This window comes from Lathyrus oleraceus, chromosome 2, assembly GCF_024323335.1.
Source record: "Lathyrus oleraceus cultivar Zhongwan6 chromosome 2, CAAS_Psat_ZW6_1.0, whole genome shotgun sequence".
In the NCBI taxonomy this organism is placed as follows: Eukaryota; Viridiplantae; Streptophyta; class Magnoliopsida; order Fabales; family Fabaceae; genus Lathyrus; species Lathyrus oleraceus.
Window position 1 is genome coordinate 803436 of NC_066580.1, and position 72089 is coordinate 875524.

A 72089-nucleotide genomic window follows, 5' to 3' on the forward strand; every position below is an offset into this window, starting at 1 on the left:
TGTACCAGTCAGTCACACCCAGTAGATTGTGGAGCTTTCCTGATCGAGAGTTTATATCTTAATGCTCGCTCCGTTGTGAGCCCTATACACGTTGGAAGCACGGTGACTCATATAGCCTCAGTCCTGGGACTTGATAGAAGACTATCTCACCTGACGTCTTACTGCAGCTACACCTTGATGGATATTGACTTCTGTCTGGACCATGGCCTCGTGAGGAGATCTTCTTTCCAACCGGATCAATACAGGCTCTTGATCGAGGGTGAGACTATTCACTACTTCACTCTACCGGACCCTAATGTAACTTGTGTTATTGACCAGGCCAACTGGGCCTACCCCATAGAAGGGAAGGGAGAGACAATAGAAGAGCCAAAAATCGCACCTATCAGAATCGAAGTCCGCACCAACAATCTAAATCTCCAGAGTCCGAGCATGCAGTCTGAACTGGTTAAGCTTCGTATGGAGATAGCCTAGCTTCGCTAGGAGCTTGTTGATGTTGCTTTGCAGGTCGAAGTATCAGTCGCCTCACATGACACCGAAATTGATATACTGAATGATGAGATCGCTGACCTCCGACGCCAGATCGCAGAGCTTCGAGGATACGAAGTCGAGGAGACTCCACTATACCGTGAGCATTGATGCCATCACCAACCGAGAAATACCGTTTGATTTTCCTATTTTTTCGTTATTTATTATTTATGCTTATTTTTATGATTTCCTTTGACATTATGCTTGCTTTATCTTTCCTAAGATCTCTGGACCCATGACTTATTATTAACTCTTCACACACACACACACACACATATATATATATATATATATATATATATATATATATATATATATATATATATATATTATGTTTTATGTACATTTTATTTTATTTTATTTTATTTTACTTTACTATTTTATTTTGTTTTATTTTATTTCATTTTATTTTATTTTGTTTTGTCAAGCTTAAATAAAAAAAAACAGCATTCATAGAAACTTATGTGCACCCCCTTACAAAAATGAAGATAAAAAGATTGAGGCCCAAGTAGCAATGACCAAATTCGGCCCAACCAAATCCGAAGACATGGCGGGCGCCATAAGCTTCATGGCGGGCGTCATGATGTCTGAAACTTTAACGGACAGAATCCCTATTTTCACCATTTTTACCTTCTTCAACCTCTCCAAACCCATTTTCTCCTCCTCCCAATTCCACCAAAGTTCACTAAAAAAATCCCAACTTTCTCATTGTAACTCCAAACCATTACCATTTCAAAACTTCACTCAACCATCTCTCTACCAAAAACCCACTTAAACTCCATTTTTCATTTCTTTTGTATAAATACCCACTTTTCTCTACAATCACCATTAATGGCCAGAATGAAGTTCAATAACATCATTTTTCGCGGAGGAAAACCCGGAGAGCGACAAAACAAGATTTTGCAAAAATTGCAATCTCGGGAGATCCTCGCTACCAGGTATGTCGAGGAAGATTGTTTGTACACTTTAGGAACATACCATAGTGTTTTCTACATGCTTGATACTTTAGGATTACACGATTATTTTGCTAGCAAAGCACCCACCTATGATAGGCTCACTAGGGAATTTTTAAGTTCCTAATTTACACTGTTTACCCTGGCACTGCTATCACGGTAGGTACCGTTTGTTTTAGAATGTTTAATGTATAATACAAGTACACTACCGATGCCTTAGCGGGTTTGCTAGGAATGCCTTACGGTGAGGGTGTCATCTGTGAGACGCCCTTGGATGTTGAATGGGCACTCGAGGCATTTACTTTTTGGAATAGATTATCAAATGTGACTGTCACTTCCTTTGAAGGAATTTTGGCTTCTAATATTCATAACCCGATCATACGTATTTTTAGATACCTATTGGCATGTACCATATTTGGCCGGAAGAATTCTAACAAAGTAAATGCTCGTGAGTTGCTGTTTTTACAGGGTTGCCTCACTAATCGCAGGATCAATCTTGTTCCTTTTATGTTGGCCCATATGTATGCCATTCTTAAAAAGGGAGGAACCATCTCTTTCGGTGGTTTGATTACTTCCATTGCTAGAGCGTTAAATCTCAACGGTGAGTTAGCCACCTTGGAACCACTCCCTCACCGCACCATTAACTTAAAGTTTTTGAAAGATATGAAATTATGCAAGGTGCGTCGAGCAGGTGGTTTTCACCTCATGATACATGGTGTAGCTATACCCAGTTGTTTTACCTTGCTCTCAGTGTACAAATGTGCGACATGCAAGGAACTGGACGTATGATCTTTCTGCTCCACCCTTTGCCGGTCCTTTGCCACCTAACGTTCCTATGGATGATGAGCAAGGGACCGGTGATGAGTATGACCGGTGCGACCAGTCACATGCTCATGATATTCCTACTGCACCACCTGCACACACTGCACCTTCTTCTTCTCACCATTTTGCAGGTACCACTCCCGGTTTCTACATCACCGAGGAGATGTGGCGCGAGCACCTGGCTCGTGAGGAAAGGCGTGACACCCTTCTGAATACCATAAACCAACAACGGACAGATAATATGAGTTTTATGGTAGCTTCCCAGCAGCGTAGTGAGCAAGCACATCGGACTATCACTGAGTCCTTACTTGCGATCACTAATGAGCAGCATCGCCAGTGACAGGCTAATGAGTGTCACTTCGCTCTTATCGAGGCCACCCAAGGATCTCTCTTAGGTCGCTCTCAGCAGCTGCAGGAAGGACTTAGTACTCGTAGCAGGCATCGTCGACCCAGACATCCTGACCAGGGCGGTGACGGTACCGGTGATCACCCCTAGCGCTCTCTCTCTCTCTCTCTCTCTCTCTCTCTCTCTCTCTCTCTCTCTTCCAGGTTACTCCTACCCTATCTCATATCGAAACATTAAGGACAATGTTCGGTTTAAGTGTGGGAGGAGATTTTTATAGCTTTTTATCGCTTTCCTTTATTTTTATCGCTTTTTTATCGTTTTCCTTTATTTTTAGTATGTTTCATGTGTTTTAGTTGTTTGCTTTTCCTTTCAATAAAATAACATGTGTTTGACGAGTTATCTGTGTAGTGTATCCGTATTTATCCCATTTCTTTAAACCTTACCAAAAAAAAATTGAGCAAAGAAAACAGTACATCTTGAACATTCAGGCTATAAGACAGGTTTATAACGGGATGCAAAAGACTTGGGAAAACTTTTTCTAAAAATCGGTATTGTCTTAACACCTTAGGCTTCATGATTATAAGAGTCGATCCCGATACCCCATATGCTGTGGCCCCAATTTTTGTTCCAAATAAGTCCTTAAGTAGTTTATCCTCGCAGTCAGCTCCGGCTTAAGCATGCTTTACGTAGGGGACCAGTGAAAATAAGTGAATGATCACAAAAATTCCTGCTTTGTTCTCAAACTATATGAAAATCCGGGCTAGGTGACTCTCACACGGTCATTTAACCCAACAAAATAAAGACATATGCGGAACATGCAAAAGAAAAATAAAAAAATAATAAGCCTATTTGTTGGTTGGTTCAGAGGTATCTGGTGTTGAACTTGGTAGGGTGGATTATGATCAAATTTCCCACAATTACAAATTGGGTTAAATAAAGGGGTTACACCAACTTATGTACCAGAGCCCCATGCTTAGAAAAATGAAAAAATAATAAGCCTATTTGTTGGTTGGTTCAGAGGTACCTGATGCTGAACTTGGTAGGGTGGATTACGATCCAATCCCCAACAACTGCAAATTGGGTTAAATAAAGGGGTTACACCAACTTATGTACCAGAGCCTCATGCTTAAGATCATAATCACTAACCAGTCACTTTACTATGAGTATGTACGGATAAAGGGCTTAATGTGATTGCACCTGAATGAAAAAGACTTTAAGAAAACAAAAAGAAGGCCTAGGTGTAGCGGTGTATTCGTCGCTATATGATTTATTGGTTAAACCATAAGCAAAGCATACAATGAAATTCGAGTCGCCACCGCACTTTTATTTATCCAAAGGACTGGCTAAAAAGCGAACAAAAGCCTAAGAAGTTTTACGCGTAGAAAACTAATTAAAAGATCAGAGAGTCTGGGTAAGGGGTAAATTACGCAATGGGAAGGTGTTAGGCACCCACTACGTCCTAGGTACTCCTAGGGAGCCCTTTTCACACTTGTTGTATAAAATTGTTATTTGTTATGAAATATTTATTGTGCAAACATGATTGGGATGATGAGAAAAGAATATACAATTTTTATTGTTTTTGTGTTCGAACGGATGAACCCGTTGCCTACGTACCCTCCATCAAAGGTAAGGATCAAAATGCCGTAGTTCGGCTAAAAGATTTCCAAAAGGTTTGTGAGTTCAATTTTAAACAATAGCACTTGAGGCTTTTCATTATCAATGGGAGAAAACTCGACCAAGACCAACATCCACCATGCGAGGATAGCTTCGACGTACTAGAGGGGTTAACCCTGTTTTCAGTACGGAAGTCTTATAGTCGACTCACTAAGGATAGGGTGAGGTTTACATCAACCATAATGATAATTGAAACCTATGGATAATGCATGAAAACTTAGCAGAAATGGACAAAGCCAAAACAATTGAATGGGTGAAGTTAATTGATTATGAGTGTTCATGAAAGCAGGGTCAAAGTATGATTAAGATTGATTCAAAAGAAGTATTATGAAATGGAGTTTGAAAAAGTCAAGGACTTGGGTCCAGGTTTTTGATTTGAAAACATGAAGATGTTTGCACAATATCTATCTCAAGTTTGAAAGTAATGTGTGAAAAGGTTTAGGACATAATGGGGATGAATGGATGAAAATGGAGTGTAAAACTTCCTAGAAGGTTCACCTCTTGAAATCATATAGAAGATGACTCAAGTGTGTCCTTTGGAATAGGCAATGAGCAATAACAAAATAAGCAAACAAATGATACCGGATGCCACTCAATGGTCTTACTCCAATCTCACAAACAAAAGCGGATACCGGATACCAATAGATGGATTTACACCAATCTCCTAAACAAAGAAACAAGGATGTCGGAAGCCAATAGCTGGACTTATTCCAATCTCCTAAAACAAAACGAAACTTGGATACCGGATGCCAATCTGTCTGGACTTATACCAATATCCGACATATGATCATAGGAAAGCAAATGCCAACTTGCAGGGACTTACAATTGCATCCTCACATACAACAAATGCAAATGCATCAAGCAAAGAGAAGATGAGTGGCCAATGAGATGGTCTTATACTCACTTCCATATCATAGGAACAATGGCCAACGAATGGTCTTACAATTGTCCTCAATGGGCAAACAACAAAGATATGTCACAAAGACAAATGAGATGATCATGCACTAATGAGCAATTAATGATGATAAATGCACAAAGCATGCAAGCAGACATGTGTATATGAAGTAAGCAATCAATCAATCAAAGTCATTCAGCACACACTATAACCAAGCAATTAGGCTCATTCAAAGGGTTAGGCACTGAAGCCAACTGGAATAGGGTTAATGGTGCTCTTAACCTTGCCATTGAGGGGCTAAGGTGAAGCAGATGAAAGGATATGAGGGGGGTGCCTCATTGCTCTTATCCCTGGTCAGGGAGAGCATTGAATATCAGAAGGTGTGGGAGTTCAGAAAGATGGAACTCTCTCCACAAGTTAGACTCTATAGATCTTGGGTATTTACTCAACATGCATCAAACACAAGTAGTGTGAGCAATGTGAGTGACTCACAGAATAGTAGGAGATAGGTTACATATCTCTTGGATTCTACCAATTGCCTTATTCAAAGGACTTTCCCTGCTTGGGACAAATGTAAACACACACAAGCATTGCCTCTTAAGGAGGACTTCAGACAGTTGCCTGGCCAAGTAACAGGCCAGGTCTTCCAGACTACATGAAGATAAGGAGTTATACCTCAATGCAAATTGCTATTAAGCAAAGCAAAGCAAGTTCTTAAAGAACTATAAGCAACTAAAGGTACCTGAAACCAGTCAGACAACATCAGTATACAATTCAAAGTTAAATCAAAATGAGATAGGGATCAACAGTCAACACAATCAGTTAAATATGCAATGCACAAGGCTCAAAGCATGTGAGCCAAGCAACCTACAAAACAAACAAGTTAGTCATGATAATCAATCAAGCTCAATTAATTTGTATTGATCTCTTTGGGTATTTGTTGCTTAACCTGAAACAACAAACTTAAACATGAGCAACATGACCACTAGGACAAGCCTAGGGTCAAAAAGAGATAAGAAAGTCAAAACAGCAAGTGACAAGTGTCCAAAATCAAGTTCAAACAATCAAGAAACAAACTCAATTGGTTTCATGTTCATATCAATCATCATCATCATTTTATAAGCAAATTAGGTCAAAGCATGGCATATAGAAGCTCAAGGAAGTCAACAGAATGATTTAGCTCAAAACCAATCTCAAACATTTCAATAAATCATCAAATAATTCATGATAAAACATCAACCATAACATGATATGCATACCAAATTTCAGCTCATTGGGATAAAGGGAAGTAGGTCAATGAAAATCAGAAAGTCAAGGCAAGTTCAAGCATGCTCAAAGAAGTCAACCAAACATGCACCAACTTCAATAAATCATAAAACAGTGACAACATATGAGAAATGAATGGGATCAAAACCATGACAATGCTTAAGATGTCTACTAATCACATGTCAAATTTCAAGTCCATCCAATAATGTATGAGAATTTCACAAATCAAATGAGAACATGTGTCATAAAAAGTCAACATATGACCAAACAGGGGAGAAAATCCCAAACAAATAGGAAATGCCATCAATAATTCCAGAAAAATTCACATGTATACTAGACATCCACAAGTATGTTCATGCAAAAATTCAAACCAATTTGAGTTCATTAAGCATGATAATTAAAATCATGAAGTTGGACATCAATGGTGTGACACAAATTGTCACACCCTAATTCAAAAAATCATAACTCCACAACCAGCAATGATAAATTCACAAACTCTACACCAAAATCACCATGAATGTGTCTAGTTTAAGCACAAAAAATTTGAGAGGCATTGGATAATGTATCATCATTTCACAATTGATTTGGCAAGACATACATAAAATGGACACATATGACAAACCCTAGCACAATTTAAAATCCACTCATGCAAAAAATCTGGAAAAATCATGATAAAAAACTAGAGATCAAGATGAACATTTTGCAAAAAGTCCCATGAATTTTGGAGGAAAAATGAGTGACTTATGATTTTTGTAAGTTTGGTGTACCAAATGAAATAAAAATTGCAAAAATAAAATGAATTAATGATTTAAATAACGACCGGTGGCAATTTGGTAAATATGGGATCCCTTAAGTGAAACGCACCGTTTCACTTAAGGAGGTGGCAAGCTCTCATTGGGTCATGGCAATGTAACAGGGATTCGCATGCAAAACAAAAGATTCACACAGCCAATCGCGTTCTGGGTTTAGTTTTAGGGTTTCTCGTTACTGTTCATCATCATCATCAAATCGTGATGAAATTTTTTTGCCCAGAAATGGAAAACAGACATATCATTCGACTCATCTACCAGCATACATCAACATTCCAACAACCATTTTCATTAATTTATGCTAACAAGAGAGAACCGAGCAAAAACATATTTGAGTGTCAAGCTTTAAATCAATGTAACTCTCAAAATATTCCACCATTTTTAATGATTCAAAGCTCATTGTGACCAGCAAAGCAAGACCTATCTAAAGCATGGCATGATTTTGGAAATAGAGAGATTCGAAAACTCACTTGATTTGAAGTGCAGTGGTGATGCAGTGGTTGTTTGGTTATGCAAGGCTGAAACAGATGACCAAAGTTGATTTAGATGATGAATGGTCGAGGAATTTTAGCTCAGCAATGTCGATTCTAGCTCCAAACCAAGTCTGCCATGGAAATGCTCTTGATGCAACAGTGGTAGTATCCTTGCTTACAGTTGAGAAATCACACTTGCAACAGCTTCCAAATGGTTGGTATGTGATGAAACAAACAAGCCCAGCTCGAGTTCTTTTGAGTTTTTCAGCAAAAAATCAAGATGGAGAAAAATGAGTGTTTTGAGAGCAAGAGAGTTTTTGATCTATTTTAGTAAAAGTGGCCAGGGTTTCTGCAGAAAATGTCCATATATAGTCTGTTTAGTATGTGTTTAAGTTGGTTAATTGAAGTGTAATCACAATTTGGTAAAAATGAAGTTTTTTACCAATTTACTCAAAACCAAACTCAAGTTGCATGGGGGGTAAGTGACTGCACGAAAATGGGCCTTGAGCACACCCCAAATATGATTTCTGGACATTTTCAATTGGTAGAAATTGTTGGAATTGGTTATTTTGAAAGTCAACTTTTTCACCTCACTTAATTTAATTCAAACCACCTTAAAAAAGCCATTTTGATTGGTGAATTTTTGATGAATTGTGATGAAAGATTTGGATAAAGCACATCAAATAGGACTTGTAGCAAAAAACCCCACCCAATTTGGCCAAATGGTTTGGAAGATATGGCCTTTTGAAGTTCAAAATTTTTTGAGAATGATTTGATCATAACTTGCCAACCATAAATAGGAATTGAGTGTTCTTGGACTTTTTGGAAATGGGAGAATAAGATCTTCAAATTTCATGTTGGGCAAAAATTCATTTGAAGCTTGTATGATGATGTAATGCTGAGGAGAAGAAGTTTCCATTTTTGGCAAATTCCAATTACAGGTCAACTTTCTATTTTGGGAAAATTCTTGTCTGACTTCAAAATCTTCAATGTGGATGTTTGACATGTTATATGAGGCTTATATGGACATGAATGAGACCTCTCAGACCAATTCCCACCATCAAATCACTGATTAAATGCACAATTGACCAAGGTTGACTTCAGTTGACTTTGCTAGGGTTTTGCTTGGCTGAACCATGTTCTGATGAATTCCAAGCCCCTACCACTTGATATCTTGATTCAAAATGATGTCACAACTCATATGAACTCTTGATGAATGACCATGGTGCCCAAATTCTTCAAGAATGGCCACCATCCATTGCTCAATGAATGATTTTGACTGTTTGACCTAGTTTGCTTCATCTGCAAGTAACATGGTTAGATGACAATATTTTTGTACTTTTGGTTGATAAACAGATGAAAAGCAATGATATACAAATGCAATACATGCTTGGTTATCAAGAACCACACTCACAAGGTACCCACCCACTAGGAGGGAAGCTAGGGCATGCAATGATCCTTGAGGCCATGATATGATATGATATGATATGGGCCATGATGGATCTTGGGGACAAAATTGGGGTCTTACACTAGGTATGATGGGGTAATATGGATTGATTTATATAGGAACGAAACCTACGACCGCATTTGCGGGAAGTGTCACTACAATATCCTTAGTTCGATTCGTTAGTACCTATCGATAAATTCCTTGAATGAACTTATAAGTCTTTCTGCCTTGAATTAACTCTAGTTGATACTGTTTTTCTTGCATAAACTATAAAGAGTTTTGCTTGAGGACAAGCTAAGGTTTAAGTGTGGGAGAATTTGATCACACTGAATTACACCGTGTTTTTGACTCGAATTTCACATATTTATTAGGCCTTTATTATCATTTTGTTTGTATTATGCTCTCTTTTATGTTGTTTTCAGATATTTACCTCTTTCGGGACCCTTTGCGAAGAAATAAAGCAAAAAGACCTAAAATTAGGGTTTTTCAGCAAATATTGTACACATGGCGTTGCACATGGAGGTCGCTATAGGAGAAGCCATGACTCATCAACCCTCAACCAGGAGGTAACCGCCACGTTCCCGTGATCTTTCCCATTTACACACATGGCGGGCGCCATTAAGGGATGGCGAGCGCCACCTTTGGAAATCACGTTCCCACTAAGGAGAAGTTGGAGGGCACCATGTGAAGGAGAATTGTCATCCAAGGCGCAGCGGAATTTACAAATTTCTCCATTTAGTGATCCTTACGAATGGGCATGATTAGTGATAGAATCGTTACCTCTTGTGGCGATCATGAACGTTGAATGATGACAACGTCTCTACTCAGTCCATACGAACGGATTCCTTCAATCGCAGTGCTAGCTGTTATGAATGAAGCCTTTGAGTGAGAGAAAGAGAGATACGAAATTCCAACTCTTCAGTTGTGTTGTATTCCCATACAATGCTTCTGCACAAGAGTTCTATTTATAGAACCACTTGTGTGGGCTTCAAGCCAAAAAGCCCACTTAAGTGCATTTTGCCCATATCTCATAATATGCCAAAATCACTTAAGTATTTGGTACCTTACCATATTTCGTATTCTACTTAAGGGTACCATACATTACGGTATTCCTTAATTACTCTATCTCTCATCAATCCGTCCTTTGTGTGTGACCCTGTAGGTTTTCGCGACTTTGGCAATTATATTAAATCATGCATTTAACATAATAAACAGTGAGCGGTATCTAGCAACACATTACTGCTACCCAAGACACGAAAATGTCATGTGATCTGACAAAGCCTCCTGTGATAATGATTATGTGTATAATTACCCCTTTGCCCTTATGTCTATATTGAACACAAGGTATAGACCGTGTCATCCTTGTCCAATTCAATATTGGGCAAATTACATCTAGGTCACTCATGTCCCTCAGCATGCTTTGTGGAGTACCCATCAACTGTTTTTATGGTCATCCAGTTACGGACAGCGTTGGATCAGCAACAAAGCACTCGACTCTACATCTAGGGTCCATAGTGGTTTCAGGTCGAAGAGTGGTATACACTATTATCACCATGAGAATAATTTATGACACTTTGCATAACTTTCTATATAGTATTCTCATAGTGGGTCAATCCGGTATAAATATTACTCTTAATATTCATACCTATGTTTAAGACTTGATAACTCTTTATCCATGATCCATGAGATGTGATCATCAGTCTATAAACATAATAGTCTCAATGCTTTAATGTTATCCCACTTCACAATAAAGCTCGACTACGGATACTTTAAGAATAATGTCCTTATGTTTAATTGGTCTCATGATCAAGTCACACTTGATGCATTAAACGGACTAACTATTTTAGGGACTTTATTAATCAAACATAATAAAGAAAAAGCCTTTTATTATTAATAAATAATTCGATACAAGTACCAAAAGTATTGACCTCTAGGGCTTACACCAACACCATGGTCTTTGCAAGCTGCTGAAATCCCCTATAAATAGTTCGTTCCATTTCATTTTCAAATCATCCAACTTAGTTTGCAACACTAAGACTATATTCTTCATCTGTAAAGCGGTAATCCGTCACATCTGGGGGTTATTGCACCATAGTGAGATTGAGTTGGGTCATTTCGAGTTGCTGTCGTCTTTATCTTCAGAGTCGGAGGTTTATTTTCCTTGTACCAGATTTAAAGCCCTCCGTTTGGAGCAGGTTCTTATTTTATCGCTTTTATTTATTTACTTGTCTCGCTTTATTTTATTTACTTTCTGTCTACGCTTTATTTTATTTATTTTCTGTCTACGCTTTATTTTTATTTACTTTCTGTCTACGCTTTATTTTTATTTACTTTCTGTCTACGCTTTATTTTTACACGATTTACTCGTCCCTTACGCCTCACATTCTAAAATAAATTTTCATCATGATCAATATCGTTGTGTTTGTTGGTATGACCATGTCTGGCTAAATCTTTTAAAGGTTAGAATGTAAGGATCACGGTTAAAGAGATGTTTCACATATTGAATTTGTAGAAACACTTTAAAGGCTGTTTTGATTTTTAACTTGAGTTTTCTGAAATAAACTTGGTTAGTTTTAACTATTCAAGGAGTGCAAAAGCACCCTGGCTTAGTTAACTAAGGATTTTTATCACTTTAAGGAAAAACTATTTTTGAAACTGTTTTCGGACGCATTGATAGATTTAAAATCAGGAAACTCCTTGGGTAAAACTTTCCAAATCAAAATCACTTTTCAATCAAGTTTATGAGTCGTATTTCTTAAAAATAAGTTTACTACTTTAGCGTTATGCGCACCTTTTATAAGGGACAATAAAAGGCCTTAATTTAAGGGTAAACTCGGTTCTGAATACGCGAAAGTGACAGTTCCTGTTAAATGGATTCTTTTCAAGAGTAGAAAATATTGTCTCATAAGCAGTTCTATTTAGACAATCGAAACATCGCTTAACTGACGTGATATACATTCAAACCTGTATTTATCTGCATTGCATTTATTATTTACCGTTATTTTGCAAACCCAATATCTCTTTTATACCGCCTTAGATAAACATCGTAACGATAGTAATCGATAGATTGACGATTTGGTCTCTGTGGGATCAATATTCTTTTATATTACTTTGACGCGATTCCTGCACTTGCGAATTCAACCGATCGACAATCCAAATGAAATGGAATACTATCTGACATTCTTGTCTTGTGGACACTTCCCATTGGTTAGATCTTTTCAACTCTAAACTTTTAAATCTTATCTAGGATAGTCCCTTCATCTTCTCCCACTTCTTTAATTTCAAAATCTCTCCCTCATTTTCAAAACTTCTTTGCTTGTATTTTTCAACTTAGACTTGTTTTAATGGGTAGAAACCTTGACCTTATGTCATTGATTTTCAAAATATTTTCTTAATCAAACTTGTAAATGAACTTAACCATATTGACTTTATTTTCAAAAATACTTAAAAAGAACCAACAACCTCATCTAATCCTTTTGGCCACTTTGTGCCTTTTTCTTTTAAACTTTTTCAAAAGAGAGCATTTAGATTTGAGTTATCTTTGGCTGAGATATAATTCTCCCGTTCCATTATATATTGATTGTAAGTCTTTCCGTTTATTAGGGGTTAGTAGCATACTTGTTGATTGAATCCAAGTTGGAGTCCTCCCTCTTAAATTTTATAAAGCCCTCATTATCGGTGGATGTTTGGTTGAGTATTCTCCCTTTGATAGCAAAAGATCTTTAAGCTTTTGTTAAAATCAATTCACCCATCTTTGAAATTTTTACCACGAACTATGAGGTTTTGATCCCTCGTTTTTATGTTGGTATGTCGGCGTAATACCAAAGGTCTTGTAAAACACAAAATTATAAATAATGAATTCTCTTCTCATCCTCTCATTCTATTTTTTAGCAAACATCTTTTTCAACTAAAACACTTGCACACAAAAAGGTCTCCCTAGGAGTACCTAGGACACTTTGGGTGTTAATACCTTCCCTCTATGTAACCACCCCCTTACCTGTAATCTCAAACATTTTATTAGTTTTGATTTGTAAACTTCTTATCTTTGGTTTTGTTCGTACTTTTCCATTTTCCTTTGGAAACAAGAAAAGCGCGGCGGCGACTCTTGTTTTATTGACGTTGAGCTAACTAATAGCTCAGTGGTTATGAATTTACTACTACAGATACCCAAAGCCAAAGGTATCCTCTTGGGCATGACATATTTATAAACTTGGGGAATGTATTGTGATCCTTCATATTTTGGCCCATATTCCTCTAGAATTCTTCCAAAGTGGGAGGCAATTAGAAGTCTGAGAATGTAAAATATCACATAGGTGGGTTATTGAACTGGGCTAAAGTAACAACGGTCAACAAATTCATCTTTTCATTCAACAGGTCCAGAATCTTCCCATGGTTTTTTTATGAAGTCAACGAGCTTGATTGACGTCAATTTGGAGCTCAAGTCCTTCAAGCTTCCAATCTTAGGTTATTTGCACTTGAAGTGGAAAGTGTTTCTCCTTTCATAAGTCATTTTTGCTTGAAAATATCTCATATTCCTGAAATAAATGTGAGACAACTAAGAGCTTTGCTTTTTTTCTATACAGATTCAATGTATGTGGATGAATGCAATGCATTTTTTAATGGGTTCATAGGTCCGAGGTACAAGTGTCAGATAAATCTGTTTGCTTTTCACAAAAAGGGTTTTCACCAGGTATGATATAGGGTTTATAAAGGTTCCCAGAGTCATAGATCCACAAAAATGATTGGTGCTTATGGGAAATACTTGTCTTTCGTCAATTCCTCCAAGGGATCTCCTCTAGGTGAGGTTTTTGTGTCGACCCTTACTAGACATCCACCTTAGGGACCCGTACTACATAACCATCAACTCTAAGGTTCCATACAACTTTCCCAAAGTCATGGATTCACAAGAATGATTTTTTCTTATGGAAAATACTTGTAGGGCATTAATTCTTTCAAGGAAATCTATTATGAGTGAGGTTCTCGTGCCAACCCTTACGAGGTATCCACCTCGAGGACTCGCACTACGCAACCATCGACTCCTAGTAAGAAAAAGGTGTTCAATGTTCTACAAAGGTTCTTAGAGTCATGAACTCATATGAAGACATTGAAGCTTACAACAAATAATTGCCACACGACAACACTTTCAAGAGGATTTGCTCTAAGTGAGGTTTTCCTGCTGATCCTTACGAGATATACACCTCGGGGACCGAACTGCGCAACCATCTCCCTATCTTATGTTTGTACTCTATACTTAGGTATAAATTTTATCCCAGAATGTGTTTGCAATTAGAGTATCCAATCCAATACCATAGTACAATAGAGTCATATAATAGGTATAAAAATAAAAATATAACACAAATGAAATAATAAAAGCATGAGATAAAGAAAATCCAAAAAAATAAATCAAACAAAGGCACACAACAAAACAAACTAGGCTTGACTCTTTATCGGGAAACAAGATCCCTAGTAGTCTCCAACTGTCATACCTCGAAAAAAGAATATGACCTCGAGAAGCGCGTCGCATGCTAGCGGAATGACTGACATAGTCACCACCAAAATTTATTTATTTCCAAAAAGGGAAAGGGAAAATATCGATAAAACTCCTAAAAGAACGACAACGATATAGTCATCCCAACCAAATCAGGTATGGGAGTCGATTACGCAATGAGAAGGTATTAGCATCCATCACGTTCATTGTATTCAACGGGAACCGTTTAGTTAGTATGTGCATAAGTGTTAGCTTTTGAAATGTTTAGATTTCTCAAGTTATTAAAGGGGAAAAAGAATGAGACTAAAATGTTTATTTTTTATTAGGATGCCTGATAAGATTGCGGGTCTTGCTCATACGTATCTCCGGATGCGATGGAGAACTCAAGTCTACGTAGTTCTAGGTAAAAAATGTTTGTTTGTTAATCGATTTTAGCTAAAATTTTCGTTGTCGCAATCGAACAGAAAACATTATTTACCCAAAATAGTTAGAGAAGCGGGTATTTGCATCATATTAAATGGATTTTTACATATCAATATTCACGGGAAAATATCACTTATCTCACTCACACATGTGTGGATGAGGCGTTGTTTTGCATTGTCTCGAGATGAAACATCTCTCGTTTGAAAAAAGTGTTTTCGGGTTGTGCCAAGATGCAAAGTGGTTTGTGTTGGAGAATTGCCATCCAAGGCGCAGCGGAATTTAAAAATTTCTCCATTTAGTGATCCTTACGAATGAGCATGATCAGTGATAGAATCGTTACCTCTTGTGGTGATTCAAACCTTTGGTGCAGATCTCTGATAATGATCAAAACCTTTGATACAAATCCACGGGGCGATCACGAACGTTGAACGATGACAACGTCTCTACTCAGTCCACACGAACGGATTCCTTCAATCGCAGTGCTAGCTGTTATGAATGAAGGCTTTGAGTGAGAGAAAGAGGGAAACAAAATTCCAAGTCTCTACTTGAGTTTCAGTCTGAGTGGAGTGACAATGCTTCTACCCAAGAGGTTCTATTTATAGAACCACTTGTGTGGGCTTCAAGCTAAAAAAGCCCACTTAAGTGTATTTTGCCCATATCTCATAATATGCCAAAATCACTTAAGTATTTGGTACCTTACCATATTTCGTTTCCACTTAAGTGCACCATACCTTACGGTGTTCCTTAGTTACTCTATTTCTCATCAATCCGTCCTTTGTGTGTGACCCTATAGGTTTTCGCGGCGTTGACAATTATATTAAATCACGCATTTAACATAATAAACAGTGAGCGGTATCTAGCAACACATCATTGCTACCCAAGTCACGAAAATGTCATGTGATCTGACAAAACCTCCTGTGATAATAATTATGTGTATAATTACCCCTTTGCCCTTATGTCTATATTGAACACAAGGTATAGACCGTGTCACCCTTGTCCAGTTCAATATTGGGCCCATAGACATTTATCCTGTTACGCAGGATTGGCAAATTCCATCTAGGACACTCATGTCCCTCAGCATGCTTCGTGGAGTACCCATCAACTGTCTTTATGGTTATCCAGTTACGGACAACGTTGGATCAACAATAAAGCACTCGACTCTACATCTAGGATCCATAGTGGTTTCAGGTCGAAGAGTGATATACACTATTATCACCATGAGAATAACTTATGACACTTTGCATAACTTTCTATATAGTATTCTCATAGCGGGTCAATCCGGTATAAATATTACTCCTAATATTCATACCTATGTTTAAGACTTGATAACTCTTTATCCATGATCCATGAGATGTGATCATCAGTCTACAAACATAATAGTCTTAATACTTTAATGTTATCCCACTTCACATTAAAGCTCGACTACGGATACTTTAAGAACAGTGCCCTTATGTTTAATGTGTTCTCATGATTAAGTCACACTTAATACATTAAACGGACTATCTATTCTAGGGACTTTATTAATCAACCATAATAAAGAAAATTCCTTTTATTATTAATAAATAATTCGATACAAGTACCAAAAGTATTGGCCTCTAGGGCTTACACCAACAGTTTGAATGTGTTTGATGCGTTTTTGGGTGATGACGAGAGCTCAGATGGGCGATATATACATCTCATATCCTAACCTCGGGAGCTCGTGGTATACACTACGTTCCTTTTTCATCTTATTTGAGAAAGGGTTCAATATTTTTATGTATTTTTATTGAGAGACGAGCTTGTATGAGAGAGATATTCATCTCGATCCTAACTCTCAGGAGCTCGTGATATATATCATGTTCCTTTTCCATCCAAGTTTATTGAGAAAATGATTTGCATGAATCGCGTTGAGAGTTTTTTATGAGATGATGAGAGCTCGGATGGGCGAGATATCCATCTCGTATCCTAACTCAGGAGCTTGTGGTATACACAAAACCAAGAAAATTCCAACAAAATGCTAACGCCTAAAGCGATCATCTCAAATGGATCGAAATAGGTACGAAACCAACTCAAAGAAGCAAAAACATAAAGAATATGAAACTTAATGTGCCAAGATATAACATAACATAACATAACTTAAAGTTAACGTTGCGAATTATAACGTAACACCATCAATCGTGTGAAACGAAACACAATGAAGAATGTCACACATAATATTAAGAAAAATCCAACAGCGTTGCTAACGCAAAAATGCAACCATTGCAACCGAATCGAATCAAAGAAAATACCATGCATAACATACATATATGTAAACAGCGTATCACCACAAATTTAATCTGATTTCAACATAACATAAATAAAAAATTAAACAACACAACCCATGAATATTATATTATTATTACAATGAATACAACAATATTACAACCAAATTAGCGTGACCAAAATAGAAAAACAAGCAAGCCAACCAAATACGTAAATGTGCAACCAAAATCAATAACAACCAAAACAACATTAGAAAAGTGAAAATGGAAGCGGAAAACCAATCGACACGGACACAAGTTATTGTTGATCAGAGTTGTTATTATTGCTGCATTGTTCTTTGAGTGTGTCACTGTTGTGTTCCGGAGTCGTGAGTTTGTTTTGTTGAGTCACTGTTGTCGAGTTGTTGCGACATTGTTGTTTCAAAATGTTGGATGGGAAATGAGTTGGTGGTTGTTTGTAACTATGAACGGGGTAATAGGGCTTTATGTGGCTATCGGAGTACAAAATGAATGATGGTAGAAACTCGCCATAAATAAATGCACGAGAATTATTATTATGATTAAGTTCAGTTGTGTATGAGGGTTCGTGGTGTTGGTGGGAAAAATAAATTATGGTGGTGCAAGGGTGAATAAGGTTAATGAACAATCTGAGTAAAGGTAATGGAGGTGGTTGTCGAAGATAGGTGGTTGTGGTTTGGTGGTAGAAAGGTGGTCGAAAGAGATTACTAAAAACAAATGGAGTAAAGGACAAAGGAGGTGAGTTTGGGTGGAAATGGTGACGATGGTAGAGAGAAGAAGGGTGGAGGAGGAAAGTGAGAGCAAGGAATAAGGAGTAAGGTGGAACGAGTGTGTTGAAGGAGCGGATAAGGGTGTTTCGCGGTGACTGAGATGGTGTTTGGAAGGAAGAAATAATGGGTATGTCACAGTTGAAGGTTCACTGTACGTATAAAGTTTGAATTGGAAATGACAATGTGAATAGTGAGAGGGAGTGGGGATAAGAGGAAAAAGATTATGAATAAGACTAATGAAAAATTAAGATTGAAAGAAACGTTTACTGAGTTTCAATTTTTGAGAAAATGACATTTTCTTTCTATTTTTTATTTTATTTTGAAAAAACAAAAATGAATCAGTTTTTTTGATGGAATCTGCCGTGTGTAGCTCTTGTGTATTGGTCTATCCGCCTCTCTTTCCCCAACAAATATATTTATATTAATGGGTTAGGGTTTTAACTTTCAATTAATGTAAAAAAACCCTCTTAGAGGCCTCAAGAGATTAAAAGGAGTTTAAACTAATTAAAATAAACAAAATCAAACATTCTTAAATAAGAAAAATAAAATCGAAATGAATACATAGTTAATCCTATTTATCTTTTTGAACATCTTGACAAAAAAAAGGAATTAAAATGAACAAGAATCAGGCGCGAAAATACGCGAAAAAATAAAATAAATGCATTGCAATGATCTACGCGAAATAAACTTCTGGAAAATAGACCGATAAAGATCAAATTTTGCAATGAAAAATGTCAGGTTAAAAAGGACCAGGTTGATCGAAATGCGAACGTAAATGAGACCTAAACATAAAATGAGCATACCAGGTTGAACTACGCGAACCGTAGATAAATAAAATTGACAGCTGCAAGCCCGATCTCAATATTTTTCGTCCGCTAATCTTACGTACATTTGAAAATCGATTCAGCTGGTTTGCTTATAAACCCAAAACTTTATCTCGAGATACTCTCTAAGCATTATTCTGAAATAAATGAATGCTATAATATCCTAATGCTGAAGATGTCTTTTGAATGCATTGATTTATTGATTCAGAGGTAAAATTGGTGTGTGACAATAACTAGTTTATACATTATGAAATTCTACATTATGAAATTCAACATTATGAAATTTAACATTATGAAATTCTACATTTACATAATTTCAGCAAAGATCTCACGGTTAACCTTATGATCAAATTTTTTTCTTTCTCATTCTTCCTTCAGCATCAAGTATCATATCATTGACATCATGAAATTTTTGGACAAGCTTACAACTATTAGGATGATGATTTAAATGAGAAGTTCCATTAGTTAATCCCAGTGTCATCAAGGTCAATTACATTGAACAAAGCAAATAGTGGTACACATGGAGTTTCCCTAACTTGCATAGCATTAACCTCAATATCACTACTAATATCCATAATTATAGTAGAAACAAATTATAACCCCTACATGTAAATCAACACAATAACAATAACAAGCATCTAATTCATCAACAACAATACAATAACAATAACATTTACCAATTTATCATCCCCAAGTAAAAATAGCAAGCATCAAATTCAACTTCCAACAACCATAACCTAAATCAACACAATAACAATAACAATTTCTAAAACCACAAAAACAATCACAATTGGAAAAAAAAACACTAACCCAAAATTAACACAATTACAATAACAACTTCCATCAACCCTAAATCAACATATTATTCCTATTTATGTATCACTTCTACCAGATTTCCCTCTTCACAATTTTCCAAGTCCTCTCAAAATCATTAATAAGCTTAAAATATATCAAAGGTATCTATGTTAGTTCAAAAAGTTATGCTCCCCATTTTCAGAGAGAAAAAATTAACATAGATGAACCTAACAACAATAATATATGAAAATGAAACACAACATCAACCATAGCTGGAAAAAAACACTTACCTGAAGGTCGCAGAGAGATAGAGATAGAGAGATAGAGATAGATAGATAGATAGATAGATAGATAGATAGATAGATAGAGAGAGAGAGTCAAAACTAAGCAAGATTTAAAAGCGAAATGCAAACGAAGATCAAAGTAGAGTAAGATTTGAAAAAAAATGCATCAAAAAGTCGAAATGCAAGTATGCCTTTTTCTCGAAACAAAATGAAGCAGAAAGTCTAAACAAAAAAGTTTCTTTCGTTATTTTCGTTTTCGTTTCTTTCGCTTTTAGTTTTTCAAGTTACATAATATTTTTGTTTGTTTCTTTTTTAGTTTCTCAAGTTGCAGCAACTAGGTGGTTTATAAGTAGAGAGAGTATATTTCATTTTAAAAGTGGATTGATCCATATATATTGTTTTGGGGTGGGCCCAATTTTACTCTTTTTTTATTAAATTTATAATTTTGAGGGGTGTGTGTATATATATATATATAGATATATATATAGATAGATAGATAGATAGATAGATAGATAGATAGATAGATAGATAGATAGATAGAGAGAGAGAGAGATTTTCTCTGGGCTACAGGCTGACCCATATTTTTAGTTTTTTTTCGAGTCCGACTAAAAAAGATTCGAAAATAATATGCTAAAAAAACAAGGTCGAAGCCCTAACTTTTTCAGGTTCGGTGGATCGGCCCATGAGCTTCGACTCATTTTGACGACTCTACTATATACTATTGTGTATGACGAACTCGGACTCCCTCGTTCCTACGCTAGATCCTGTACATCTGTGCCTATCGTGCCTCCCCCATCATGTTATCTAGAATGTCCCTCACCTCAGAGCCATTCAAAAGTAGTCCTCTGTCTATACCCGTTTGCATTGATAATTTAAATTATCTATAAATTATATTTCTCATTTAAATAACATATTTAAACTATCTATTACATCACCTAATGCACAATTTATACAAATTTATATAGAAATAAAAAAAGTATAGAAAAATAAAAAACTTATCAAATGTGAATTTAGTTTGATGTTAAGTTAGCTATTTGATCGATTGGATGTTGATGACAGTAACTTTGAAGTGATTTGAATGAGTTTGAGAGAAAATGAGTTTAGAAATTTTGAGATTTTAGTAGATTTTAAAACTTTTAAGTATTGTTTTGAAAGAGTATGTTGAGAAGTGGGGAAGAAGAAGAGTCTAACACATTTTTCATTAAAATAACGTCCAAAGATTCATCTCCATAATTTTCACGAAGATGCATTTCCATAAGTTTTTTGGCATAACCTTAAGGCCCAATTCAAGAACAAATGTGTCAGGGGTGCATCCGGAGATGCATATTTAGAGTCTAAGGATAATTTTGATTTTTCACGAGGATGGGGAAGCAAGCTTTAGGATGTGTTAAGCAATTCCCTATTTTTAATTGTGTTTCTAAACAACATAATTTTTACATGAACGTGAAATATTCGTTTTTCCACATAATTATATCATAAAGTATAAAGAATGAGTAAAGTTTCTCTCTAATTATTTAATTATTTTTTTAATAGTGTTTAATAGGTGTACAATACACTCTATAACAATTCTATGTCCCATAGTGATTAAATTTGGGTATTTTTCCCTGATTAAAATTAAATTAAGAAAAATAGTAATTTTATTAAATTATCTATTTTAACTTGATATATTTTTATCATCATAAATATAAAATAAAATTATAAACCTATTATAGAACATTTAGAGAAATTTTGTGTAGCACTTGATAATTATAACTCGAAGGCACTTGAAATTTGTTGTATGAATTTTGTAAAAGCTAAATATTTTTTATTTTATCATAAGTTATTTTAAAAGAGCGAGAAAAATGGATTTAAGTTCTTTTGAATAATCATACAATATTATTTGTGTTTAATACTATTGGTGTTTGACGCTGAATTTGGTAGGGAGGATTACGATTCGATCCACTACAACTACGACTAAGAGGGGGTTGAAACCACTTGATGCCAAAGTTCACCACCAAATAGGATTAGTCGATCTAGTAGGCCGAATATTACCAATGAAAACTAAAAAAATAAATACTTTCTTGTGTCTATGATATTATAAGATTGATTTAGATGACAATTGAGAACAACCAATAGATTTGAACACCCAAATGAATTATGTTGTGGGACTGTTTATGATCACTAACAATACTACTTAATTAATCTTGTAAATTAACCTATCTTTTATGTGTTATAAAACCTTAAGAGGTTGCAATTATATTGATCCATATGCATCAGGGGATCGCAACAAACGAAGCAGGTTATTCAACAATAAATTTGTTGTATAATAATGTTATATAAAATTATCTAATTATTTATGAGTCATAAAACCTTTGTCAATTGCAATGATATTTGCCCAGATGCGTTGAAAAGTCACAACTGATACAACAGGTTACTCGACAATTAATTGGTTGAGTACATGTTTTTGCAAAATTCACAATTTAAAGAAGTGAATGTGACATTGATAGTACTCAAGAAGTTGTTATAGAAAGCAAGAGAAAAATAGAAGGTGTTTGGAATAGACACACTAGAAAAGAGAAGACAAATTGACATTTTGTCTCTATGGATTTCACCCACATAGTTTCACTAACTTCTTATTTGAATCAAAGAAACAACTATTTAAATTTAGGATGGAAATTTGGATTGTGAAGCTATGATTCGAGTCAAGAAGAAATCATGATTTGAGTCACAAGGTGTTATGATTCGAGTTAATTTAAATAGACCCAAATCCTAACTTCATGTAAAGTTGTGATTCAAATCAAGATTACAACATGATTCAAGTTACATGAGGTTGTGATTCGAGTCAAGTTCGTTTTGTGATTCGAATCAAATCATCCAGAGGCAAATCCCAATTTTCACAAAGTCCATGATTAGAGTCACACTTAACACTTGATTCACATCAAATGACTTAACATCTTGATATAAGAGTTCTAACTTGTTATTCAAGCAGTAGTCATGAAATAATAAAATATCAATCTAATAGGCTAAAAAAGGAACACTATCATGGATCAACAATATAATTTTATTGAGTAGTGAAAGGTCTTAATGATACAATACTAAATAGCCAAAGCGGATACAATACAACTCAAATGTGAATGAAATACAAACACACAAATATTTGAATGATAAGCAAATTACAAATAAGCAAACAAACAATATCATATACACTTAAATTGACAAAAACATCAAAACAAAGAAACGATATCATACGATAACGTGACTGCAATGCTTCTATCCAAATTGCTAATCTTGAGATCTTTCATAATAACTTCTTTTATGGTCTTTATAGGTCTTCCTCTCTCTCTAATTATTTGACTTATCTCCATCTGATCCGCTCTCATTACCACATAACATATATGTTTTCTCTCTATATGCCCAAACCATCTAAGTTTATTTTCCACTATTTTCTCAACTATAGGTGCTACCATAACACTCTCTCTAATATCTATCATGTCTAGTCTTACTACACATCCAACACAATATCATCATCTATGCTACACTTAATTTATTCTCGTGTTGATTCCTATATGCTTAACATTTTGTCTTGTACAATATCGTAGATCTTACAGTAGTTCGATAAAATTTCTCTTCAGATTGAGCGGTACTTTTGCGTCACATAAGACCCCTAGAGCTCTCATCCACTTCAGCCAACCAACTTAAATTCGATGATTAACATCCCCTTTTATTTCTCCATCATTTTGTTTTAAGGACCCAAAGTATTTAAACTACATGATTTAATGGATGTTATGATTTCCAACTTTCACCTGTAGGTTATAAACATTTATTCTTTTATTGAACTTACATTTCATATACTCTGTCTTACTTATGCTTAAGCAAAAATTATGCGTTTCTAAAACTCGTCTCCAACCTTTCATACAAATCCTCTTTCGATTCTCCAAGTAAGACTATATCATTTGCAAAACCCATGCATTTCGGTGCTAGCTCTTGGATGTGTTTCATGAGTACATCCAAAATTAAGGTAAAAAGATAAGGGATTAGGGTTGAACCTTGATGCAAATCTATTGTAATGGGGAAATCATCTGTCTTTCCATTCCGTGTTTGCACATTAGTTGATACCCCTTCATACATATGTTGAATAACTCGAATATATCCAATTTTAATCCATTTTCTCTAAGTTTTTCACAAAATCTCTCTAGGCACTATATCATACGCCTTCTCAAAGTCAATAAAAATTAAATGCAAGTTTTATTTGTCCATACGATACTGCTCCATCACACGTCATAATAGATAAATTGCTTCCATAATCGACCTTGTAGGTGTAAAATCAAATTGATTCTCAATAGCTTGGGTCTATTTTCTTAGTTTCGATCAATTACTTTTTTTCCTATAATTTTATAGTATGACTGATTAATTTTATAGAAGAAGAATGTTATAATTAAAAAAACTTAAAGTGACTTATTTGCTCTTATAATCCTACTAGAATAATTGAAAGAACAAAAGACAAGACTTTGACTGTTTGCATTAATATTAAAAGGAAGAGTCGGAGATTAACATAAAAAAAAAGTAAGAATTAAAAGAAAAAGTTAAAAAATTTAATGAAAAAAACTTTTTAAAAATTTCATTATTATTTTATTATTATTTTTATTATTATTACTATTGCTGTTGTTATTATTAACATATAAATTAAAAAATATATTTTTAAATGAGATTAATTGAAATACACTGTCAGTGTATAGTAATTAATCTCTTTTTAAATATTAAAGTGAAAGTTATTAAAATAAGAATTAAAGATTTTCTATAAAAAGTGAGAATTAAAAGAAAATTAGAAAAATGAATATTAAAATGTGATAATATAAAGTTTAAAATAAAGTTGAAGCAATGTTAGAATGATGCTTTATAGATTTTGTAACCGAGAAAAAAATTAGAAACTAAGAGAGCTACATCAAGAATAATGTTAGCTACCCGCTAAATATTTACTTTAATAAATAAAATAAAATGACTATACTCCTATAATAAGGAATAATAATAAAATAAAATTGGGCAATAAAAGTTTGGAATTCTTATTCGGTTCTTGGTTGTGTAAACCGCCCCCTCTGTCTGATTCTGGTTGTTGCAAGTCTTTGATGAGAGTTTCCTCTGATCGAAGAATAGAAATGAAGATTATGGGTTTTCCTGTCATCTTCTCCGCTCGAATTACTCTTCTATTATTACAGGTACTTGTTCTCTCATGGAATTACTCTTCTATTGCAGGTGCTTCTTCTTCACTTCACTCTATAATCTATATGCTAATTCAGGTACTTGTACTCTCTTCTATGCACTCTCTCACTACCGCTCAAACCCCGAGGTAAGTTACAATTTCTTTCTAAATCATCACTACCTAACTTTTTTCATTTCTTAATTCCAAATTAACATTTATCTTTATGCTTAGGGCAATCCATTCCGATGAATACTGCGCAATGTATGATATTTGTGGTCAACGCAGTGATGGCAAAGTTCTCAATTGCCCCTATTCTTCACCTTCCGTCAAGGTCTCTCAATCAACAATTTCAATTTATCAACCAACCAAACCCTATTTTACTTCTATTTACTTACTATGCTTTTCAATTCCAGCCTGATGATCTATTCTCAGCTAAAATTCAAAGTTTGTGTCCCTCTTTAAATGGAAATGTTTGTTGTTCCGAGCAACAATTTGAAACATTAAGGGCACAGGTTCAGCAGGCAAGTTGTTATCCTTCTATTAATTTCGTTATATGTTTCACAGCGTTTTTAGTATTATAATCATCCTGTTTTTGTGGCTTAATGTATATCTTTCAGGCAGTACCTATTCTAGTTGGCTGTCCGGCATGTTTGAGGAACTTTTTAAATCTTTTCTGTGAACTTTCTTGCTCTCCTAATCAGAGTCTCTTCATCAATGTCACTTCTGTTTCTGAGGTAAGCCGTTTCAATTTCGGACTAGTAACACTCTTGTATTGACTTTTGAAGTTTATGCTCGATGGCATTTTATGATTCAATGCTTCCATGCTTATATAGATTTTTAAATTGATTGCAATCAAAAGATCAAACTTGGTTGGAGATGCTATTGCCTATTGTTGAGGTTTATCATAATACTGGATGGTTTGGGCAATGAATTTAGTCAATAACTAGATCAGAATCAGCACCCATTGTAGATAGGCATATATTCTTATTGCAGCCTTACACTTATCTTATGACTGTAGGTTGTCCTTTTAATGCTTGTTAAAATCGATAAACACAAAAATAAAATAGGCACTCTATAGTGTGGTTTGTTTGGTCTTATGCATGACTACCTCCAGACTATAGTTGTAATTTGGTATTGATCAATTTATGTTAATTTCAGGCTACTGGTAATACGACTGTGGATGGGATTGATTTTTATGTAACTGAAACTTTTGGAGATGGTTTGTATCAAGCATGTAAGGACGTAAAATTTGGGACAATGAATACAAGGGCTATAGATTTTGTTGGGGCTGGAGCTAGCAATTATGAAGGTGATCCATTATAACATGGTTGGATTTATTATATAAGATGCATAAACCCTGTTAAACAAGTGATCTTATCATTTCAATTTGAAAGCCCCATTCCCTCATGTATTGGTTGGTGTTGTGGGAATCTGTTTAGGGAATGTATCATGTATGCATTAATTAGTGATGAGTGTATAAGTAATTAGGCTATAGTCCAAGGAAGATCCCAACATCAAGGGATTGCAACTTAGAGTAGATCGATATTTTTTTCTTAAATTAGTGCTAGCATCTTTGAATATAATCTACCTCATTTTTGTATGCAAAAGTCTATATTTTAGGAATGTGTTTGTTAGGAACTAGAATTTTGTTTGCGTTACCTAGTTACCAAAGACAATGTCGATTCCGTAATTCAAGAAATGAGAATATTATGTAGTACATATTTAAGTCAATGCTTTGAGTAAAAAAAGTCAATGCTAGGACTAGGACTCCTATATATATGTAGTTCTCATTGTTATAAAATATTAATGAGTTTTAAACCAAAAATTATTGAGATTGTTCATTGAATTATTCGATAGAACTGTAATTTTTCCAGATGTTAACAGAGCTGTAGATTCAGAAGACTGCTGCTCACTCACTAAAAAAACCCCATTACCTTCAGAAACTCTAGTTTTCTTCATTTCAATTGCCTTCAGTGCTTCTGTGAGTTGTTGCTCTCCGTGCCTCCACTGCTTTGATATTTCCCCACAACTTTGCACCATCTGCCGTCATCAACCGCCATCCACCACTACCAACCATCATATTTTAGGCTGATGGCCTCATCATTTGGGTTGTAGTGCAAAGTTCAGGCAGAACCTAGAAACCAATGCCCAACCTCCTTCTCACATGTAGTTACTCACATGTTCAACACTTACACCTGCCTCATGTGTTATATTGCTTCCTACGTTTTTTATTGAGGTTATTTCTGATCAACTCACCAAGCATTTCCAGTTTTGTTTTGATGGCCTGTCATTTGCTGCCATCTCTGTCTAGGGGTATTTTGAAACCCTAGTTGGTTTCTCTCTCTTATGACGTGGGTTTTGTCTACAATGTTGAGGGAAGTCATAGAAAGGGCAAGAGCTTTCTTCAGCAGCACGAAGAAATCACCACAATTTAGGCGGAGATTCCAGGACTGCAATTTTCTCTCTCTTATGACCAAATGCCGCAATTTAGGCGACTGGGGGAAGACTGCAATTTAGGCGGAGATTCCAACACTTCTCAACATGGAGAAGGTTTTCTTTATTGTCGGTTAAAGCATCCTTGTTTTAGGGGGGGTCAGAATTCTGTTTCCTCAAGTTTTTAGCAAATTAGATATTGAGAGTCTTCACTCTTCATTGTGATGCGTGTGAGCTTGCTAAACACAAGTGCAAAGAAGAACATTTCCGTTTTGTCTTGTTCATGCGAATATATGGTCCCCTCTTTTATTTCAGTAATTCCATTGCTTGATGGTTTGCGATATTTGTTGATGACTGTACCCAAGTTACCTAGATTTTCGTACTCAAACATAAATATGAAGTTATCACAGTTTTCCCAAATTTCTTCTCTATGATATAAAATTAGTTTGATGTGAATATTATAATACTTCAACAATGCTAATGACTATTTTAATCATGTTTATACTTCCTTCTAAAAAAGAGAGAGCGTAGCTCACAAGTTTTCTTGTCTCAAAATACCACACCCAATTGGGATTGCAGAGGGGAAAATTGGCACCTTCAAAACTAAATACAGGCAGCGTTGGTCCTCCAAGTTACGATCATTCGTCCCTTCCAATTATGTGTAGGATCTTGAGTTTGACAACGTTGTATGTAGTACTAGTACCAATCACGACACAAGAAGGTCACATGTTAGACAAAATATGTGGAAATTAGGATAATTTTTCCCTAACAGGATTTAGAAACTGATACTGGAAGAGCAGAGCTCTGACAACTTTTTGAAGAGATGAGATTTCTTCCTTTTTGCAACCCCATTTCACTGAAATTGAGTTTGAACCGAACAGTGGAAAATTCTGTATAACTAAGAAACCTTATATCTTTAGTTAGAAATATTCACGTGACACTAGTGCAATACTAATAAAGGAAACAAACACAAAGTAGCTCATACTTAACATCATCTTCTCGTTGTTTGATACAGTCAAGTCAACTACAACATTTCTCGAGTTGTTTTTAATTGTAAATTGTGTAATTAATACATTTTCTAGTTCTTATTTAGGTAGTAAGTAGCTTCTTCTTAAGCTATGTTTGCATTCCATTAGAACATTTATATTCATATGCTTGGATTATACATGCTCGTTATGTGCTTATGCAATTTATTTTTTATTAACAATGCCAGAGTGGTTTGCATTTCTTGGAGAAAAAGTGCCTCCTGGTGGACCTGGTTCACCTTATTCTATACATTTTAAGACAACCATTCCTGACTCATCACCTATAAAACCTATGAATGCATCTGTCTATTCATGTAATGACACTTCACTCGGCTGCTCTTGTGGTGATTGTCCTTCAGCTCCTGTCTGTTCAGGCTCAGAACCTTCACCACCCATAAAAGAGCTCTGCTCCATTAGAATGGGATCTCTGAAGGTTGAAACAATAGAATTGATTCTTTTTCATGATTAAATTATTTTCACTTCAAGACTAGATAAATCCAATGCCCTCTTTCTTTTTTAAAAGATGGCTTATCTTTTGATGTATTCATGACGTTGATTTTTGTATAATAATACTACAGGTCAGATGTGTGGATTTTTCAATAGCTCTCTTGTATATTCTATTGGTTTTTGTGTTGTTTGGATGGGTGTTTATGCAAAGGACAAGACAAGAGGGGAGAGTTGGCTCCAATGTAGAACCATTGCTGAATGATACAGGTGGTGAAGGAAGTAGTTTTACTAACATCCCAAGGGACGAAACTCATCCTGAAGAGGTATGCACATAAGCCTGTATTGTAGAAATATATGTATGTTTGGGAATCAGAAGGATTCAAATTATTATTACTATTATTTTTGTGGAAAGCAGCTACCCTAAAGTTTAAACTGGCGGGTGATGGTATGCATGAATTTATATTTACATTATTACAATTTACGTATCCCCTCATTCAAAAGTTCTTTGGGATTCTTATGCTTAATTTGAACATTTTTGTTTAGAACAATGGTAATGATAAGGTTCAAACTCTAAATTGCTTGGTCTTAGAGACTATCCGAAAATCTTTTTCCAGGTCAAGGCACATGAATTATGTATACATCTTCTCTAAACTCTTATTAGGAAAAATGTACAGGTAAGAGGAGACTACCCTATACCAAAGCTAAAGTGTGCCAATAGCCTCAACAAGGGTTTATAAGTGTTCTTGTAGATTCCTATCATTGACAAATTGTGTGCGGCTTGAAGCGAATATAAACCTTTGTTGTTAAGTGCTTTGATCCTTACTAGCTAAAGAAAGAAAATAAGAGGTAGCAAGAGACATGCAGAAACCGCGTAGCATTATATAAATTCTATTATATAGGCACTATACAATTATGAGCATTAAAAAATGAATACAAAGGAGTATGCTAGTACATCCTAGAATATTTTAGAATATATTTACAAATTATTCCTATATTATTTAAATAATATTTAAATATCAACACTTCCCCTTAACCTGGAGCATATAAACCAAATGCACCCAACTTACCACATGTATAGCTGATTCTAAGATCTCACATGGATTTTGTAAAAGCATTTGTCAATTGATTATTTGAATTGACAAAGTTTGTGACGATGTCGCATGATTCAATATTTTGTCAGATAAAATGGCAATAAAATAGTCTTTCACAATATGTCTGGTCCTCTCAAAAAAAAAGAGATTTGAGGCAATATGCAATGCAACTTGATTATCATAGACTAATGCCATTGGTCTTCTTGTTCAAATAATAACTCTTTGATAGAAACTAACTGATATAGAATAGAAAATAGGGAAAATCCCTTGAGTTATAGAATAATATTGCAGAATTTTGAGGGTAGAGTCTGCACCTCCCTTAATGCCAAAATGACCATTTTCCTATCAAATTCCATGATAATCAATCCCTCACCGTCTTCCCCTATTTATTCTAAACATAAACACTCAGAATTAATAAATCATAATTGCTCTTAATAATAATATAATATTAATAATTACCCACTAATGCTCGTAATATTTTTTCACTAACCACTCATAATAATATAATATCAGTTACAAAACTGAAAAGATCTAACAATACTCCACCCCTAAAGATTCTCATTCTCCTTAAGGTGAAGGATAAAATAAATGTCCACCAGGGTCCCACAACTTGATGTAGAGTGACAGATGCATCATATACACTGTTTTGGGTGGTATGCTTGGTCCAAAAACATGGTAACTAATGCCTGCATCATATACACTGTTGTGGGTGGTATGCTTGGTCCAAAAACATAGCATGACATTGACAGCAGTAGGCATTAACAACGCCGGCTCAATCAAACCAGAATATAATCCACCCTTCACCAAGAACCCGTTGGAGGCAATCTGGTCCTCGATTCACTATACTTGCACCATGTCCATCAATGTGCTCGCCGATACTAAGGAATTTGCAAAAATCTACTTTGGTCTCTTTTTGCTTTTCCAATGACATTCACTGGGGAATTTTCGGCATCTTTTACTTTTGTGTTTTCTGCCTTTTCGTCATTTCTCTATTCCGTTATATGAATGAGAACTGAATTTCCTTGGTCATATTCTTCTTGTTGAAGGTTGAACACGTGAGGTGTCAATGACTCTGATTCCAATTCAGGTTCTTCTTGTTCATCGAATATAGGTACAAGGTCTCTATACTCCGGCTTAAAATGCCAAAGTAATGCAACATGAAACGTTTGCTAAATTGCTTGTCGTCGGTGTTGACTCCACCACAACCACCATATGAGGCACGGTTCCTCAAGGCAGTTACCGCCTCTTGCAACGTCTCACTCTCTGGTGTTCCCACAACATCAAAGTGTTCTCCAACATAATTCAACCACCAATAGGCATCTCAGCTGCCTTCAAACTGTTACATGTCCATCGGCTATGATACCCGTTGATAGAAACCAACTGATATAGAATAGGAAATAGGGAAAATCCCTTGAATTATATAATAATATTGCAGAACTTCAATGGTCCTTCAATGGTCTGCACCTCCCCTAATGCCAAAATGACTCTTTTCCTATCAAATTCCATGATAATCAACCCCTATTATCTTCCCCTATTTATTCTAAACATCAACACTCTAGAATTAATAAAATATAATTGCTTGTAATAGTAATTTAATAATAATTCTTAGAATTTGGGTTGAATCTTACTCATCCCTACAAATCGGTTTGTAAAGTGAGAATTGCCTCCATTTATAAACATAACACAAGCCATATCTTTAAGCAATGTGGAACTAAATCCACCCCTTCAAAGCTAAAACAATGAAGGTGTTAGGGGTTGCAATGAGGCAAGTGAAAGTGCCGCAATTAAGGCGACTAGGCGCGGACCGCAATTAAGGCGGAAAGGCCAACACACCCCCTCACGCTCGGGCCTCAATGAACCCAAAGCGTGGACGATGCAGGAAGTCCAAGAATGGATCTAGGATGGGCTTTGATACTTTCTCATAATTTGGATTGGGCCTAACTCATCCCTATAAACCGACTCGTAAGGTGAGGATTACACCCATCTATAAACACAACACATACCATATCTTTAAGTAATGTGAGATTAAATCCACCCACTAAAAGCCAACACAATGAAGGTGTTAGGGGCTGCAATAAGGCAAGCTAAAGCGCCGCAATTAAGGCGGAAAGTCCAACAATAATAATAATTACCCGCTAATGCTACTAATAATATCCCACTAATCACTCATAACAATATAATAACAGTTACAAAATTGAAGAGATCTAACACTTTGAGTAATGATTTATTCAACCAAATGAGTTCACATGTTACAAATGCCATGACTCTATTCTTCCTTAGCCGTGGACCTTGCAACTACATTTTGTTTCTTACTCTTTCAAGATATCAAGTTTCCTCCAACAAATACACGATACTCAAAAGTGGATCATTTACCAATGGGTGAGATCAACTATTTTAGTATGTCTTCTATCTTCATAAATGAGACCTTTGCCTGGAGCACCTTTGATGCATTTAAGAATTTAAGAACCCCGACTACCACATTAACTACAAAAGAAATGTTTGAACGAGATAGTTCAATTTGCCAACCAACCTCCTATATCTCTTCGAGTCAGATAGAGGCTCTCCATGATAGGGTAGAAGTTTGCCATTTGGATCCATGAGGTATCATTTGGTTTGACATTCAATAGACCGTCCCCTTCAAGAATATTCATAGCGTATTATTTAAATATTATCAGCTTCACATTATCGGTGACTTAGGCTAAATATTTTTCTCATTCTCCATATGTCAACTGTAACTTCAATTTTTTTTGGAATTTATCTTTGGCTTTATATAGTGCATTTCATTATCCTTCTTTTAGATAATGCAATTGATTTGACATAAATTCTCCCAAAATTTGGCATATTTAACCCAAGGCTTTATCCTACAATTCTCACTCTGGCAGATGTCTTACAAATTTTATCAAGCCCTCAATGGTTCCGTGAAGCTTAAATATGATGCTTTATTAGCCAGTGGAACTTGGTTATTGTTTCCTCACCTCCTAATCATCAAGCCACAGGCTGCACGTAGCGGTAAACAAAATAACCAGTTACAAGGCCCACATCACATCCATATCCAAAAACATATTTTAAAAGCCAGATATTTGCAATAATTTTTAACTGGCTCATTTCAGATATTTAAAACAGAGTTGTGTTGTATGCTTTTGTAAACCCAGTTGGCGAATTAGATATCCATATCCATGTTCAAATTCCGTCTGACTATCAATTTTTGTAGTTCTATTTCAACATATTATTAATGCTTAAATGTTTTTTTGGTAGTATTCTTTAATAAATAAACTAATGCCATTATGTTTTTTTCTTGTTTTATCCATTAACCAGCCTTTGTTTATGATATTATGCTTTTTAATTAGCCTCTTTTGTTTTATCCATGGTGTGCTAGAATTAAATGGTTTACATGATGTATAATCTGCTATATTCAAAGCAGATGTATGTTTAGTATTATTTATATTTATTACTCTATCATAACGTTTACTTTGTTTTGACAAAGAAAAGGTGCAAGTGATGGATCCGCACAAGCAGAATGCAATGCAGTTGTCTTATGTTCAAGGATGTTTGTCTAGATTTTACAGGTCTGTAGCTTTAGCACTTGCTAGGTTTACAATTTCATAATCATTGATTAATATTTTGTTTTTGTATCCAGAGCTTATGGAAGATGGGCTGCTAGAAAGCCCAGTACTGTCCTTTGTTCCTCATTAGCAATTGTTCTTTTGCTTTGTTTGGGTTTGCTTCGTTTCAAGGTGGAAACACAACCTGAAAAGGTATTATGTTTCATCTATAGCATCTCCACAAAGAGCACTCTAGTTTTTTCCCCTGTAACTGTTATATGTTTAAGTTTTCTAGCCTGTTCCGGCTGGCAGAATAATGTGTTATTTTCAACCCTCGTCTGTTAGTATTACCTTGGTTCCTTTTTTCAATCTCCTCTTAGACACGTTTGTATGGGTTTTGGAACAAGTGCTCAAAGGGTAAGCACATTTTGCATAACAACAACATCAGATTGAAATATTTTTACACTGCCCAACCTATACTTTTATTAGAAAACATAGAAAAAGTTTTCATAATTTTATTAGAAAACAAAGGAAAAGTTTTCATAAAGGATAAAATATCACTGCAAGGGTGTATTCTTATAAATAACTTCCTCTCTGTCTGCTTGGTCTTTTGGATACATTCCTGTATGTTGAGAAGTTAGTTCCACATTGGATGACATATGACTTGAACATGTGTTTAAGTGGTGGATAGTCCTCACCTTTCAAGCCGGTTTTGCAGGGATTTTATTAGGCCTAAGCCAAATTCTAAGATAATATCAGGGCCTATCCAAGATCTGTTGGGCCATTGGGCCAGGCTCTAGATGTTCAGTCTTGGGTGTGAGTGTGTTGAGATGTCCCACGTTAGATGAGATATGACATAATCACGTGTTTATAACTAGCGGACAATCCTAACCTCCTCACTTGACAAACCAGTTTTTTAGAAATTTAGTTCTTTTAAGACAAAGGAATCATAGTTTCTTATTCTTATAATTTCAACTCATTACATAATTAACCACATGTTTAAACTCTATTAGCCATCCAAATTGATGTCAAATTTGCATGTCTAAATAACACAACTCATTAAACAAAGGTCACACTAAAAGTAATATATGTGTTCATAGTTGTAAATGTTTACAAAATACGTAAAGTATTGACTGTGCTGATGCTGTCTATTTATTTTTAAATTTTTCGTAACGACTTTTATTCCTATCTAAACCTGTTTTGTCATGTTTGCATTTCAGTTATGGGTAGGTCCTGGAAGTAAGGCAGCAGAAGAGAAAGATTTTTTTGATAGCCACCTGGCTCCATTTTACAGAATCGAACAGGTTTCAGTAGTGCTTATAATTTTTATTATTTTCTTTTGTTACTATTTTCTAAGCTGACTCTAGAGTAAGTGGATAGAAAACCCTATATCTAGGATGCTAAATCATTTGCATGTTTTGTCTTTACTATTGTTTCTATTTTGTGACGATAAATCTACCATTAGCATTGAACAAGCCGGTTCAACATAATATAATGAAGCATATAAAGATAGACTAATCCTTCATCAAGAAGAAATTTATTGATGGTCTTATAGCTACAACACACATCCTAATGTATTCACTAAGGGAATTACCATATAGTGGTTTAAGATCTTACTTGCAAGCTAGGAGTGATAGATTTGTGAAATTATAGGGTGCCTTCATTTATGGTCTGCCCCTAGCCGCCTAATTACGGCATCTAGGTTGCTTTCATTACAGCGTCCAACACCTTTATTGTGTTGGGTGTGAAGGGATGAATTTAGTTCCACATTGCCTATGGATATTGCCATTGTACGGCTTCTAAAACTTTGGGAACTCTCATCTTACAAGCCGGTTTTGTAAGGACGACTTAGACCTATCCCAAATTATAAGATAGGGAGATCAACATTATTTTATAGAATTATTTTCTCTTATTTGTATAGCCGATTTCATACTTTTCAGTTATTATTTCATTAATTATTTAATATAGTAATTAGTAGAATTTATGAACCATCAATGTAAAGCGATCTTTGTCTAGAGATTAAAACCAGAACTTATATTAAGAATATGATTCCCTTATTCAAGCATTAGACATTATTCATAATAGGATATCATGGTAGCTTTTGATCATGTAGCCGACCTTGCCTAGTAGGAAAAACATTTTCTTTTTGGTGTTTGTTTCCTTTCATTTCTCGCTATGATTCTATCTAAAATGATTAATGTTGGCAATCCTATTTGCTTATTCAGCTCATAATAGCCACAATCCCTGAATCTGAGAATGGCAAGCCACCAAGTATCATAACAGAAGACAATATTCAGCTGCTTTTCGAAATACAGGAAAAGGTATTTTATTTTCGGTTCTTTCAACTTGCTATACTTTGAATGGAGGTGTTGCAATGTAGCGGGGCTTTCTTTATTACAAATTTTCCTTTCATTAATTTGACAGGTCGATGGAATTCGTGCAAATTATTCTGGTTTATTCGTATCTCTGACCGACATTTGCTTGAAGCCTTTAGGCGATGACTGTGCCACCCAAAGCATTTTGCAGGTTTTCTTATTCAGTTCCCTTTTAATTTACTTTGTTTTTATTAGGCACATTGAAGATGATTTTGTTTGATTTTCATTTTTTTTTGTCTTAATTTTCTATCTGATAGTATTTTCAAATGGACCCTGATAATTATGACAACTATGGAGGTGTCGAACACGCCGAGTATTGTTTTCAGGTAAACTTCAATAATCATTTTTCTTTGTTAAAATAACAATTAGAAAATAAGAGAGGAAATCTTAAAATTTGGTTGGCTACACAGCGTTGTCACTGCTCGCATCATTTCAAGTACTATATCATCATTGTTTTGATCGTTGCTGCTCACAATCAACAAACTTATTTCCGTTGGACCTCCCTCAAGCTCTTGGGTCTTAGTTTTCACGCATGCTCTGACCCTTTTGTCATTATATCTTTGTCTTCTGTGCATTTTCTGAGCACTGCTCAATTAAGATTTTTTTTCTTCTTTTGCATTGTGAGGTCGGCTTGTTCTTTGGTGTTTGTCATGCAATTCTTTTCTCAATAATGGATCATATTAGTGGCTTCTATTTCCACCGGCGATCATTCTGATGGTGATTCTTTTGTTTTTTAAGTTCCATTTCGATCTATATGAAGCTAAGGTCCATATCCTTTTTAGCAGTTTCATTTTGGTCCACTGCAGGATATTTCCTCTGGTTGTTAAGAGTTTCACCCTTAAATTCAATACTGTTTCACTTTCTTCTTGGGTTCTAACAGTGTTCTTATGATGTTTTGATATTGGGTATATGTTGCTCTGATTATTTGAATTTATCATTTTCAGCATTACACTTCTACAGAAACATGCTTTAGTGCATTTAAGGCCCCCCTTGAGCCAACTACTGCCTTGGGAGGGTTTTCTGGGAACAATTATTCTGAGGTAAGGTCATGCGTTTTGGCTGATGTCTGTTTATGCATTACTTATATGCTAATTACTATATTCTAGGCCTCAGCATTTATTATCACGTACCCTGTCAATAATGCAATCGCAAAATTTGGAGATGAGAACGGGAAGGCAACTGCTTGGGAAAAAGCTTTCATCCAGTTAGCTAAGGTTTGGCTCCTAAATATAGTCATCACAGTTATTAGTTCTTGTGTAACTTATATCACAAAGTTGACATTTTCTTTTAATTTTTATCGTCAATTACCAACATCTCTCGATAAATCCATGATATCATTATGTTCCTGGTTAGTGTAAGAAAAAAGGTTATTATCTCATGTTCTTTTCTTTCATTCTTTTTTTATTTCCTTTAATTCCATGGTATGGTTTAGCTTCCTTAAATTAAGTATATACGTAATTATTATGTCTCAATCCCCAAAATAAATTATGATGTAGTATTGTACAACCTGTATATTATTGGAAAAAGTTCCACATAGGATAGAGATAAGGCCTACAATGAGTTTATAAAGAGTTACACTTCTCACCTTATAATTCGATTTCGTAAGGATAAGTTAGACTCAATATAAAAACCTAGTATGTTATCAAAGCCTATCCATTCAGGGCTACCCACCATTTATATCGACACATCAAAGAAATTCTAGTCCCGCATAGAATTGAGATAAAGCCTGTGAGATGAGTTTATAAAATGTGGCATCTCTGACCTTATAAGCTAGTTTTGCAAGATGAATTAAGTCTATTATATAAGCCAAATATATACATTTCTTTTTCTTCATCGAATAATAAGATTTTCATCAATTTCAAGGGTACATAACCCTCATAAAAATGTCCATCTTAAAAGGTAAATGTTCAACTTAATTGTCGGGCGACTCTTGTCTAGGAATTGAAAGACCTAAGCTCTCTATGCTAGTGTTACCAAAGCACATAAATATTCATGTAAGTACATAGAAATGTTACTAAAACTGGATCGGATCGGCCAGTTAGACTAGTTAAGTTGGAAACCACACCCACAGATGATCCTGTCACGTTGTCAGATCTAAAATGCCTTCAATCCTGTGCATACTTGCTGAGAGTCTCAAAAAGTGTAAGAGTATTGTGGTATTTCAAATACCTACTCATATTTAGGCATGGTTTCAATTTTTTGTATTGTCTTAGTACAGTAGCAGGTCACCAGACTCTTGCAATCAGCCTCTTGCATATCTACTAAGTTTCTGTTTATAATGTCGAAGTACAAGAACAAGTGGCTATATGATATGCATGTTTCCTGAGTACATTAGCTTTTGCGCGTTACTTGATATTCTAGTTTTTCTACCTCTATTTCCATTCATTAGCCATACCACATTTTGAATCAATTTTATATTTGACAGGAGGAATTGCTGCCAATGGTGCAATCTAGCAACCTTACTTTGTCTTTCTCTTCGGAAAGTTCAATTGAGGAAGAATTAAAGAGAGAAAGCACTGCTGATGTCATTACAATACTCGTAATAACTTTCCATTTCTTTCAACTTAACATGAAAAACTGATTTGTGTTGCATATAAACTCATGAACTGAATAGTTTGATTATGGCTTTATGAATTGAAGATTTGCTATACTCGAATTTACATTGAGTTCATTTCTTACATATTTTTAGGTAAGCTATATTGTAATGTTTGCCTATATATCAGTGACACTGGGAGATACACCACATCATTTATCTTCTTTCTACCTCTCGACCAAGGTATGATATTTTTCTTTAAGTTTCTAAATTCCTATTGTCCTTTTCTCATTTTTTGTTCACTGGTATACTGAATTGTTTGTGTACTCGATACATATACATGTCTTTTATAAGTGCTAATATGTGCTAAGTTGTACTTCTTGATGAAAATGTCCTTAATTATTACTCAAGACAGTGCACATGTGCACTTAGACTCTTGTAGTAAAGCTTCTTGTAGTTTGTGAGAGCTGTCTTCTGACTGCTCAGCTATTATGTTTCTGTTGATGGTAGATCTAAACTCACTATAACCGTGACAATTCCAAATGAATCTGGTTAGAACAGAAAAAATGTAGTTTTTCACTACAATATTAAGATGGATACAATCATACTACATCAACTTCATATGCCTACATCCGTTCCAGGTCTGCTGTGTGATATTCTCAGATTAACATACAACTCTATTCTTCATACAAGATGAAACACACATTAAGCTTGATGTATTTTTGCTTGAGAAAAAGTGCTGAACAAATAGCCTTGTATGATATCACATTCCTGTTCAGGATTAGCTAGCGGACCAACTTAACTAGCCTCTGAATCAGACCTCTTAATTTTTTGTCCAAACTCGGGGTGTCGGATCAATTTACATTGCTACATTCACCCTTAATCTAAAGACTGGAATGCTAAATTGTTTATTTGTGCGAAACCTATTGAATTTGCGTTGGTTTACATTCATATTGATAGGGACTTAATAAGGCATGCAACCGGGCGGGGCGGGGACGGTTTTTTACCTTCCCCGTATTCAAACCTGAATACCTAATAAATCTTTTTGGTACGCATTTTTTCGCATTTCTGGAAATTATCGCATTTATACCGGAAATTTGAAAATATCTGGTAAAAAATACCGGAAATTTAAAAAAATCCGGTAAAAAATCCGGAAATTTCAAAAAATTCGATATTTTTCTGGGAAATCTTAAATCCATACCGGAAATTACAATTTCCGGAGAAAAAAAATTCTGCAAATTTAAAGTTTTTCGATAATCTTGCATAAAAAAACTGTGAATTTCCAAAATTTCTGATACAGATTAAAAATTTCGGGTAAAAACCTGTAAATTTCTAAAATTTATAGAATTCATCCAAGAGTATAACGGTAAACTTGCTCTAAATGGGGGGTGCCAGGTATAAGTGGGTGGTGACAAGTTAAATTCCTCTTTTACCTGACCCATCACCATATTTCGTAATCGGAGAAAACTCAAACCTAAATCTAAATCCAGTCAAAGCGGATTTTTCTGTCCAACTTGGGGCAGGTTCGGGTGTGTATCCGCGGATACGGGTTATGTTCTCATGCCTAGACCTTATAGTGTGCCCAAATTGTGAGAAGCCTAAAGTATGGAAAGTGTATCGGTGTAGGGGTCAGAGAGAAACGGAGGGGAATAATTAGAAGAGGTACTGAGGTGTCAGTTGGCTATGCTGAGCGATAGCATAGAAATTAGATACTGAGAGAAGGGAGACATGGGGGTATTTTATCGTTAGTTGATTATTTGTAGGGACAATATTTCTTGAGAAGCTGTAGCTCTGAAATTTTCTTGTAAGGGACCCATACTGCTCCATTGAAAATTGAATATCTTAGAGTTTGAGTTGGAACTAACTCAATTTTCAAAACCGGATTGTAAGGTGAGGATTGTCCCCATTTATAGACATATCTACAAGCCATATCTTTTATGAAGTGGGACTTTTAACACACCCCGTCACGTCCAACACTATTGGGCTTGGTGCATAGATATAAATGGTGAGTGACCCGATATCAGAAATTGATAGTAGATGACCCAACTAATTTTAGATAAACTCTGATACCATATTAAGTTTTTATATGGAGCCTTACTAATCCTTACAATCATATGAGATTGGGTTGAACCTAAATCAACCTTACAAAACCGACTTGTAAGGTGAAGATTGCTCTCAGTTATAGTTTTTTTTCAGGTCATACCTTTCTAACGTGAGACTCTTAACAGAATATACCATCCATTCCCTCCTTATTTATTCCATTGCTGTTATTTTATGTTTTGTTATGTGTGAGTTCCATCACATATCAACTACTGCATCATTTTCGTTCAGTTATTTTCTCATGTGGTTCATGTAGAGATGCTAGAAATTACATTAATTTTTAAAAGCAGTGTGAAATGGTTCTTCAGATAAGGCTGCTATTACTATGATTATTTTGAACCACTCATCTTTGACTTAATGTTATGACATTTAGGTATTGCTTGGTCTTTCGGGAGTTTTGCTTGTTATGCTTTCCGTCCTTGGTTCAGTTGGATTTTTCAGTGCTTTTGGAGTAAAGTCAACACTAATCATAATGGAAGTTATACCTTTTTTGGTTTTAGCTGTAAGTCTTTCTGTTATGACCATTGTCATTTATATTTTATTACTGCTGTGAAAAATGCCGTCCATGTCATAGTATCCAAATCAAATGGACTAACTTAAGTTAACTGAAAAATAATGTGAACAATTCTGACTATTGTCATTTAACTTCAGTTGATGCTGTAGACCCATAGTGCCATTAAACTGAAGTTATATACAGTCAGCTTCTGCTGCCTCTTGAATTATCATGTTCTTGGGTATTCAAAACTGAGAGTTTATACAGAAAGATAATAAATTGCAACTGCAATTTACTTGAGAGTAATTAAGCTGCCATTATTTCCTAAGATGCATTGAACCTATTCTACTTGTTCTACAAAGAATCTCAGCAACTTGGAAAGTTGAATATTAATGTGATTCTAATTCCAACAGTTTATTATAATTTTACAAGTTTCTTGCTTTGTTCATTCTTTGATTAGGTTGGTGTGGATAACATGTGTATAATCGTAGATGCTGTTAAACGGCAACCCTCTGATATACCAATAGAAGACCAAATAAGCAATGCAATGGGGGAAGTTGGACCATCCATAACACTCGCCAGCTTATCAGAGGTTCTAGCATTTGCTGTAGGATCATTTGTTTCTATGCCAGCATGCCGTGTTTTCTCGATGATTGCAGGTAAAATAGTTTTCTTCTCCTGTCCCGCCCTTTTGTATAAAAAAACCAAATAGACGTTTTTGTAGAGTGCATTTCAAATTTTTGTTTATGCACATTGAAAGGAGGGGGGAAATCCAACTTCTTTAACAAGTGATTTTAAGTTTATTTTTTCTTTGCGTTTTTTAACTTCTGACAATATATTTTCTACAGCTTTAGCAGTTCTGCTGGACTTTCTTCTACAAATCACTGCTTTTGTGGCTTTGGTTACATTAGACTTTGAGAGAGCCAAGGATAACAGGGTTGACTGCTTCCCATGCATTAAGTTGAACCGACACTCTATGGAGCAGACTGAAGGTACGTCCGAGCTTTTGACCATGGATACTGTTTTTTATTGGAGATGACAGCTACTCTTGAGCCTGTATGTCACATGTTGTGTTTTTGGGTAGTTGTTTCTTATATGGTATTGGAATCTTTATGACTAAATTTTGAAGAATTGATCATTTATGACCTTCATATGCATACATGGCATGAGACATTTGCTTCTACTTCATCATGCCCAAAATTTACCAGCCCTTTATCTCTCAGATTCTCACATGTTGTGTTTTTGGGTAGTTGTTTCTTATATGGTATTGGAACCTTTATGACCAAATTTCGAAGAATTGATCATTTATGGCCTTCTTGCATACATGGCATGAGACCTTTGCTTCTACTTCATCATGCCCAAATTTTACCAGCCTTTTATCTCTCAGGTTCTCTCATTGTTAATGATCTTTATATTTTCCTCTTCCGCAATCTATCTCAGCCTTAGATTAGTTCGTCTTAATGTTGTGTACTTTCGGTAGCTTTTAACTATCTCAGATAAAGTATGACCTATACACTATTCCAGATGATTTCTGGTCCCAATGCATGTATTTTAACCTTGCTACCCCAATTCCAAACTCAGGTTTGTCACGGCTATCCCAGATGCAATTTGGCACTGGCTATTCTAAAACAATGATAACTTAATATTAGTTCATATTAGCCTCGATTTATAAACTTGGGCGCACAATTTTTTTCGTTCTTTTGGGGACAGAAAATTCACTATTTTATAGAAGACTATGAAATGGCTGTTCTTGTAAAGGCGCAAGCAACTTTTTCCTAGAGTGAGTTGATGTAGTTAAGATGCATATAGTTCTTCTGTTGGTTCCTCAGTGCTCTGGTTCTTCTTTTATAAGATGAGAGATTAATAGCATCACTTTAGAGTATCAAAGTCTTTATAGATGTTCTCTTGACCTTATCTCGTAGATTCTTCTTGGTCTGATCAATTCTGGTGTTTCTTCAAAAGACTTAGGCTCTTAATGATTAAGGCATTAAGCCAATAAGATGTGAATATCCTTTATGTAGATCTTGATAGATGTAGTAGCTTTGTCAATTTTGATGCTTCTTCATACTTTCATTAATCCCTTCGTCCCACGATGAGTGGCCCATCTGAAAAAAAAATAAGTGAAAATGAGCCATTTCAATTTACAATGCAATATTAATTCAGTAGCTTTCAATTGTACCCTTTAGTTAATACTACTTGATAATAGGTACATTGGTAAAAATATTCTTCTCTCCCTTTCATTTATACAATTTTCTTAATAAGTGTGAAATGGCTAACGGGGTCACTCATTGTGGGACGGAGGGAGTATTATGCACCGGGATTTTATATGTAAAAGATGCAACGTCCTCGTCATATTCTTGTGACATCTTTTAATCATTGTACGTTCTTCATGATTTAGCATTGAGAGAATCATTCTTCTTGTAGAGAGAATCCTTCTTTATAAGTCGTGTATAGCTGATATTTTTGTTGAGTGATTGAGTCATCCATCCTTGAGTTGTGCCTATTGGATTATGCACAGATTTCTCTTCTTAAAATCTTCTTTGAAGTAGTCCATTTTATATTAGACAACTGTCGTCTTATTATGTAAGTGTGAACATTTGTTTTCTGTAAGTTGCATTATTTTTTTCTAGGATTGCTTGATGAGATGTATCATGCATGGTTAAGACTTTTGGAAAAAATATTAAGCGTGTATTGTTAGCGAGATAAACTTAACTCTACAAACTGTGCAAAAGAAAGTGTCCTTTTAACCAAAATAAGAGTCTTTTTAGCCAAAGAAATTTGTCCCAAAATTAATGTCTCTTTACGTTTTCAATGCAACATTAATTAATTTTCCCAACTTTACCCCTAATAAATATTATCTACACTACTTTCAAGTTATTAAACTATACCATACATTTATGACAATCTATAACAACCAATAGTAATTAAGGGCAGTTTTTTAAAATTGTTATATTATTTACTCAATCGTTACTTTTTTTAATCTGTGTGTGACCACCTTAAAAGACTTCTATTTTGAGACGGATCAGTATATCAATTGGTCCTTGCCATGGTATCAAAGACGCCATGACCAAGTGATTACGAATTTGATACTTGCTTCCCTTTTTGTCATGGCGAGATTTAATTTCACTAAAAGATATGGTTATGTGCTATGTCAATGCTTCAACTCCAAACAACTTGCAAATGATGAGCATCAAGCTTGTTAGGGATATGAACCGCTTGGCACTCTTCAGATTAAGATTTTAGTTTTAGGAGGATGCTGGATAGTTTGTTTATTTATTGCAGTAGTCCTAAATTGTTTTTAGCTTCTGTTGAGTTGAGTATTTTGATTTTTCTCTCCTTGCATGCATATAGTTCTAATCATATCATTATCAAAGTGCAGGAACTAGGCAGGAAACAGATGGACTACTGACACGGTATATGAAGGTAAAATTATATTTTGTTCTTGTGATCAGAATAAAAAGAAGAAAAAGAGATACTATTGTGCTACTCATGGTTTATGATTCAGTTATGTTATTTTCTCATCGTAGTTGGTGATAATTTGCAATACATGATACATCTATCAAACTCACATTACAGCGTAGACCTTATACTATTTTTCCTTGCTTTTAGTATCAAAATTAACTATTATCATTGTGTAAATATAGGAGGTTCACGCGCCATTTCTTGGACTATGGGTAGTTAAAATCTTGGTCATTGCCATATTTGGTGCATTTACCTTAGCAAGCATTGTAAGTTACTAGAGAAATGATTAAATATTAAATTTCAGAAAGATCTTTTTGGAAAATATCATTTTTTCTATCCTTTTTTATTCAGGCATTATGCACCAGGATTGAACCTGGTCTTGAGCAACAGATTGCTCTTCCGCGGGACTCCTACCTTCAGGTCTAAGTTTCCAATTCATTTCAGATGTTTTTTTTTTTTTGCAATTTCTTTCAGCTCTATTCTTTATCATCCGGTCTCTTATAGTGGTTATATTTGTTCTGTTTACAGGGTTATTTCAGTAACATTTCTGAGTACCTCAGAGTGGGACCACCATTGTATTTTGTTGTGAAAGACTACAATTACAGGTTGATTAATTTTTTAGGCGTTCTTGTTTCTTTATACATTGATGTCATTGTCTTTTAAGAATAACTTTAAATGTTGTACCATTTGCACATTGAATATGCCTTAAGCATGCAAATCTTAGATGGGTGAAAAAGAAATAGAATTAGTTGGCAACAAATTAGCCATGTGATTATTTTCCTCCAATGTGTGAAAAACCTCAGATGTATCAATTAACATCAGGGGAAACTTAATGCCTTTTTGTAGTCAGCACCTTGAAATTTCACTTCATTCCTTGTTCAAGGTGGTGTCTATTTGCCAATAACACAGTTTTAAGTTGCATGCTCTTTTCTCTTCAATTTGTATCTAATTTTTTGATGTTTTCCTGATATTCTATCCTGCAGTTTGGAATCGAAACATACAAACCAGCTATGCTCCATTAGCAAGTGTGATTCAAATTCTCTTTTAAATGAGGTAATCAATGATTAATTCTTCAAAAGTGGTTGTTCTTGAAAGCCTCTTATCTGATTTCCATATTTTCTTTAAAGAATTTCATCACACATAATCAATATACTGAGCCTAGCTTAGTAGCAACTATTCAGTCATTTCTACAGTTCAATAAAAATATACTATGATATCGATGCCACCTGTATCTTTACCACATTTGATTTTTACTAACTTGATTTGATTTTCCTTTGATCATGCTAACCACTAATGATTTTTCCAACCATTCGTCAATTCCATTAGCTGCTCATCTTGTGTTATAAGAAGTGGTTTGCACGAATTTCAACTTTGTTAATTAAACTTGATTTCTAGTTTTAGTCACCTTTAAGTACAAACTATGATGTATAATTGTCCATAACACTGCAGATATCTAGAGCATCATTGGTACCGAAGTCAAGCTACATTGCCAAACCTGCTGCCTCATGGCTTGATGATTTCCTTGTATGGATATCACCTGAAGCTTTTAGTTGCTGTCGGAAATTCACAAATGACTCATATTGTCCACCTGATGATCAGGTATGTTCTTCTCATATGTTTGGATATAAAACTCGTGTGCAGCTTGCTTGATTTTCCTTCTCTTCTACAAATTTTGGAACTATATTCATGCACATGGTATATATATGTGTTTCTGCATCATGTTTTTTTCTTCTTCTTTTTCCTGCCTAATTTTTCTAACTGCAGCAATTGTTTGAAGTATTAATCTGATAAGATATTACTCCCTGTACAATCACAATAAGTAAATATCTGTCCTTGTTCAGCCACCTTGCTGTTTCCCAGATGAAGGACCGTGTGAGTTTGGTGGAGTCTGCAAAGACTGTACAACAGTAATATACTTTTCCCTATACTTATTTTGTTTATTAAATATGAGATTATTTTCCTAAAGACTTTAAACTGTAAATCAGTAGCAAAGGGACTGACACTTTTGGTTGATTCCTAGTGTTTCCGCCACTCGGATTTGGTTAATGATCGTCCATCTACAGCACAGTTCAAAGAGAAGCTTCCCTGGTTTCTTGATGCGCTGCCATCAGCTGATTGTGCAAAGGGTGGCCATGGAGCTTACACCAATAGTGTAGATCTCAATGGTATGAAAGATACTCACTCTCTCTCTTTAAAGAACACGATGTATTCTATTCCTTGTGTATGCTGTAAGCGAAGGTTTTCTAGTTAAGCCTTTACATGTGTATATTTTTTAATACTCTTAACATTCTGTTGAAGCTTCTGATGCTATTACCATTCAACAACCCAATCATCCTGTCATCCCTCCCTTTTCATCTTCATCTTTGTCTTCTCTTCTCTTATGAGTCGAATCTCAATCTGTACTCATAAAAATTGAAAGAGTACGAGAAAGTGAGCATAGTGATAGAAACTGAATTTGTTATTACTGATTATGTACAGTTATTCTGTTACAGGGATATTTATAGTTTCTGTCACATCTAGACTAGTGTGACAGGTTGTGATACAAAATCCCTAACTCAATATCCTGTAAACTAAGTCTTTAACAGGCTGCCACATAAATGCAATACATAAACTGAGAAACTATATACTAAACTTTAAAATATATTTGTATTGTACTGTAATATCTACCCAATCCATTCCATGCTTCCATCTAGTCATCACTCTGAGACTTCTCTCACCTTAATCTGTTTTTTTTCACTGATAGAGGAGACTTGAGACAGTGACACCATTGGTTGTTGTCAGAAGAAAGGCCATCAATGTTGTTGGATGTCTAACTTAGTACTCTTTAACCCCGGTTTTTCTTGGGTCAAACTGTCCATGCTCCTCTAGTTTATGATGTTATGCATATCTTCGTCTCCACCTATTTTTACAATTTTGCTTCACCTCCAATTGTGAATGAGTCTGCATCTTGGTTCAATTACCACAATTCTTTGATCTACTTCTCACCGCGGTATACCTTAACTTTATCAGTTTGGTGTATTTATTATTTTCTATTAATTTGGTAGACATTTTTGACCCATACCTGTTTTGGTTCCGCATTGTTGTTTTGATTTGGCAGGAGAAAATTAGATAACTTCTTAGGGCCTTCATTTATTAAATTAACTCCGACACTATTGACTGTGAACAAGTGTGATGTAGCAAAGGAGAGACAGAGAGTTAGTGAGACTGGAAAAAGCGAAGATTATAATTTCGAGAGTTAAAAATGATTAAAGTATCTATGGCTGTAGATTATCCATGAGCGTTTGCAGAGTTTGGGAAGATTGGTGACCCCAGAGTTTGATGGTTCTACAATAAGCATTATGGAGATGGAGTAAAAGGCTCTTCTTTTCTAGTAAAAATGGTGGAAAATAGGAATGGCGTATTAAGATGAACACTGTTTAAAACTTATATTTTGTGTGAGGAGAGTTAACTGTGTGGCAAAAAGCTTTAGATTAGATGTGCTATGCCTAATTAACAAAAAAGACTGTACAGCAAACACAAATGAAGTTTTAGTATGGTAACAGGATTTCATATGGTAGCATTTTCTTCTCAAATTTTAAATTCTGATGTGAAGTTTTTACTTATAATTGACTTTCAGGTTACAAGGGTGGTGTCATACAAGCTTCTGAATTCCGTACTTATCATACACCACTTAATAAACAAGTATGTAGGGTGATAAAAAAGATTTTATTTCCTTGCTTATGCATGATGTTTCATGCACTATTTTTTATCTAACTGGAATCTTGTTAGGGTGACTATGTTAATGCAATAAGAGCTGCAAGGGAGTTTTGCTCTAAAATTTCTGCGTCTTTAAAGGTTTGGACTTCAATTGCTTTATGAGTTTTTGCCTTTTGCCTCTTGGTTTAGCTTTTTGCTTTATATGGTCAAACAATTTTTAAGGATATGGTCTTCACATGCATAGCTTAGGAACGCTTTCTTCCCCTTGCAATTATTACTGATTTCTATTAGAGCTGTACTGCTTTCGTGAGCCTTTTCCTGGGATAGTCTTGGTTCTTAATTTGTTTACTTGGAAATGTAATACTTATTTTTTGCTTGAGCATTGAATCTCAATCTCTAGATGTTTTGGAGTTAATAATTCACCATACTTGTCACCTGAATATCTCTTTCTTGATATTAAATTTTTCACAAAATTATAGGCAATGTGATTATGGATGTACTTTTCATTTTTTGTCCTTATGAAGTATTTTTGATTTGGCTAAATCTAGGCATAGTGCGTCATTATTACTTTTATGCTTCTCTATTTCTTGCTGACTTACCTTCTCCTGTGCAGATGGATGTATTTCCGTACTCAGTATTTTATATCTTCTTTGAACAATATTTGGATGTATGGAAGATAGCGCTGATCAACATTGCGATAGCACTGGGTTGGTATTCTAAAACAGTCTAATAACATCTACACATGGGATTGCATGCTTGTATAAGAACTGTATTTTTATGAGATCAACTGTTTGTTTTGATCCTAGATAGATACCCCCCTTCTGTTTATCATTGCATCCTGTTCCATTTTATTTTTTGAAATTTGAGCCTATGTTTATTCCTATTTTATTGACATCAAACTTTTAAATTTACCTTTACCTTTATGGTCTTTGAGTGAGTACTTTGTTGTTTTGTAAATGTCAAGGCACTTTATGTATGTCTCCAGAATGACATACAACATCTATTATTCTGTTGCTTTCTGTATTGTTAAATATTTCAGCATCTGGATTTAAACTCCACACCATTAGGTAAAACTTAATTGATATCCACTTCACATTTTTCTGTGCCAAAAATTAGAAATTGGAAATGTAATTCACATCATCTCATGTTTCTCCATGTTGTTGTTTCTCCTTGACATAAACTTTTAAATTTAGTTGAGTCATCTGAATTTTTTGTATTAATTTTGTCTTTTTTTAATCAAATTCATTTGACGTTGAACAATTTTTAATGATATGCAACAGGTGCTGTTTTTGTTGTTTGTTTGGTCATCACATCAAGGTAGAAAATCTATTCAAACTTAAGCCTTGTATGCTTACAGTAAATTCAAAATTTGTTCTCTCTCGGTATCATGTGTAATTTATTTTTGTTTGCAACCCAATGCAGCGTGTGGAGTTCAGCAATCATATTACTTGTTCTTCTCATGATAATTCTGGACCTCTTGGTATCACTTATCTTTGTTGTTTTCTATTTTGTTATGTCTTTCTTTTGCCTTTTATTTAGGTATCCTATTTTCCCCTTTTCTATTGTTTTAGGGGTTCTCGTGTAAAATTCAATTGCACCTTTTTCTGTTAAATTAATACCTTTTAAGTTCAAAATGAAACTCACGATTTCTGTGACTGTTGCAGGGTGTAATGGCGATTCTGGGTATTCAACTAAATGCGGTGTCTGTTGTAAACCTAATTATGTCAATAGGGATTGCTGTGGAGTTTTGTGTGCATATAGCCCATGCATTCATGGTTAGTTTAATCTTCTGTTTTGTTTTATACACATTGTGGAGCCTTCCTCATAAAGTAAAATGGTTAGTTTAAGTCTCTCTCAAACTGGCACTTCACCAATTTGGTTTCCAACACACGTTCATTAGGTCAATGTTATTATGGAAATTACTTTAGCTTGTGGAAATTACTTCAGTTCCCTCTTTTCTTTCATATTATATTATGTCTACTGTTTAAAAAATGCATGTTTACTAATGATCTTATACATTATATCACTCATGCTTATACAGGTAAGTTCGGGGGATAGGAGCCAACGAGCAAGGACAGCATTGTGCACCATGGGGGCTTCTGTATTCAGGTTGGCTATGCATATTGTTACATTGCATGTAGAAAGTTCATGACACTTACCGCATAGGACCTGAGTGTATGTCAAATCTCAAACAAATTAATTATTCAGCACTAAGTCAAGATTTAATTAGTTCCCGAAGTTTATTTTAAAAACCTTATTATTATGCCTAAACTAAATGAATGGTAAGAGTATACTTTTTCTTAGAATAAGTTATAGTTCATTATGATAAATTGATTTGAACTGTGGTCTTATTATTTGTGTGTCTGCACTATGTTGACCCTTTTCTTTTTACTTGATTTGGCAGTGGAATCACACTTACAAAATTAGTTGGAGTTCTGGTCCTTTTCTTTTCAACATCAGAAATTTTTGTGGTTTGTGATATATCACCCTTGACCTCAATACTTGGTTGTCTATGCAAAAGAAAAAAGTTTAAGTAGCTCACTATCTTTATGGTCTTTGCAGGTGTATTACTTTCAAATGTATCTGGCCTTGGTTATCATTGGCTTCTTGCATGGTCTGGTGTTTTTACCAGTAAGTGTTGTTTGAGGTGTTTGGTTTGGCTCTATAAATTACATTAGCTCTTCAGTGACAATGTATAATAGGCTTTATTCCTGCATTTTCCTTTTACGAGTAATTGACCACCCCTAGTAGTAGTAGTAGTAGGTAATTTGTTAGCACTTATCTGTAAGTCCTTATTGAGGCTTGTGGAATGTTTTAACATGGGAATAGGATAGCATAGCTTCGCTGTGAACTTGTTATGTATCAAAAAAAGTATATACAATGATTAATCATGAAATGTCTCACATTTCCTGCCTTTTTTTTCCCTCACAGGTGGTATTAAGCCTGTTTGGTCCTCCATCAAGATATACAGTTATAAAGGAGTAGCTACACGACATTACTTCTGCTTTCAACAAAACAGTCTCGACAATCAAATTGAATTTTAACCAGTTTACTTCAGGCTGACAACACATACAACAAACAAGAAAATTTGTTTTGACCATGGAGGATTAATATTATATTTTCTTTTGACTCCTAAAAAGGTTTATGGTTATACATCTCAACATCGTCAGGAAAAACTTCATACTATACTAAAGTTTACTTAGTTCAGATGTTATGGTAGGACTGACTAACAACTAGTTTAGTTTAGTATTTCTATGATTCAAGATGATAAATTTATCCATTTTCAAAAATTATTTGTATTGTAATTTACTTTTGTTATACTTTATAACCAATGTTAAGTAAGAATGACAGGCAGGTGAAAATAAATTGCAATGCAACTCATCTATAGGTGAAAATAATTTACATGTTAGATCATATTATATTTCTTTTGACTTTAGAAGATTTTTATGTTCGGTGATTATAAAGGTATTGACTTTAGAAAGATTTTTATGTTCGGTGATTATATTTTCAACATTGATTTTATAATATTAATATTTAATGGCCAAGATTTGTTATCAATTGGTAATTTTTTTTTTTCTTATTTGAAACTATTAATTTTTTCTTTCAATCATCATCTTCATCTTTATCATCCTTAAAAACTCATTCATCCATTATTATTATTTTTCACCATTCCTAAAAACTCAGATTAGTTTTTCATCTTTATCTTCTACCACCATTTTTATTTCAAGAATCTAAAACAAACAGAAATCTTATATACAAGTTTAACAAATCTGAAAAAAATAAAAAAGAATTCATTCTAACAAAAATTCTATATTCACATCTAATCTAATTTATTTTTGGTTAAAATCTCTTCTTTTCAAATCTGAAGATTTTCTATTCTAAATTAGACAAACTAAACAAATACAGATTTGAAATTGGAGCAAAAATCTCTTTCAAATTTTACATATTTGAAATTGAAAAAAATTCTCTTAGATTACAAGTATTATAGATAAGAAACTGAACAAAAAAAGATTTACTAATCTGATATTGAAAAATGCATCCGTGTTGGTAAGAATTTACCAAAAAACGGATAATTGATTTGATTCTTGGTTTAACTTAGAATTTGCAGGAAGAAGATAAACATTTCCTTATCTGTAGGGGAGGAGCCGAAGCTAGTCATCAACACAAAAGATATGTTGGCCTACTCGCCTGTCAGACATGCTAAGAATATACACTGAAGTTGTGAGCCTTCGTCTTGTTGTCCATCCATCTGTTAAATCGGTGGCCCAAAGGAAGCATAAGGTGGGCGAGGAAAAGAAGTTTGTCATTGATGAAGAGGTGGAAATGCTATTCAGTGTCAGATTCATCACTGAAACGAAGTACCCCGCTTGGCTGACCAATGTAGTCCTGATACAAAAAACCAACAACAAATGATGCATGTGCGTAGACTTCACTGATCTCAACACTGCATGCTCCAAAGATTCGTATCCACTGTTGGATATTGACCGTTTAATCGACAGATCATCAAGCTACTGTGTATTAAGTTTCATGGACGTCTATTCAGGATACAACCAAATCAAGATGAATCTCCTGGATGCGTATAAAATCGCCTTCATCGAACCATGACAACTACTACAACAATGTTTTGTCCTTCAGCATAAAAAATATTGGTGCCACATGCCAGCGTTTCATGGACGCAATCTTCACCTACCAGATTGGGCGAAATCTTGAAGTATATGTCGATGACATGATTATTAAGACGACAGATGGGCATAATCATGCTACTGATTTGGAGGATATCTTACAATTTAATAAGATGGTATGACATGCGCCTAAATCCCGCCAAATGCTCTTTTCGAGTGTAAGCGGGGAAAATTTATGAGTTTCATGTTGGCGAAGAGGGGGATTGAAGCCAATCCAGAAAAGTGTTAGACGTCCATCTATATGAGGAGCCTAACTAGTGTGAATGAAGTGCAACAACTTACTGGGCACCTCACCACTCTTTCTCACTTCCTCTCCTTCGCGGGCGATAAAGCTTTCCTTTTCTTCGTCGCCCTAAGAAAATAGGAGAAGTTTGAATGGATCGTCGGGTGTGAGGACGCCTTCACCAAGATAAGGGAGTTCCTCACGTCGCCCCGAATCCTCACTCGTCTGAAGGAAGACTCACATTTTCTTCTTTAATTCTCGGTCATTTATCGGGCGATGAGCTTAGTCCTTGCCCAATACGTATACAAAACATAAATGCCTGTATTTCGTAAGCAAAATGTTTAAGGGAGTTGACACACGTTATCAGAAGGTTGAGAAAATCACTTTAGTTGTTGTCACTGCAACGAGAAAGCTCCGACCTTATTCCAGGGGCACAACATCATGGTAAAAACCAACTATCCTGCCCGTTAAGTATTGAAGAAATCCGACCTAGCGGGAAGGATGATATCTTGGTCGGTAGAGCTCTCGAAGTACGACATCTAGTACGTCCTGAGGGGAACATCAAATCTCAACTCCCGACCGACTTCATGGTCGAGCTCAGCTCGCCCATTGAAGAAGATCCGCATTCAGAATGGGCGATGTTCGTGAACGATGCCTCTAATGTAAAAGGGAGCATGACAGGGATAATACTTGAAGGATCGAGAGATATAGCTACCGAGTTGGCGCTAATTTCAAGTTTATCCCCAACAACAATAAAGCAAAGTACGAGGCTATCATTACCGGTATGTTTATCGCCTTTAAAATGGAAGCCACCAGACTAAAAGCTAAAAGCGATTCCCAACTGGTCGCCAACCAGGTCTCGGGATAATATCAGGCCAATGAGCCCTTGATGATAAAATATCTACAAAAGGTACAAAATATGTCCTCACGTTTCCTCTCTTTTGAAGTAGAGCAAGTCCCCCACGAATAAAAGTTCAGGGCATACCTCTTGTCAAAGCTAGCCATCTCAAATGTCGTAGGGTTCAATATGACAGTCATACAACAGACTCTCTCCTCCCCCAACATCGACGAAAAGGAAGCATATTTCCTGGAACTCACCCTCTACTCGAATTGGATTTCGCCCATACTCCTTACCTTGCAGTCAGGAGAACTATCATCATACTAGAGAGAAGCCAGGAAGATCAGGAGAAAAGCCCTTAAATACACCCTATTTTCAGGGAAACTTTACAGAATGGGGATGACTACTCCCATGCTAAGGTGCTTAGCGAGAACAAAACCGCCCTAGTGCTAGTAGAAGTCCATAAGGGAGCCTGCACAGTGTCATCGACAGAAAGACCCTCACTCATAAACTACTTAGGGCGGGGTATTACTAAACCACACTAATGAAAAACATCCTCTCCTTCGTCAAGAAGTGAGATCAATTCAAGATACATGCCGACCTTCACCACACCCCTGCAGAGTTTCTCCAATCAATGACCTTACCTTGATTATTCTACTAGTGTGGCGTGGATATCCTGGGCCCGTTCCCTTTGGCGCTAGGTCAATTGAAATTCTTGATAATGGGAGTAGACTACTTCACTTAATGGACAAAGGCGGAAACGACGACCAAAATCACGACATAAAGAGTCAAGCACTTCTACTAGCAAATCATCATGTGCCGATACGGCCTCTGTGGCGCCTTTGTCTCAGAAAAAGGAACCCAATTTTTCAGCACCGTGGTCATCGACTTCTATAAGGATTTGGGAGTGCATACAAAGTTCGTGTCTGTTGTATACCCTCAGGCCAACAGACAAGTTGAATCAACAAACAAGGTAATCCTCAAAGGATTCAAGAAGAAACTGGACGACGCCAAAGGTTCGTGGGTGGAACTACTCCATAAGATACTATGGTCATACCATACCACGCCACAATACTCCACCAAGGAAACCCCGTTTTACATGGTCTATGGAGTGGACGTAATGCTACCCATAGAAATCGAGACATCATCATGGCATTTCAATAAAGCAGTAAATGAGATAGGATTAAAGTGCTCGGTGGACCTGATCGACGAACTACGAGAAACTGCCAATGTGCGAGAGTTTTCCGCAAGGAGATACAACTCCAAGGTAAAGTTGAGGGAGATGCAAAAGGTAGACCTGGTACTAAAGAAATTAGTCATACCTGCACGACAAGGGAAGCTACAACCTAACTGGGAAGAGCCATATCACATATATCAAAAACTTCCTCATGGAGCATACAAGTTGCAGGAGCTCGAATGACCACTTCTACCTCGGACTTAGAACACACTCCACCTCCGATATTATAGTATATAATTGTTTTGTAAGATTTCCTATAAACGTTATGTCTATGTAATTTTGAACAACCATTCAAATGTTCTGCTCTATCAGGGATACCCATCTTTAAACATCTTTTACAATGGACTTCCACAAGGAGATCTTTGCCGCCCCTGTGGCAATTGTGATGGACTTCCACATGAAGATCCTTGGCATCCCCTGTGGAAATTATGTGTTGAAATTCCACAAGAAGATCCTTTCTGCCCTTTGTGGCAATTATGTGTTGGAATTCCAAAGTAAGATCCTTGTCGCCCCTCGTGGCAATTTGTGTTGGACTTCCATAGGAAGATCCTTATCACACCTCGTGGAAATTATATGTTGGATTTCCATAGGAAGATCCTTGCCGTCCCTCGTGGCAATTATATGTTGAATTTTCACAGGAAGATCCTTGCCGCCTCTCATGACAATTATGCGTTGGACTTCCACAAGAAGATCCTTGCTACCCTCGGGGTAGTCACGCAACTAAACTTCCACGAGAGTAACTTTGGCGCCCTCCTGGGCTATGCCCAAACTAAACTGATTGAACTCTTGCTTGAGGTACTTAGTATCTCTTCGAGCGAGACTGCTTCCAAATATACGCCTTAGAAACCTATATAAAGCCCTAGAGACTTTGTGTCAAATCTTGATAGAAGGTTCGATGGAAGTCCTGCATGAAGAGTCAAAACACCCCTTCTGAGGGACATAGTGTCTCACCAACCGATATGCATGATACAACGACTGGAGCACTTGGAATCCCCAAAACTGATAAAATTCTCGCCTGAGGGACTTAGTATATCCTCATGCGAGACTTCTTCCAAAGCTACGCCCTAGGGGCGCGACTTATATCAAGCCCCAAAGACTTGGTGTCAAGTCTTGCTAGAGAATTCAATGGAAGTCCTGTCTGAAGAGGTAAAACACCCGTCTGAGGGATTTAATGTCTCACTAGCCAGGCTGCATGATAGAACACCTAGGGTACTTGGAATATATAAAATTTAGATTTAGAAAAATCCACACTATGATTTAGAATAGCTCATATTTAAAAATCTAAATCTCAAAATTCAGATCTATAAATATCAAATATCAAATAGTTAGATCTGGGTATTTCTCAAAAGTAAACTAATTTTTGACCATATTTTGATAAAAGCGGATGGAGAGAAGAAAAATAATGGATCATTTACTTTTGACTTTTAAACAGACCAAAATCCCTTAATTTTTACATTAATGCTCTCAGTTCTCAAACTACTATTGGTATTTTTGGTTTATGAAATTAAAAACATTAAGAGAAATATTAAGGAAAATAAACTTAACAGAAGTATTTATTGTGTACAAAATTACTGGGTGTGAAAAGCTTTTCTAATTTTGTAATTGAGTTTGATTAGAAAAAAAGTAAATAAATTATATTTAATAATACTATTATTTTAAAATGATCTAATACTAGTGTAGGGAGAATTTAACATGTCACCCTCTATGTTATATTATATGTGACACCCCATAATATGCATACTTTTACTATTATAATTCGAATACAAGGGTAAATTATCTAGCGGAGTTTAAAACTAAAATTGTAAAAGAAACGCAGTTTTAAATTTCAAGCCAAAATTTAATAGAAAATTTCAAATTCAACTTGCCCTAAAGTATCTCATCCAACTTTTGCTTAAAAAATATAGTTTATTGTTGAAAAAGGAACGGCTACTTTAGCATTAAGGTTTTCAACCTAGTGATATTTTCTGTTTCTAAAAAGTGTTATTATTTATATATTTTTTCAAAAAGTAAATCAAACCTCTATGAATACATTAATACCCTCTTCGTGTCACTAAAAAAATAAAAAAAATAAAAAAGAGAATAATAATTTTATCAAATTATTTAATTATTAGTATTCAAATTAATATTAATTTAAAGTAAAAAAATAATAAATTAAATATATTAATTAAAAGATACAATTAAACATTAAAATTAAAACTACACTAAACAAATAATTTATTAAATGTAATAATTATTTTAGGAGACAAGAAATAACACATAAAAATATATTTTAAGTGAGAAATAAAGTAAAGTTTAGCTATAAGTTGTAAGGTTAATGGGCGTTGATTGTTCCTCCATTTCACATGGTATTATTCTAAACAGTTTTTGTGTGACCCCATAACTTTATGGAACTTGATTTGACATCCTCATTAATTTTTTTCATGTCAAGATCATCCAATCTTTTTTGGGCATTATATTACTCTAATTTTGTACCACCAACTTTATGGTTCATTCTTGATAAATATTATAAAATTTTAAGAACAATCGATCACTCTAAGTTTTAGGAATATAAGTTATAAATCTCCAAAGATAAGAGAACAAAAAGAAAGGTAAGAGAATCTAAAGTTAGGAAAGGCAAACCTATTCCTAAGGATAACTACCAAGCCATATGACATTCCTTATGCACTAATCAACTATGCCAAAGAGAGACATGTATGGAACAAGTACGTACCATTCGTACTCAATCAAATTTCTTACTATAAAATAATTAAAATTATAATGTTAAGTTAATTCAATCTATTTATTTATTTTTAGTGTGTAAATTTTTTGCTATTAAACTATTAAATTATTCAAATTATTATTTTTTAATTTGAAATATATAATTCCAAGATTTTGTTTGAAATATGAAAGTCGGGATGTTGACTCATGGATGACCTAATTCCAAGATTTTGTTAGCATGTAATATAACTTTTTAATATGAATTGAAATAACTATTATGTACTCAATTTACTTGATTAAGTGTGGCAAGTGTATAACAAAATAGATAGATACAAAACATTTTTGTTCTAAAAATAGAGTCAAAGTATGGATGACAATTTAATCCGTCCTCAATGAGCATTTGTAAATTTACCCACAATGCGTATGATAAAATCCCGCAAAAATGGGTATGAGCATGGACTCGGATAATTATCCATAAAAATAAGCAAGTATGGGTGCGGATATGAGCACGTTGGTACCCACCCCGCCCCATATCCGCATACTATATATTTATGTATTTTTATTTATATTTATATCTTTTAGTTTATATTAATTCTAAAATATATATCAATGTTAAAACATTATGTATTTAATATAAGTGTTCGTTTATTTTAATAATAAATTGTTTGAATTATTTTTAATATTTTTAAAAATTTAAAATTATATGATATTTTATATTTGATCTATTTATTTTTAATAAGAATGGGGGTCGCGGGTACGAGTATGGATATTTACATACCCATATGGCGCGGGTATGGATGCTAACTTTGACATCCAAGCGGGTATAGGCTCGGGCACGTGGATTTTTTCAAATCGCGGATATGAGAATGAGTACTATAGTACCCTGCCCAAACTCTGTCCATTGTCATCCCTAAGCTAAAGACTTATTCCATACTATACAATCTTAATATTTTTGTTCTAAAAATAGAGCTTTCTAAATTTTCAAAGTGCATTAATATGATGAAGTCTTTGATTAGGAGTTTAGAGAGGAAGGAAAAAATTTTAAAAGAAAAAAATATTAAATGAAAAGAATAGAAGAATTTAGGTGGAGAGAATTTTGGAGGATTTATTTTTATTTATAAAATAAAATCTTCTTAATTTAGGAAACTAAAAAATTATAATTATAGTGGAGAAGGGGTTGAAAGTTTTTTTTAGAGATTAGGTAAATTGTCCAAATTTAAATTTATGTTATTATAGTATTCCGAAAATTAAAAGTATTGTTCCGAATTGGAACCAAAATTATATGTGAATTGCAGTGATAATGATGGACTTCCTAATATTGTGTTTCAAGTCTCCAGTGAGGTGGTGGATCTCCAAGAATACATACACTCGTTCTTCTTAGATGCCATCAAATTTGGACGAAGAAAATAAATCTCATGCCAAAGGTCTTGGAGATCGTTATAATATTTTTCAAGAGAACCATCGACATGTTTAAGACGTGTCACCCGCTGTCGTAGGTCATAGTTGCCACCATCAAAGTACGTGGTCACAATTGCATCCTACACCAACTTGGTTGTGGAGAATCGAATAAAGTTGCTCATTAGAGAAGAGTCCATGGAGTTGATTATCCATCCCTTAACAGTCGCGTTGTCAGTCGCCAACATCAAAATGTAAGGTCTGTATGAGGAGTTTGTGGAACGCCGTCATTGATATATCCTAGTTCGTTTTTGCTTGAGATATACATCTCGACCATCTGGGACCAAAAGGGATAATTGTTGCCATCTAACTTGATGCCAATTGATGCCACCTTATGATCATAACTAATTTGTGATGGGGATGAAGATGGTTTAGAACTTCCGTCATTTTTGTCGTCAAGTCAACAAGAATAGAAGACGAGGTAGCGTCAACAGAATTTGAATTTGAGTCGGCCATGAAAGGAATGAAAGGTGTTACTGCAAGTCAGGATTAAAACCTAGCGGTCGATACCATATTAAACTGATACGGTAGTTTCATATTGTTTTTGTTATATTTTACGAGAGAAATAAGTTATATATATATATATATATATATATATATATATATATATATATATATATATATATATATATATAATCCTATTTCTAATTATAATCAAAATCAGGATAATTAATAATTAATATTATACTCTCTATTATAGTTTCTATGATAGTAATGTACATCTCACACCAACATTTTCTATAACCTAAATTACACATAAAAACTTGTGAATGCAGCTCAACAGACACATTCTTTTTTCTTATATGGAAGATCAAGCAAAGTTAAAATCATAATACTAAGAACATATATCCTTGGATTTAACAAAAAAAGTTCTTATTTTAGATGTTGAGAAAATATGGCATATAAAAAAATAAAACAATTACAATACAATAATATAACATAAAAACTTTAAAATAGGAGAAAAAATCATGATCATTATTATATAGTAACCAAAAAATAACATGACGTGAAAATTATTACAACATACTCCATCACCCCACTACCCCACACGCCCCAAAATAAATATTTAATTATATCTCGCAATACTCTAACAAAAGTATAAGAAAAAAAAATAAATATAAATTTAAAATATTTTAAGTGGTGTATTTTGTAATGAAGAATTTGAGTTCAATATATAATATTAAGATCTCTTTACCTTTATAAAACTAAATGATATAAAACTATTTCAAACATATTATTTTTGAATTTAATTGATATACAACGTCATCAGTGTAAATATTTTTTACACTTCAGTTAATCATAATCATTGATTTATTTAAAATATTTGACTTTTATTTTAACCACTTAAAAAGTAATATGATTGTGATGCATTGACCGTGTAAATTTTTTTACACTGACCGTGCATAACCGTTAATCTCATTACTTTTAACCGATACAACAAATCCAAAAAACAAAATGTCTCATATTACACACTATTATAACCCTAATACTTTTCACTTTCAACCGCGGGTATCCCGCCGCTAGACCATAGCATCAAGACATACCGAATCATTCACTAGAGTTCACAATTGGATCCTGATTCATGACTTCACTTGTGATCATCATAGGTATTTCTCAATTCACAAAATTCAAGTTTAACTTAAATCAAATTGAATGAGTGTAATTCAATATTGGTTCGTGCGAGAATTAAATGAGTGTAAATTGTTGGTCTTGGTCTAGGGTTCAATCTCGAGTGTTAATTGAGATAAGTTAGTGTAAATTGTTGGTGAAATGTTGAATATTCGATAAGTTGAAATTATGAATAATGAATTAACCATATATTCTATTAAATTAACAACAATTTTGCATGGTATAGGGAAAATTGAGTATCTACGAATCATTTATAAAACAAGAAAGTACAGGTGATGAATCTAAGCATTTGAATCATAAAGAGTAGAAAAGAAGTAACATTTATGATCTTTTGTTAACTAAAACTCTAATCGAACAACATGATATATGTAACTTAACAAAATAAAGCCGTTGAGTCTAATTAAATCAAAAGCAGTAAAAGTATATCAAGTGTGCTTGGTTGGGAATAGGGATAGAACACTATACAATATACAGAAACAAACACAAGACATTGAGATGAAAAAAAGTTGTTATAGCTATCTAGGAAGATGGACTGCTACTGTTGTTGCGGAAGCTGTTTGCAAGATTATTCAAAGGAGAAGCTTGAAAAAGTGAGAGTCTTATGGTTCTTGTGTGAGATGATGTATGCAAGTCTTTACACTCTTCAAGATCACTATCACATGCTAACACAACCCATTCTCCTTCATCATCCAAATACTTGAGAACCAAATTGTTCATATCATTTAGGTTAAAACGCCTTGCTATCTCAAGCTGCAGATCTCTAAAACACCACACTGCTTGCAAGCTAAACCGTATCTTTTCGTCCGCGAACGTCGCCTTCACTCTGAAAGCACCTCTTTCCAATAGTCCTGATGATGATGAATTGTTGTTGTTCCATGTTACAGTTGGTCTTGGAGGTAGGGTTTGGTTATTGCTGTTGTTGTTGTTGTTGTTGAAATGTAGAAGTAACTGTTTAGTATCATGATCCTCTTGTAGTTGTTGATAGTCTTGGATATTAATAGTGGATGCATGTTGCATTAATGCATCAACTGCTGAAGGAGCTGCAAGGTTTTCTGTCATCACAAGATGCTGATGATGATGATGATGATGATCTCCATTAATAATAGATTTGTTTCCTGCTGCATGAGTCTGACTGCATGCAGAAGGTGGAGATTTCAAATTAGTAACTAAATCTCCATGGCTGTTATAGAAACTGTTGTTGTTGATGTGATCACCACCGCCGCCACCGCCATGAGCAGCTGCAGTGCTCAACTCTGGAAAGCTTGCATAGAAAGATCCAATCTGTATAGCACCCTCAGCACCTTGAACAGAATCTATCACCAGTTGAAGCTTCTTCAAAGAATGTCCCACTTTCTTTATTTTTCTTGAAGGCCACCTTGTTATCCCATGCTGTCTGCATATCCTTTTCAGAGTTGTAGGACATACTGTGTCACAAAATATTATTTAATTAGTTTAGATTAAGATTGAGTTGGAATAATTAATATCTATATGATTATGATGTAGTTTCATTTCATTAATTAATTGAAGTTTAAATTTACAAGTTACTAGTACTCACCACCGATGCTCTTTGCGGCGTCCTTTAGGCTTCCGGCGAAGTATTGTCTTAGAACAGGCAAGCTTATGGTCTTCTCCGCCTTGGTCCGTCGCTTGTCGCCTGACTTTCGTCCGCTTGAAGAAGATGATGACCTGCGTCCACCGCCGGTTCCTCCGCCTCCGGATTCTTCACCGGCCTCTACACTTGCTCTTGAGTTACTGCTCTGATCATGCTGTATTACTTGGCCAAATTCTGAAAAGACTGAATTTCCCTCTCTCTCCCAGTTACAGGTTGTGACTTTGAATTCCTCTTTAGGCTCTTGAAGATACTCCAACGACACCGACACGCCTTTCCCTTTGTTTTGAGCTTCCATCATATGTGCAATCCATGAACAAGATGATGAAGTTGTGTCTTTAGTTGAACAACCCGAAGCTGCATCAACTTGTGACAGTGATGCAGTAGTAGCAGCATCGGAAGCAGAAGAAGGCATGTAATTATTTGTTGTTGTTGGAAAAGTGAACTGATCTTGATCTTCGTGATGATTAGCATTGTCATCCTCCATAACAACATGCAAATGCAAGCTTCTACAAGCTTGTTGAACAACAAGGGATAACGAGTTCAGCATTTGTTTCTGTTGTTCCGTGTCGCGACAATCTTTAGGTAGAAAAAACTCCAAAACAAAATCAGCTGCAGAGCCAGTGTAGACACTTCTCAATGGAATCGCGACCGCGGCATGTAATCCAAACATGTCCGCGTGGTGAGCGAGCGGGTATTCGGCTTTGCTGAATGCTGTAATGTCGATCGCGAAACAAGGCTTGGTTGTTGTGAATGCTGTTCCTACTATTCCTTGTCCATTGAAAAGATGATACTCACTGCAAGCTTCTTGGAATCCTAACACCTCCATGTCACCAACATAACAAGCTGAATCAACCGTGGATATGCAACTCATCATCATATGATTATTATTGTTCATCTGATCCGTCGGAACTGTAACCGAAACACTGCATCCACCACCACCAGAAGTCCCTTTTCCTCCTCCTTGTTGTTGTATACAAGGAGCCCATGTTAGTGCTAATGGCAAATTATGAGTCTTGCAAACAGACGCCAACACCTCTACTATCTCGTTCACCGCTGCTTCATATAACTCCTCGAATACCTAATTATTCATTATCACATGTGAATCAATTAGGTCAAGAATTGATCTAATTGAATCAAGTATTGATTTGATGAATGATGGAATGCGGGCTTACCTTTACCGCGGGTTGAATATTCATGTTGTGGCTACTTCTAAAATCAACCGCCTGCACCAAAGATAGATCCATCAATCACATGTTTTGAACTGAATTACAATAACACTAAACTACTAATGCAATTAATAGAGAAACTACAAACCTCGAGAGCATTAGAGAGATGATCGAGTTGTGGACGGTAATTGATGAGGTTTTGGTTTGCGATAACAAACTCAATGACACCTAAGCAAGTTCCGCTTCCTCTTTCAAACACAGGAAGTGCTAGAAGAGATCCATACTGCTGCTGCTGTTGCTGATGCCGCGGATACTCATGACTTCTAAAGAAACGAACATGAACATTCATGTTCGGATTCACAGAAACCGGAACAGACGAACTCGAATCCTGCTGAAGATAATGAATTGCCGATCTCCTCCTTAGAGCTGGCACCCATATCTGAATAAGAACGTTGTTGGAAGAATTCTTAGTGTACTCTTTTAAGTAACCAACAGCAACTACTAATCTTTCTTTCACCGACGTCGATGGACCTTGACTCCCCCTCGGTCCGATCCACCATCTCTTCCCAACAACAAAACCACTTTCTTGATCAACTTGATGATGATTAAAATGGTCTCCTTCTCCCATTCCAATGGGAATATTATTCCCTATGTAGTGTTGTTGCGGTGGCGATGCAGTTTGCTGCATCGCCATCATATTATTCTCACTAGCTTCAATCCAACAACCTTCTCCTAAAAGCTCCTCAATTATATCTCCTTGATCTCCTCCAACCATGGTCCCAAATACACCGCCGTCGTCCACTATCCCACCACCATATTCCATCCTAGCTTTTTTTCTCCTGTAATAGTTATTATACATACAATAACAAACATATATAAATATGAGTGATGAAGATGTGATATATATATATATATAGAGAGAGAATATTAGAAGGTGAGAGAAGTGAAATATATAATAAGTAGTTGAGAACACGTACGTAGGTAAGTAAGAAACGCAGCAAGAGAAGAGTAGTTATTGTGCAGGCAGAGAGAGTCTTGTGTGAATGAAGAAATGAAATATATGAACATATGCAATAAACAGGTCTCCTATTTAATGACCAAAAACGCAATTTCAGTTTATTATAATTGAGTTGGACCCACTGGTAAGCAAAAGAAGCTACTGGTGTATCATCTATAAAATATTAATCTCTTTCACAAAGTAGCAGCGCTGTAAATTATTTATTTATTTATTTATTATCATAGGATGATGATGATGATCTTGTTGTATATAATATGTTATGTGTTTGCTGCTTCTTGTAGAACATACACTCGTGTTGAGAGTAACACATGCATATAAACATATATAGTATACTATCAAGTACTCTATTATCAAAAAAAGATATATATACTATGAACTCAATCCATGAGATGAGAGACAGAAAGAGACAAGGATGGGTATATTATTCTTGCCGTTGAATTTTATTAATACTTCGCAGGGTACAAATTTAGACTAGTAACTTTGGGATCTCTGTCTCCCTACTTCCACCTTCGTCTTTAAATATAATAACAAATTCACATAATTTATCAAATTGAATTTTATATAATAATATTAAGTATTTATAGTTAATATTAATTTTTCAAATTTATTCTCTAATTTTTCAAACTCATACTATAAGAAATCTTTTAGGCCTATTAAGTCAAACTACTTCAATAAAGATATGTTATTAGGAGTCTACAATAACCAAAGCTCTATTGTGTTTAACTATGTTGTAAAGAGTGGATGTCTAGGGTTGAGTTAAACTCATATAGAGAGAGGGTTTGGCTTCCACACTTGTCCTTATTGTGGCCATCGTCTCAGATAGGTGATGTCTCCATCTCTCAATGTTTCAGTTGTGGTTTGGTGTTTTGCATGAATGTAAAATTTTGCTTCAACTGTGCTTTAGTATTATTTGATCAAAACATAATGCGCCTCGTTGCGTAGGTGTGTTCTTACTCGAGTATTGAGTATTTTTAGTCGGGGATAGATCTAGAAGCTTTGTGTAGTAGGGGTCGGGTAGATAAGGGAAACTTTATTGTTTCCTCTATAAAGTAGCAGTTTTAATGTTTGAGTCGAATATCATTTTTGTGTTTGGAGAATAGTTTTTATTTTATTATGGTTCTATCTTTTTGGAATTTAGTTTCATTTTTAGGGCATTACTTACATTCCATTTGATGTAGATTTTTTCACGCTTCATAATTTCCTACATGTTGGTGGTTGTCTTTTGTTCTAGGGACTCGTTGAAATGTTGTTCCTTCGAACCATTTTCAAACACTTCCACAAACATATATTGGTTTTGATTGACCACCTGTATTATGGCCTCGTTGAAATAGATTAGGGTCAAGGTCTCGAAGTTCCCTTGATATACATGAAAAATGCATATGGTTGACACTGTCTGATGTTTGATCTCCAAGACCCGATGGATTAACTTTCAAGCAATATTTGTGCAAGTCATCCTTTAAAATACTCGAGAAGAGTTTATATTTTAAAGGTTATACAACCTCGATGGTAGTCATATGGGTGTTGAATATTTCTAAGTGTTCTAGGGGTATCACTCATTTCCCTTCATCCTATTACATTTTCTCAATAGCTAAGTTCTGCCATCCTCGCTAGGCAAGCAAAACAGAGGCTTGCAACATAAAATGTTATGTTATTCTCACTAGGTCTCAGTAAGCGAGACAGTTGGTCTTGAGGAAATGTGACATTCTGATTCGTATCTCCTGAGCCTCGTTGGGAGTTCGCTAGGCGAGAGGTTTCTTGGAGGCCTCCCTGGGTCTCGCTAAGCGATGAAATGAAAAATCCAGAGACTTGACCATTCTGCCTCGCCTCGCTTGAAGCTTGCCCTAGGCTCGCTGAGCGAGGATTCTGATATGTTTCCATACAATGTGAATATCCCTTAGATGCTTAAGTCTTTTCTCTAATGAGTAATTGTACACATGTATTATTTTATCGAGAAGCTTAAGTTAAGATTTAGATATTAGACTTTTAGAGGCAAGTGGACCCATAAGATAGGGAACCCACTGAGATTATTATCTCACCCCATTATTATTTTTGTTTTTCAGGTGGTTCTTTACAGGCAAATGACAAGGATAAACTTGCCTAATGATGTTTCAGAGGCTTATGATATGATGATCTTTCGTTGTATCATGTGTACATATATGGATATTGCACATAGATCTTAGTTTTTGTCTAGACACCTCTGTATAGCATATGTCATATTGTATATTATTCTTTTGGATATGTATATATAACATTGTTGATAGACATTTATGTGTATCAATACCAATTTACACTATATGTAATATATTTTCTAGATGTATATTATGTGTGGGTGTTATATATGTTGGTTCCTCGTTTCAGTGCTTTAATTCTTGCATGGTTTCTTGAATTGTGTGAAGAACCTCATTATCTTGAGATGAATGTTAAGCTAGTACAATTTTTTATCTAATGTTGTGAGTGTGGTTGAGAAACTGTTTTTTTGTAGCACTATAGTGGGTGCCATTTGTTCTTGTTTTGTATATGATGAGTCGTGCTAGTAGTGCGTTATGACCAAAGTCTTATAATATTTAAGCTTATTGCGAAAAGTCAATGCTTAGGATTATGAGTTGAACTTGAATTTATAGAGTGGAAGGGGCACCTATATTTGTTCCTATTGTAGCCTCAATCTCGAATAAACGATGTCTTTATATCTCTTTTTTAGTCGTGGTTTAGTGCTATATAAATATGTAAGACCTTGATTAAATCATGCTTTTGTGTGTATGTGTTCTGTATTTTTAGTTGTTGATAGGCTTGGAAGTCTTGTATGGTAGGTCACGTAGATATCAGAATCTTATGACATTGCAATATTCTTGTTATATTAGATTTTGTATCATGTGTTAAAAAGCTACATTTCTCTTTTTTACGAAAAACATTTTTAGTATAAGTGTCAGTCATTCTTAAGAGCAACATGCGCCAAATTCTGAGACCAAATTATTATTTTTTAATTACTATGTCAATATATTTTACATCTATTTTTCTAAAAACAAGTATAAAATAATAATGTTTTCAAGATCCATTTTATACCTTTTGTTAAAAACATAATTTTAAATTTTTTATGATTTACACTGATTTTAAAAAAGAAACGGATATAAATTCATATTTTAAAAATTTATTTCTAAACTAAAACAGAATTCCCAGATTGATTGAATCAATCCTAATATGAATTATGTTCGATGTGTTTTTAATTAAGTTATTATTATGTCAATTTATCTGAACTACCGCATTCCTTTATTTTTGTTTTTTTATATAAGGTGTTGTTTAATCACGTTTTTCTAAATACATATATTATATACTTTTTATGTGATATTTTGAAATACTAGTTTTTAAGCTTTCAATTTTTTTAAATGTTGTGAGTTTATCTTCTTTTCTTTTTAAAAGAATCAATGAATTTCACTTTCGTTGTTTAAAAAAAAGAAGAGAAGTAATACTAATAGACATATAAATATAGAAATAAATATTGGTAAAGTCTCACCCCTTTTTAGTAAAATATAACCGGCTATATAATAATAATATTATTATTAAAAAATAGTGGAAGATCATCACTATACTATATTGATGAAGAATATCTAGAGAAGAATATTGAAACACGTTATTAATAACCAAACAAATTTCTCAAAAAAAAAACCCAATTTTTTTTAGAGAGAGAAAGTGATAAAAGATATAGGTGTGGTGAGGGAGTATGAACTCTTATAGCTATCTCTCTGCTCTCCACATGGCGACTCTACAAAATTTGTTTTCTTTTTTATTTGTATTTCTTTTTGCTGGCACTATTTTGTATTTTTTTTATCTATTAAAAAACCAATCTCCAAAGATTGCTTAGTGAGGCACGATATCGGCGATATATTTTTTATGAAAGTTGCTGGTATTAACAAATGTTATATAAATTAAAATTAGTATTATGGAACTACTATTTAACTAGAACTTTTAGTTATAAAAAAGAAAAAAAAGGCGATAATATATTTTAACATACAAGTTGAGGGGCTGTAAAAATTGAAAAAAATAAAAGATTCGTTTAGGTTTGATTGGTAAATTGATTGACAAAAATAAATGACAACTACTTTGGTTATAATCTTTATTGAATCAATCAATCTAGCTAGGTAGAGCTATAGATGGATAGCATGTGGGACCCACCCATATTGAAAACGAAAGAGAATTGTTTTATCGCCGTGGTTTCTTTGTTTAAGATTCTCTTTGACAACTCACAACATAAACCACTGTTGTTTCTGTTGTGGGTAAGAAAATATTCCACACCAACCTTAGTGTAAATTTAGGAAACTTCTAAATAGTCACATCCAATACAGAATTCAAATTTGTTGAATTTGATATGCATTTTTTTAAACTAAAAAACAATTCATTTCAGATTACCAACAATTAATTTATGTTCATTTTATTCACAGATTTATAAATACTTCTTTTTAATCTATTTTTTAAATATATTTAATATTTAAAATAGTTTTTTTTTTAAAAATAAAAAGTTATAAAATTGAAAAATAATAAAGTTAAGATTTAGAAATTTGAATATATATATATATATATATATATATATATATATATATATATATATATATATATATATATATATATATATATATATATATATATATATATTTCAAATTCAACTCATTTAGTTCATGTATCGTATGTGTCGCCTCTATAGGTCGACACATGCAGCGTATGTGCCGACACATGACTTACATAGGTTGACACATCCACTAAAAATCTTTAAATTTTGCATTCCTTTTGATTCATTATGACACACATATATATATATTTCATGCAAACATCATTTCTACTAAGGTTCTAGAGTAAACCTACACGAAACCGGGATTTCAAAGAGTTCTCATTATCTTCACCTCATTCTACTAAGGTACTATTTGAGATCTTTGAGGGTTTCAAATAAGAAAATCGAGCTAAGGTTTTCCTTCAAGATCAATTTGGGATTAGAAGGTTTTGGAGAACGTGTGGTTCTTGCAAAGGAGTAGTGTGAGACGATGGATCATATAGGTAAATCTTGGGTTACAACAATTTGCAATTTGGATCCGATCGAGTGAAGGCTTTGAAGAACAGAAGGTTCTTGCAAAGGAGTAGCGTGAGACGGTGGGTCAAATTGAAATTGTTGGGTTACTTGATCAAGGGAAGAGAAAATGTTAGAATCAACATCAAACTTAGGGTTTGTAGGGTTGGATTGTTACGTTTCTCTTGTATACATACTTTTGCAAAGTAAAGTTAATTTCATTATCTCAATTCGTGTTCGAATTGAGGGCAAACGTACTCATAGTGAGGTCGATTGTGAAACTTCATAAATAAACCCTTGTGTACTCTCTCTATATATCTATCTATCTATCTAATTCTTTTATATCTCAATTGCAAATTGTTGAATTCATCGATCGTGCGATCATTATGTTTGGCCAAAAAAATTTATAACCTTTTAAAAAATGTTTTTTTGAGTTGATCATAATCCTTTAGATTATGATTGTATTTGAATATCAACAAAATCATATAAGTTTCCAAACAAAATTGATTGCACACAAGGTGTTCGATAGTTTGCCTCAATAGTATTTTTATGTGATTTATCATTGGGAATAGTCTCTACTTCTAGCATTGCATTCAAATTAATTGTGGTTGATAGTTTGATAATCAAATTTGTGTTCATTATCATACCTTGATTGAAATTACGTATATCCGAGCTTTTTGTTAATGATTAGGTTAGACGATTTGATACGGGTTACTTCTGTGTGCCATAAAATTTTCAAAATATTTTTTGTTAAAGTTTTTAACTTGTTGTCTATTCACCCCCCCTCTAGATTGAAGCCCATCGTCTAACATGAATAACCCCTATCATTGTAACACATTGAATAACTTGCAGTTGCAAAAAATAAATCTCAATTTGAGAGCAGAAAGAAACTCTGCAGAAATTCGTCGTCTTCTTCCTTTGTTCGAAAACACTAATTTTCTTTTCTTCCCCAATTCAATTTTGTTTCTTTTCATTATCAATTATGAAGCAAAATCTTGCAATCGAAGTTTGGTTGATTCACTCGAGTGAAAAATGAATAACAAGAGGAATAATCAATCAGAAAGATTGATTCTTGTTCATCAAGATTTGGTTCGGAATTCATCAAGTTTTGGTGAAATTCTTGAGTGGAAATTGACGAACTCCAACATCTAGTATCTTTAGCACTGGATGAGGGATTTGTGGAAAGAAAGACACGATGGTGATGAATCATCTGAACATGCATTTCCTGAAGAGTCTCCGAATTATGAAGAATCTGAATCATGAGAATTGGTGCAAGCAGATACATGTTGTCTTTTTCTATCAAGATCTTTGGGATCTTGTGAAGAAGGGAGTGACGCCGCTTGTAGGAAAAGTGACAGATGAAGAAAATGATGCACACAAAGAATTGAGTAAGAAATATTATAAAGCTCTATTTATGATCTATCAATGCGTTGATGCAAACAATTTCGAAAAGGTTAGTCATGTCGAATCAGCGAAAGAAGCATGGGAGATTTTGAAAAAATTATTTTGATGCACATAAAAGGTGAAATAAGTGAGGTCACAAACTCACAGAAGAACGTATGACTTACTTAAGATGGAAAACAATGAAAGCATAACTGATTTTTTCACTAGGGTTATGAAACTAGTGAATCAAATCAAGGTATATGGTGAAACATTGACATCAAGATCAATTGTTTCAAAGATCTCGAGTCATTGGATCCAAAGTTAGACCACATGGTAGCAGCCATAGAAGAGTCGAAAAATTTATCAACATTGAAAAAGAAAGAGCTTCAAGGGACGCTTGAATCTCATGAAAAAAGAATGGATAAAAGAGTTGTAGGCAAGTTTAAGAGTGACGTGTCTTTGCAGGCACAATCAACAAGAAAAAGAAAGGCAAAGGGAAGTGGCTCGACAACAAAGGTAGAGAGGGCTACAACAATTTGACTGGTCGAAATCAGTAAGAAAGAGGTTGGTCAAATCATAGAAAGTCCTCACACCAAAGCAACCAAATAGGTGGTGCTGCAGGTAGAGGAAGAGGCGGTGGTCGAAAAATCTGACAAAAGTCATATTCAATGTTT

At 34.8% G+C, this 72089-nt stretch overlaps 2 protein-coding genes across 2 annotated transcripts; one reads left to right on the top strand and one right to left on the bottom strand.

The window, feature by feature from the left end:
- The first annotated feature begins 25047 nt into the window (after nt 1-25047).
- On the top strand, nt 25048-51839 carry LOC127117452 (uncharacterized). Its single transcript, XM_051047470.1, has 39 exons — nt 25048-25244; nt 25326-25375; nt 25460-25559; nt 25642-25753; nt 25850-25962; nt 26387-26537; nt 28875-29119; nt 29265-29456; nt 33714-33790; nt 33862-33979; nt 34987-35070; nt 35992-36087; nt 36191-36292; nt 36399-36467; nt 37086-37181; nt 37248-37355; nt 38567-38680; nt 38831-38917; nt 41148-41276; nt 41728-41926; nt 42116-42259; nt 44647-44690; nt 44912-44995; nt 45081-45149; nt 45258-45334; nt 45713-45782; nt 46179-46328; nt 46571-46636; nt 46750-46894; nt 48346-48410; nt 48498-48563; nt 49039-49132; nt 49706-49742; nt 49848-49905; nt 50090-50200; nt 50467-50534; nt 50830-50896; nt 50988-51056; nt 51357-51839. The coding sequence occupies exons 1-39, from the start codon at nt 25155-25157 to the stop codon at nt 51408-51410; spliced, it is 3870 nt and encodes a 1289-aa protein (XP_050903427.1). The 5' UTR covers nt 25048-25154; the 3' UTR covers nt 51411-51839.
- Nucleotides 51840-61555: 9716 nt separating this feature from the next.
- Nucleotides 61556-65045, bottom strand: LOC127121049 (protein NLP5). Its single transcript, XM_051051663.1, has 5 exons — nt 64942-65045; nt 64113-64803; nt 63971-64021; nt 62742-63876; nt 61556-62610 (listed from the first exon to the last, which is right to left on the bottom strand). The coding sequence occupies exons 2-5, from the start codon at nt 64785-64787 to the stop codon at nt 61706-61708; spliced, it is 2766 nt and encodes a 921-aa protein (XP_050907620.1). The 5' UTR covers nt 64788-64803; nt 64942-65045; the 3' UTR covers nt 61556-61705.
- Between the last annotated feature and the right edge of the window lie 7044 nt (nt 65046-72089).

What these genes read in the sequence shown, in the direction of transcription:
- LOC127121049 (XM_051051663.1), bottom strand. Translation starts at nt 64,787, where the DNA reads ATGGAATATGGTGGTGGGATAGTGGACGACGGCGGTGTATTTGGGACC. An exon ending in ATATTCAACCCGCGGTAAAG is followed by an intron (nt 63,877 to 63,970) that starts GTAAGCCCGCAT and finishes ATGAATAATTAG; the next exon opens with GTATTCGAGGAGTTATATGA. An exon ending in CGCCGCAAAGAGCATCGGTG is followed by an intron (nt 62,611 to 62,741) that starts GTGAGTACTAGT and finishes TTTGTGACACAG; the next exon opens with TATGTCCTACAACTCTGAAA.
- LOC127117452 (XM_051047470.1), top strand. Translation starts at nt 25,155, where the DNA reads ATGAGAGTTTCCTCTGATCGAAGAATAGAAATGAAGATTATGGGTTTT. An exon ending in TGTTTGTCTAGATTTTACAG is followed by an intron (nt 33,791 to 33,861) that starts GTCTGTAGCTTT and finishes TTTTGTATCCAG; the next exon opens with AGCTTATGGAAGATGGGCTG. An exon ending in ATGGGGGCTTCTGTATTCAG is followed by an intron (nt 50,535 to 50,829) that starts GTTGGCTATGCA and finishes TTGATTTGGCAG; the next exon opens with TGGAATCACACTTACAAAAT.